This window comes from Oryx dammah, unplaced genomic scaffold, assembly GCF_014754425.2.
Source record: "Oryx dammah isolate SB20612 unplaced genomic scaffold, SCBI_Odam_1.1 HiC_scaffold_5, whole genome shotgun sequence".
Lineage (NCBI taxonomy): Eukaryota > Metazoa > Chordata > Mammalia > Artiodactyla > Bovidae > Oryx > Oryx dammah.
Genome location: NW_024070189.1, coordinates 14,687,173 through 14,759,261, shown reverse-complemented (window position 1 = coordinate 14,759,261; position 72,089 = coordinate 14,687,173). Strand labels below are relative to the sequence as shown.

The window sequence follows — 72,089 nt, the reverse complement described above, 5'->3', positions numbered from 1 at the left end:
ACACATGTACACCCGTGGCGGATTCATGTCAATGTATGCCAAAACCAATACAATATTGTAAAGTAATTAGCCTCCAATTAAAATAAATAAATTTATATTAAAAAAAGATGATGAGAAAAATAAAAAACCTAGGCAGATAGATTTCATCTGCCTTCAAATTTGAAGGTTCTTTTCTTAATTAGATATGAGATTTTCTCCTTTAACTTTTCTCATAGCTGTACAAAGAAAGGCACTACAGAAAAAGATCTTGAGTATTTTCAAGGGCTTGTAAAATAGTATGAAGGAAATAAAAATTCTCTAAATTCATCATTTGGGATAATTTATCATTAGTCCTTTTTTTTTATGCTACAGGTTTATTGAGATATAGCTGACTGACAACACTGTATAAGTTTAAAGTGAATAGCTGATGATCTGATACATGTTATCTTAACATATCCATCACTTCATAGGTATCTTTTGTGTGTGTGTGTGTGTGTATGTGTGTATGTACAGTGAGAACTTTTAAGATCTACTACGTTAGCAAGTTTCATGTATAAAAATACAGTATTGCTAATTGTAGTTGCCATGTTGTATATTAGATCCTCAGAACTTATTCATCTTGTAATTGGAAATTTGTACTATTTGATCACTTTTATCCATTCCCTGCTACCCGCCCCTGCCTCTACCTTATTTCAGTTAACATAGTACTCTCAAAGTTCATTCATATAGTCACAGATGGCAGGCTTTCCTTTTTTATGGGTGAATAATATTCTATTTTTCATCTATATTATCTGTCTATCTCACCTTTTTGCTATTCATCTGTCAGTGGACACTCAGCTAACTTCTTCTTGGTTATTAAAATAATCCTGCAGTGAATGTGAGGATACAGATATCTTTTTGAGACAGTGTCTTCATTTCCTTCAGACATATACCCAGAAGTAGAAATACTAGATTATATTATAGTTCTGTTCTTAATTTTTTCAGGAACCTCCATACTGTTTCCATTGTGCCTACACCAATTTACATTTGCAGTAACAATGCACAAGTATTTCCTTTTCTCCACATCCTCAACAGCACTTGTTATTGTTTGTCTTTCTGATAATAACCACTGCCATTTTAATAGGAATGAGGTGATACTTAACAATGGCATTGATTTGCAATTCCCTGAGACTAGTGATGCTGAGCACCTTATCATGGACCTGTTGGCCATTTGTATATCTTTGGGAAAATGTCTGTTCAGTTTCTTTGTCTATTTCTTAACTGGATTATTTGGTTTTTGTTTATTTTTGCTATTGAGTTGTGTGAGTTTCTTATGTATATTGGATATGAACCTCTTATCAGGTATAGGATTTGTAAATATTTTCTCCCATTCCATAGTTTGCCTTTTCCTTTGGTTGATCATTTCTTTTCCTATGCAGAAGCTTTTTAGTTTGACATAGTCTCACTGGACATTTTTTTTTAACTTTTGTTGCTTATGTTTTTGGTGTCATATCCAAAAATTTATTGCCAAGACCAATAGCAAGAAGATTTTTCTCCTGTGTTTTCTTGGGAATTTTTTAGTTTCAAATCTTACATTTTAAGTCTTTAATCCATTTTGTTTTAATGTTTGTGAGTGGTATACGATAGGAGTCCAGTTTCTTTCTGTTGCATGTGAACATTCCTTTTCCAACATCATTTTTGAAGAGGCAGTCTTTTCTGCATGGAGTATTCTTGGTCCTCTTGTCAAATATTAGCTGACTGTATATGTGTGGGTTTATTTCTGAGCTCTCAATTCTGTTCTGTTGGCCTATGTAAATGTTTTGATGCCAGTATCATACTGTTTTGTTTATTATAGCTTTGCATATAGTTTGAAATCAGAAAGTATGATACTGCCAGTTTTGTAGTACAGTATGAACTCAGGAAGTGTGATACTGCTAGAATTTCAGTAAAATACTAGCAAGCCAAATTCAACAGTGCATTAAAATGATAATACACTATGATCAAGTGGAATTCATTCCTGAGGATGCAAGGCTAGTTAAACCTATGCAAGTCAATAAATATATGAAGCATCACATTAATAGACGGAAAATCAAAGCTCAAAATTAGATGATCATCTCAGATGCAGAAAAAGCATTTGATAAAATCAACATCCTTTCATGATAAAAGCTCTCAACAAATTTGGTGTAGAGGGCAATGTACTTCAACATCATAAAGACTGTATATGACAAGTCTACATCTAACATGATACTTAGTGGTGAAAGGTTGAAAGCTTTTCCTCTAAGGTCGAGTTTGCACTTATTTGTCATAGTGCGGGAAGGCCTAGAGGTCTTTTTAAAGTATAGTCCACCGACCTTTGGAGGCTCCCAAACCCTGGAAACCCTATAAGGGTGTCTGCAAAGACAAAACTATTTTCGTAATAGTCCTGATATCATTTGTCTTTTTTCCTTTAACATTTGCACTAATGGTGCAAAAGCAATGAATAATAATTGCTCATTATTGCTAAATAATTCAGCTTATTTAGGCTGCATTCATCTGGACAGCCCTGCTTCAAACTGTGAGTTGACTGGATTTGGTTCCAGAATGTGAATCTGCTCCATATACATTTGTTTTGGAAACAAGCTGAAGGGGCTGTAGCTCCCAGGAGCATACTCTTCTCATAGCACTGACACACTGAAAAGCAAGAGCCAAGCCAAACTGTGGGAACAGATTTAAGACCTTGATTGTATCATGTCCACTGATAGACCAAAGCAGATCAAGCTTAACATCCATAGGCCACGAAAGTACACTGTCCACTGGGGGAGAGAGAGTAGCATGAATACTAATAAGCAGTAGTGACACCAACTACATCACTAGTCATTATATTCTTCACCATCATGAACTCACGGGTAAGAAAACCCCCTAAATCCCATGACACTCAAGACTGCCTTTGGTGAAGCACTTTGCTGTGTACCTCATAATCATGGTTGTCTTGAGGAAGAGCATTTGTGAAGTTTGAGTTGCACGTTGAATGAGCTGTTTGGTTTTATCTTTTTCATGACATATCATCTTTACTTAAAAAAGAGTGACTGGAAGATGAGCTAGTTATTCTGAATTGGATATTTGGCAGAAATTTGTGAGCCTGCTACTTCATGGCAAACACCACTGGCAGTATTTGTGGCAAATGATACAATTTTAGCTTTCTGGCGAAATTAAAATTTTGGAAAATTTGTATCTACCATCATGAGCTTGACAACTTCTTATACTTAAAGACTTTTATGAGATTGTAATCATAATAGCAAATGTGCTTTTAAGAACTATTATATGATAAAAATGTGTCAACAGTTGAAATGTGTATATGACTCACTGAATCAATATTTTCCAAATAACAGTGCATGGTCTTAGAAAATTATGTGTGGGTGAAAATTCTATTTAAAGTTTAAGATAGACCAATGGATTTTAGTCTTAGAGTGCAAAAAGTTGGATACAGTTTCAGAGTCTACTTGCTTCTACTCTTTAAGAAGCTGCTGGTTGGGTTTTGAAGCAGCATCAAAGAAGAATATCCATAAGTATACTTCTTCCTGTCTTCCATTTTCATGTATATTTCTGTGAGACTACATGTTCTTTATATTCTTCAACCAAAACATAGTTTTGTAGCAGGCAAAATGCTGAAGTAGGTAACAGAATCCAACCTTCTATTAAGACAGTAAAGAGATTTGCAGAAGTATAAAACAATGGCATTCTCACTAACTTTTTGTTTTGGAAATAGTTATTATTTTTTAAAAATATGTCATTTATGTTAGTATACAATAACTTTATTATTGTAATTCTGGAATTAACAGCTTAAACATTTTTTTAATTTAAAAAAGTTTCAGTGGATATCACCCACATTAACAAAAGCTCTTTGAGGTCCTTAGTAATATTGAGTGTAAAATAGATTTGGTTCCAAAAAAATTTTTAATTGCTACCTTAATAAATCATTCTTGGGGAATTTTGCATTTCAGTTTTATGAGGCTATACCAAGCAAGTTATATAGTCAGCAGTAGATTAGGATGACCTCCCAATTTGGATATGAAACAGAGAATAACAATCAGTATCAGTCACATAAATAATTAAGTCCAAAAGAAAAACAAACCTTTAAAAAGCCTGACACTTTGTTCACACGCACTAAAGACCAATGACCTTTGTTACTGACACAAGATGGTAAATGCAGCTCTTGGTCTCCTAGGGAAGCTCTTTGCTTTGCCACGTCACATACCTGCTTTTTTGATCTCAGATACTGGTCTTCTGTCTGCTTTCTTTGTGTTTAATACTTCCAACATATGGCTTGTTTCTCTGACTACCTTTAATAATGTCATTTCACTGAGGGCTTTGAGACTAGTATGAGGAATAATCAGAAGACTACAGTTTTAAGTGTGTTTCCTTATCAAAAATACATAGCATTATATGGCATTCTTAGGATTCAGTGCTTCTGCTGATGGCATATAATACAGAGTTGAATAAAGCTATTCAGTTCAACATAGTCAAGTGTATTATTACCTGATTTAGAGCATAAAAACAGAAGAGGGAAAGCAGCTGGGTGAAAATAGCCAGAGAAAGAAAAGAAAGATGTTTTCCTGCTGCTTTTCTGATGTCAGCACTTCTTTTTCTGAGCTTTGAATGTATCTCTTCATTTCCTGTCTCCCTGGGACTCTGGCTTCTCAGCTAGAGTTTGATAGAACTTGAAGCGTGCCGTCAGTACAGTGAAGTCACCTGTGCGCAAATGTGTCCCTGCCACTTATTAGCTATGTGACCTTGATCAAGCGACTTCGCCTGTCTGTGCTCTAGTTCCCTTTCTCTATGATGGAGATAATAATTGAGTCTACATCACTGAATGAAGATTAAGTGAAACAATCCATGTGCCACGCTCAGCATCTTACCTGCTGCCAGTGAGTCCTCCATGGATATCAGTCATGACTCTTGTTTCCTTATTGGTGCTTTTATCTCAACTGTACTTTAAATGAGTAGGAAAAACAAAAGAACTATATTAGATACTTCAACAAATGCATGTTAAATTAATATATACCAGGCATTGTGCTGGAGTTAGGAGATACAAGGTGAATGAAAACAGTGTCCAGAAGGGCAGATGCCTTGTCCAGGTAGCATGTTATTTTATTCCTAGCCTCTATCCAGCTGTCTGACATAGAGTAGATATTTTAAAAATGGGTGCCAAAATCAAATAATCAGCCTATGAAGTAACTATAATTACTCTTACCATTTTGCAGGTAAACTAAAAGGTAGGAAGATTCATTTATTCTGTGTCACCTAGCTAGTAAGTCACAATCAGAACTGAAACCGTCTCAGCTTGACTCAGCTTGGAGTTGGTATGCTGCGTCTCTAGGAAGGCAATGCTAACACTGGCTATCATGATGCTTGAGAGGTATGCATTGGGATCCTTAATTTCTAGTTTCTAAAGAGTGTCATCACCCTGCAGGTAATCCAGCTGTTCCACAAAACATATCCTAAGTATTTACTTAGTATTCACCTTTGTGAATAGGACACTGTACTAATGTTTGTGGACCTACCAGTTGACATGAAAGATGTTAGTGAAACTTACACCCCATCCAGGGGGACAGCTGCTAATTAATTAATTATGTGATTTGCCTTTGTGATGAACGCTGTATGCAACTGTTTATCAAAAGTTCTAACTTAATCTGCTCGAGTGGTCAGAAAGTCTATCCCAGTGAAGGGATTTTTAAATTGAGCTCTGAAGGGCAAATAGAAAATAATTAACTAGACAATAAATTGAGAACCTTTCTGGCAGAATAGTAGGAACCCAACACAGACTTGGGACATTGCAGTAAAAGGAAGAAGGCCAGTGTGCTACACCCAGGGGGTGAGAAAGGCAGTAAGATGCATGAAGCTGTAGAGACAGGATACGGCCAGGTTATCCAGAACTTCAGAACCAGGTTAAGCATTTTGATCTTCCCCTAACTTAAGCAGGATCTATAGAAAAGTGTGTTGTGACAAGATACACAGTTTAGAAAAATCACAGTGTGAAAGGACTCACAGGCGAACTCTGTTGAAAGATGGCAGTGTAGACCAGGATAATAGACTGGAGGTGGAGAAAAGTGGGTAGATTTGAAAGATATACCTGTGGGATAGACTTTATTGACTCAGTAACATAGATCAGGTAGATGAGAAGGAGGCCAATCCTATTTTGTGGGACCTGAATCTTATGGAACTGGGAAGCTCCTCCAGAAATTGATTTTCTGTAAAAAGGGAGGCCCAGAGACCTTGCATGCAGAACTCAATGAGGTCGAGATGATTAAGGGAAGGGGCTTCCTTTCCTGCAGCTCGTTTTAGTGAGGGACAGTCCTTTTCCCAGAATCTTTTGCAGCATTTCTGTCAAGCGTAGGAGGTTGGATAGAAAAATAGATGATCCATTTCAATTTCAAGACTCTCTGACTGTGGCGGGTAGAAAACAATTTAGGCAGGCGCATTATCTGTGAGACAAGAAGGCAATCCACACCCATGCTCTGGTAGCAAAATACAATTATTTAACAAGATACCTTTGAAAGAATAATTTATGCTTGGACAACAGAGATAAACTGAGCGGTATTCAACAAACTGGGACAACGACCACTCTGTCTATTATGGACAGGAGTAGCTGGGTGGGTACCCTCTTTTCTCTTCCTTCTCAGTTGTCGCCCCTCATGGAGATGAGTTCCAGCTCTTCCTGGGATCACTGTGGGTGGACTCTGACTCATCCCCTCGTTGGTAACGGTTGGCACCTGTTTTCTGTCAGCTAATGTGTGCTGCAGCATTTTGTTCTGAGGCAAGGAGGAGGCACGAGCTGTACACACTCAGAAATAATCAGGCATGTGCTGGTTGTAAGCCTTACTTGTGATGGAACCCAGAATCATGCTGGGAAAGTATTAACTGGAGATGGTTTGCTGGAGGATCACGTCTCCCCACATGAGCTGAGAGAACACTAATCCTGGAAGATGGTCCAGGAAACAGGGATTATGTCTGGAGAAATGAATATCCCTCTTGAGGAGTGAGGATGCAAAGCATTGTTTTGAGAGGACTTCTGAGAACTCCTATACAGTAAAGGAATACAAAAACTCACTTGCTCATTCACTTTTTCACTGCTGTACGTGACCAGGGAGTCCCTTTTTAAGACACCTACCCACACACACACACACACCACAGATTAAGAATACACTTTGGGGGATAAAAAGATACATTAGCATCAAGGCAGGATGGAGGAGCCTCGTGGGCTGCAGTCCATGAGGTTGCTAAGAGTCGGACATGACTGAGCGACTTCACTTTCACTTTTCACTTTCATGCATTGGAGAAGGAAATGGCAACCCACTCCAGTGTTCTTGCCTGCAGAATCCCAGGGACGGGGGAGCCTGGTGGGCTGCTATCTATGGGGTCACACAGAGTCAGACATGACTGAAGTGACTTAGTAGCAGCAGAAAGGGTAAGGAATGCGGAGAAAAATAAAATGGCCCACCATAGTAGAAAATGCCTAGAGTTTAAGCCCAGACTAGCGACATCCTGGTTTTCAATATGTCTTGGTAGCCCTTGGGCTGGACTACACATAAATTCATGTGGAGCTGATTCTTGATCCAAAGGATGCTAATGGGTTTGTCTCTTGGTCCTTTAAGAAAAGGGCTTAGGTTCATTTCAAAATAGGTAAAAGTGATTATTGAGAAGGACAACTGCCTCTCTCATTTTTCAATATATTGAGATTTGAAAATTTGAGTAAAGTAGCAGCATAAAACTATCTAGCTGTTCCTGAAAGTGTAAGATTGTCTATTAAGGTACCAGTTTGAAAAATTTGGAGCTACAACTGAAAAGTCAAAGAGGATGACATGGTGAAGAGTTAGGGTCAGAGAGACCAGTTTTAAAATTCTGCTTGGCTCTGTGATCTTGGACCAGTGACCTCACCTCTCTGAATCTCGTCTTCAGTATCTGTAAAAACATTTCCCTTGTAGCATAATGCAAGCATTAGAAATAATACATCCATCCTCATGAATTATCTCATTATTGACAAAATATAGAACCCATATGCTTAATATGCAATAAATGTTCACTTAATAAAAAGCTATTTCTATTCCTTCTAATAGCAGAAAAGAACTGATAGTATAAGACACATAGTATTCATTTGATTCCCATGCTATAAATGTTTTCTAAAATGTACATCCTCTTTTTGTCTTGCTAATGTAAGACAATAGCCTGAAATTTCTGCCAGGTTAAAAATCTCATTTCTACTGCTTGTTATCTATGTGACCTTGAACAAATCACAGCAGCTCTCTCTGCCTCAATTCTCTAATCTAAAAATAGGGACATATATTATTTATCTCCTATTTCTTTTGCAATTCCTGGGTACCTTGAGCTGAGCAATGCACTGTGCTGCTGATACAATTAAGGACTCCTTGTTTTTAACATCAACATTTCTCAATATTTTATAAAATGCTTGCATTTGAAAATTCCCAACTCATTGCACACACAAAAAATGATTGGCCATGAGACAAACTTAGCTCACTATTTCCTTTTCTCTTCATCTCCCTTCTCTTCAGTTGTCACCTCTAGCTTTCCTTGGCTTTGAGTAGCTCTTCTTTGATACTCCCTTCTCACTGTGGTCCAGTCTTCACTGACTACAATTAAATGGTCTCCAGTGTGACCCTAGGAGAAATTTCCCATTGGAATGACAGTTCTCAAGGCACCGTCACTTTGACCAGCAATAATTTATGGTATTTCCATCTTCTTTATCGATTCTAATTTTTTTTTCTTAAATTTGTAGATAAGAACTACAAATTCACATCTATTTGACTCTCTTTTCACAGCACCACGATAATAATATGAGCAGTAGTTTCACTAATAATAAAAACTAACATTTATTGAAAATTTATTAGGCATAGGAACCATACTAAATAATTTATCTGCATTATCTTATTTAATCTTATGAGCGGTAGGCTTCATTGTCATAAATGAAGCAGAACCCAGAAAGGTGAAGTAACCTTCTGAAGGGCACACAGCTAGAAAACGGTATAGTCAGAATTCACATTCACTTGCGGCTGATGGAAGAACCTACACCTTTAGCCACTTTGTGTTGCTGTTGCATTTTCAGACTTTTTTTTTTTTTTTTTGCCCTTTAATAATAATGATGCAAGAAGTAAGTGCCAAGGATATAAGGCAGAACCAGACATAGAGGCTACTCTCCTCACATCAAAACATCATCTAGAATTATGTCATCTGTTGCTGGGGCTGCAAGAGACAGAGGTAGAGCTAACGGTAGAAGGGAACAGTCACAACAGCCTTGGAGGAACAGATCTGAGATTGTTTCCCCCTGCCTTCTCCTATGAACAAGAACCCTTTTTGAGCCTGTGGGCCCTTCCCCAGGTAGGTAAATGTTCAATGAAGATACCTACAACATAGGCTTCTATGGAGGTGGAGGGTATGTGGCTGTGGATGAGAGTGAAAGTGCTTTGCGGAGTTTCAGGCAAACTGTTTGGAATACAGTGGAGGCCGGTTTTAGAAACCAGGAAGTGATTTTTGCCTCCTTTGCACATGCCTTGGGAATGGTGGACCCATAATGGCCGTAGTCACCTTTTTGTCATGCACTGATGATAAGAGTGTGTGTGTTAGTCACTCAGTGGTGTCTGACTCTTTGTGATCCCATGGACTGTATACCGCCAGGCTCCTCTGTCCATGGGATTTCCCAGGCAGGAATACTGGAGTGCATTGCCATTTCCTGCTCCAGGGGATCTTCCTGATCCAGAGATCAAGCCCAGGTCTCCTGCATTGCGGACAGGTTCTTTACCATTGGAGCCCCTAGGGAAGCCAAGAATAGTGCTCACTTAGGAGAAGGCAATGGCACCCCACTCCAGTACTCTTGCCTGGAAAATCCTGTGGATGGAGGAGCCTGGTGGGCTGCAGTCCATGGGGTCGCGAAGAGTCAGACACAACTGAGTGACTTTACTTTCACTTTTCACTTTCATGCATTGGAGAAGGAAATGGCAACCCACTCGTGTTCTTGCCTGGAGAATCCCAGGGACGGGGCAGCCTGGTGGGCTGCTGTCCATGGGGTCGCAGAGAGTCAGACACGACTGAACGACTTAGCAGCAGCAGCAGCAGCAATATACAAGCAATACAAATTATACAAATGTACAAATTGCAGGCTAAAACCGAAGTGAGCAAAAGCTTCTTCATTATTTTGTAACAGAACTTTATTTCTGTTAAAAGTTGCTTTTCTAATAAGTGATATGAACTTGATCTCAGCCAATCACGTTTTCTTCCCTTACTCTGGGGTTTCATCTAGCTTCTGAGAGAGGCTGGTGGACTGTGACAGTGTTGGATGAGGGAGAGGGGAGCACGGATGTCTGCTCTGAGCTACCTTCTACCGAAGCCATTGTCAGTTGAAGCATCCATTCTAGTCTTTGGGAAGTCTCGTGCTGATGGTAAGTGTGGCTTCCTTGTGTGACTCCTTGCAGGTATGTGAGAGTCATTTTTTCTCTCTGCTTTTGTTTACCTCCTAAATAAACTGCCTGTACCCAGTCATTCATTGGCTGAGGCTCTGCTTTTAGGAGGAGCTGAACTAAGACAGATCTTTAAAGATGAAAATTTCAGAGCTTGGGCAGGGTCTCTGTTTATCCTTGGGATCAGCATTAAGAGGTTTATGGCTTAATACTGGCTCTTTTTTTGTACTCTAGGCTCAGGAAGGCACAGTTTGAAAGGGATAGAATTGGTAGTGGAGTGAACACGTGGGACTTTTTCTTTCATTATTTTGTGATACAGTAAGGCTGTGTAATCAACTACTCGAAGACTGTTGTCAAGGTGACAAGTTCAGTTTATTTAGGCTGCACTCATCTGGACAGCTCTGCTTCAGACTGTGAGTTGCCTGGATTTAGTTCCAGAATGAGTTTGCCTCGTATACATTTGTTCTGGAAACAGGGCAGAAGGGGCTGTAGCTCCCAGAAACATGTTCTTCTCATAGCATTGACGCACTGAAAAGCAAGATCCAAGCCAAACTGTGGGAGCAGAGTTAAGATTCTTGATCGCCTCCTGTCTGCTAATATTTCACTGACCAAAGCAGTTCAAGCTTAGCATCCATAGGCCACGAAAGTACACTGTCCACCAGGGCAGAGAGAGTAGCGTGAATAATAATCACCATCATGTGTATTAGTGCTATGCTGCTGCTGCTGCTAAGTCGCTTCCATCGTGTCTGACTCTGTGTGACCCCATAGACGGCAGCCCACCAGGCTCCCGCATCCCTGGGATTCTCCAGGCAAGAACACTGGAGTGGGTTGCCATTTCCTTCTCCAATGCATGAAAGTGAAAAGTGAAAGTGTCGCTCAGTCGTGTCTGACCCTCCACCACCCCATGGACTGCAGCCTACCAGGCTCCTCCGTCCATGGGATTTTCCAGGCAAGAGTACTGGAGTGGGGGCTATAGCCTTGCAAAATTATCAGGCAGTTAGGAAATGTTCTTCCTTCTTCTGGGTTTAAATTTATATTTAGGAATTAATGTCTGTCCTTGGGACATGTGTGTGTATTTGTGTTTATACTTGCAGCCTGCACATAGTTAATCCAGGACTTACTAAGTAGACATTCCAAAGAAATCAAACTATCTTTAATCCCCCTGGTGGGAAGACTTTGAAGATGGCTAGATGTGGAGAACAAAAACCAATTGAACAGTCCTTCTGGAATTCTTGGGAAATCGTTTTGGTTTTACTGAGTATTTATGACTTAGGAAGGGGTAGTGGAGTCTGGGGTGAAACCAACCTCAGCATAGGAAGGCATCACATTCTGAAATGGTGGGTGGAAAATCCTGGAATAAAGGTTTGGAGCAGGAGAGAAAATGGGCTGAGAATAGGAGGTAAGAATTAGAAATTGGGGGGCTTCTGACGAGGGGCCCGTGGGAAGAACTTAATGCTGAGTTGCTGTAATCCAGCCGATAAACAAAGTCACAATTAGTAGACTGTTGCAAATGACTGCTCTCACATGCTGTCCGTGTAGGTATTTTTTTTTTTCCTCAGCACTTCAGTTAATGCTCAGTCACACAACTTTGTGTGTTGTCAAAAAAAAAAAAAAAAAAAGTGAAAGACTGGCCTATAAAGCAAGGTGAAATATACCTATTAAAGTAGATTCTTAAATTGCCTTTAAGAAAGCCCATTGAATTTAATGTAAACCTTCGCCTTTTAGTTTTTAAAGTTCATTTAGGAAATATAATAAGAGAAGGAGATCCTGTTTTTGTTGGAAACATAAGCTTCTATTTTCTTTTTGACTTAGTGAGGAACCATTTATTCTTCAGATTTATAAGCATATTGTACATATTCTGGTTAATACATCAAGCGTATAATGTGGGAGTTCCTTTAAAAATGCTAGGACCACACATGTTAAACTCAGCTACACATTATATTAGGTTATGAGACAAATGTCATTTTTAATACCACAACATAAACATATTACACTTTTTTTTTCTCACTGACAGAGGAACATGCTTTTCAAAAATATTTTATTGGATGAAATGTTCTTACTCTCAGGAAAATTTTGGTTTTTAATATAATTTATTATGCCTTTTAAAATTCTGTTTGATAAAAGCATTTGGTAAAGCATTACAAATACCTGTAAAGAAAATATAGTTTAAAATTCTGAGGGAAATATTATATAAGTTTCCTCTTTTTACATTTTCACAAAAATCCACACAGGCACTAAGAAAGACTGACGAAAATATTTCAAGTCTGAACAATATGTTCCAGGTTGGAAACATTCAAACATGACTTTATTTAACTATTAAAGCTTCTCTTGATTGAACCTTTGGCTATGGTCCAATGGTTGGTTGGGGTTTTAACCAGAAAAAGATACTGTTAGAAGGATGAAAAAGAAAGCTTCATACAAATTAGCACTAGTTTGGGAATGGGGTCAGGGGAGTTTTCATCTGTTATTTTTTATTGGCCTCTCTGGGCCTTAGCTTTATTTTTTTCATTGATTTATTTTTAACTCAATGAAAACTTAGTTATTTTTTTTCATAGTAACTCTCCGGTACTTTTCAGCTTCATGTAATACCTTTTGATGTGCTGCAATTTTCTAAAATTCTGTTTAACACTTTGAATCATACAACATGTGATACCTCCATGATAGATACTATTCCTTCAGGGGGACATCTCAATACATCATGTGTATTGCTCTAGAAATACCCTCATTCTGCACAATCGAGGGTGAAAGTCTGTGTTACCAAATTTACTTTAAAGCAAGTGACAGACATTAGGGCTCTCCTGATCTAGTTCAATGGAGTTCTCTTCCTGGTCCAGCAGCCTAAGGAAGTTCAGACCTCATGAAGGATCGCAAACAGCCGACTGAGTGGGAGAATGCAGGTACTGTCAGTGACTGGAGCCTTTGTGAGAGCGGGAAGCTAGGGGCTTGGCAATTTGTGAATTAGAATAAGTGAGCATCTGGGTGAGGTGAGATAAAACACGTATGTCAAACAAGATTTCAGAGGTATTTTCAAGGGTCTAAAATACCTTTTCTTTTTTGGCCAATAAATTAGATCGTGACAAATTCTTGTAATTATTATCATACAGTTTCTATCTGAAAGAAGTTGGGGATATTTTTTTCCTAATGCTTTTACACTGTGCATGTTCGTTTAGTGCAGGAATAGGCAAAATCAAATGCCTATTGAACGCGCACCGGTCAGGTGGCCGTGATAAGCAGCATGGGTGAAGAGGGCACCATGGGACGTGTGTCCAAGTCTGTAACTGCTAGGCAGCTGCTGCTCAGCTCCGGCCAGCTGTTGCTGTGAGGGAAAATGCACTGACAGTCAGGTTTTATGTGAAATCTCATAGTTTCAATAATCACTCCCATTTTTTAAAACATTTAGCTTGACAAACAAAATCTAGCTCAGGGTCAGATGCTGCCTGTGGGTGGCCAGCCTGTGTCCTCCGAGTTGAAGCTTGGAAACAATTTGAGAGTTTGGAGACTATTATCCGTAAGACTGGAGAAGCGCCTTCGGTGTCAAGGAACTCAAAGATCCAGAAAAAACTGCTCTAATGAATGCAGTTTAAAACACAACAAAACCTTCCACGGGCTCTCCCTATGATGAACACGTTCCTGTTATTACATTCCTTTTCCATGTTATGAGTGGTGGTTTCCTGTTACGACTATTAAAAAAAAAAATTATGACTAGGAATTGGCCAAGTCCCTAATCAAGTTTGTTCTAAGAAAGCGGTATCAATAGCTCTCTCAGTATTTAGTTTGTGGCTGAGAAAGGAGAAGGCAAGGGGGAAGAGAGGAAGGCCAGTGCTCACAGCCTGAGTCGCAGTCACCTTCAGATCCATGGAGGCCTCTCCATGGTACAACAAGCAAAGAATATTCTGAAACTGCTCACACCAGCCAGTACAGGGTTTGAGGCCTGTTTCCAGATCTGAATAACCCAGCCTTTCCCCCAAATGACCTAACGGCCTCTTCCTGAATGAGCAGCACTTTGGAGCAGAAAAGCCTGGGATGTGAATCTAATTAAGAGCTCCTTCATTAGAGACTTTCCAAGCCCTTCTTTGGCATCAAAATTTGAAGAACTGTATGGCAAAGACAGGGAACAAGCTATTAAAAACTGTCTTCCTTCCTCTCATTTTTTTGCAGGTTGCTTTCTCAAAGTAATCTATTGCCCTGTGTACCTTTTATTTTGAGACATGAAATGGGAGGCCTGAGTAGGCGTTCTCGTGTGGTATGAGAACCAGGTGTGAACTGTGGCCCCAGAAAGAACAAAACATTTGACTTGTGCAAGCAGGGAAGACGAGCTTTGTGCAATCAATTCAGGAAGTTGGATTTACTGCTTGAGCTCCTAGCTTTCAAATATCCAGTTTAGGGAGAAAAAGAAAAAGTACCACAAAGGATATTAGAAGCAGAAGAATCAAGGACAAAACACCCACTTCAGACACAGGCAAAATCTAAGGGGGGAGGAAGAAGCGTGACTATCTCCAGCTTTGGACCAGCACGCATTTTAATTTTCCTCCCTCAGAAGGTCCACCAGAGCTTGGAGCAGCCGGTCGTCCCTGTGCTTGTAAGGTTTCGTGTTGTAGAAACCGTCCACATAGTCGTTATACAGACTGTCCTCAGAGTCTTTAAGCTGGGAGGGTTTGTTCAGCCTTTCCAGGGCTTCATAGAAATTTTCATAAGGGATGTTGGGCTTCGCACTTGGGAGCTTTTTTGGTGATTGCTTTGAGGGTGAGTTTTTGCTGAAAGCGCTCTGCAGGAGTCTCAGCATGGCCTCAGAAGGGGCGCCCTCTGCCAACTCTTCCCTTCTGCCCCCGACTCCACTGCCGCTGGGGCTTTGGGATGCCTGAGCGTTCTCATTCGGGCCCTCTTGGGTAGGCTGCTCCTGAAACACAGAAAGCCACCAGCCAGGGGGAGAAAGCTTGTTATTTAGGAGCCAGCAAGGCAGCTACAACACACACCCACTGCCTGTGCCTCGCGAGGCCGTCTGGGGAATAGAGAGAGTGCAAAGCTTGGATTCGCACTACCTGGGGTTTCAGTCTGCATTTTCCCATTCACTAATGCATCTTTGAAGTGAAGTGAAGTGAAAGTCACTCTGTCGTGTCCAACTCTTTGTGACCCCATGGACTATCCAGTCTATGGAATTCTCCAGGCCAGCATACTGGAGTGGGTAGCCTTTCCCTTCTCCAGGGGCTTTGGCACCTTTTTAATCTCCCTGAACTTCCCCCATCATATGGCAGGAAGAAGTCCTCCGTTTCTTGTGGGTTTTGAAGCCTGAATGGGATGATGTAGGGGAGTGAGCATACCTGTTGGTTTCCTTTGCTTTTCAGCCTGCTATAGCAGAATGCATGTTAGGAAATTTGATAACATTGAATTCATTCACTTTAATGTCTTAAGTTCTGGATGGAAAAGTTAATTGTAAAAGATAGTATGGTTTTATCCTACGGAAAATCAAGAGTTTGCCACTCCCTTTCCTCCCGTCCATGTTTTGGGAAGGAGCTGCTGATAAGACAGGCAGGAACTTCCTGCAGAGGCAGCAGTAATGCTGTTGTGTGGCAGCTCTCTGGAGGCCTCTTGCTCTGTTAGGAGCTGCCCTTTCAGCCGCTGAATTGTCAGAAAGGGTCTGGGAAGAGACTCGGGCAGTGGTCCAGGAAAGGGGGACACTGGAGAGATCAGAGAAATGTTTCTTGGTCACCTGTTGTGGAAGTATTTCACTATTTTAACAATCAAAAGAAAAGTGAAAGTGAAGTCGCTCAGTCGTGTCCGACTTTTTGTGACCCCATGGACTGTAGCCCACCAGGCTCCTCCGTCCATGGGATTTTCCAGGCAAGAGTACTGGAGTGGGGTGCCATTTCCTTCTCCAGGGGATCTTCCTGACCCAGGGACTGAACCCAGGTCTCCTGCATTGTAGGCAGACATTTTACCATCTGAACCACCAGGGAAGTCCTAAACAGTCAAAGGGTTCTGTTAATACCCCTTAGGGAATCTTGGAGGAAAAAGTTCCTGCAGGGCGCCCCCTGCCTCCAGGACTGTGACGAGGAGGCCTCCGGGATAGGGCCCCAGCGAAAGGTATTTTGCAGAATGTAAACGGGGCCAGAATATGAGCTGAGGCCTTCACACAGCTAGTTTATACATTTCTTGAATAAAGAATGTCTTTGTATCTTCCAAAACACCCATCACAGAGCGAGGCCTGTTCAAGGAAGGTTGTCCTGGAAACTCTGATAACCTACCTGCTACAATCTGAGGCACAATGCCAGAGGCCTGGGGGACACACAGATAAAGAAAATGTGTTTTCTGCCCACCATCTGATAAGGGAGAAGCCAGTGGCTTCTGGCTGAGACCCGGGAATGTAACTGACTGCCTTCAGCTTTCCTCAGCAAGTTTCTGAGAAAAATCGAGATTCTGTAGTTCCCCTTGGAGTTGCCAAGAAGCATCAGTTAAGGAATTAGTAAAGAGAAGCATGCATGATTTGGTCACTTGAGCCTTGGTCTTCTTTCTGCAAAATGGACATACTGAGATCTTTTTAGGTTATAAGCATTATAAGTTAAATGAGACAGTGTGGAAAATCCTCTAAAACTAGGTGCAATACAAACATTAGGTATATGTGAGCATACAAAAAGATAGCTTTCTTTAAAATCTGATACTGTTGTAAATGGAGAAAATTCATGTTCGAGAATTGAATAATATTGAATTCATTCATTTTAATTTCTAAATTTTGGATAAAAGCGGAGGTGAGACAATTTTCTATCAAAAGGAATGTTCACTTCTACTCCCTTCCTCCCAACCCATTTTTTAACTTACGTCCTGCCTGAAAGTTAGGGGCAGGTTCTCCCACTACACTGTTGCTTGTGTGTGCATGCTAAGTCGCTTCAGTCATGTCCAAGTCTTTGTGACCCTATGGACTGTAGCCCACCAGGCTCCTCTGTCCATGGGATTCTCCAGGCAAGAATCCTAGAGTGGGTTGCCCTGCCCTCCTCCAGGGGATCTTCCTGACCCAGGGATTGAACCCATGTCTCTTATGTCTCCCGCACTGGCAGGCAGGTCCTTTTCCACTGGCGCCACCTGGGAAGCCCAGTTCAGAGAAGAGCATGCCAGGAAGAACAGAGCCACACAGACCTCCCCAGGATCCACCACCTTCTCCACCCCTCTTCGGTCATTCTGCACAGTGTTATAGGATGTGTACACCCGGGGCTCTTTCATGTGCTCTGGCTGGGAAGAGGTCCCGTGCAGGATCAGCTTCCAGTTCACGATTCTTCCTTCGTTTTGCATTCTTCCAGACTAACGAATAAGCATACATAATGTTAGTGTGTGTTCTGAGCAGTATAAAACACACGGCTTCCAGACAGCTAAGAGATTTTATAGTGAAAATCTAATTTTCAAATTCTGTGCATTCCATGTGTAGACCTCTGTGTACAGACGTAAATCACTAGACTCACTCTTGCTATGAAAATGAGTAGTTGACAGGTTCAGAGATTTACAAACTGGTTGTTTTTAATTTGAAAAGGAGAACTCTCTGCGTGAAGCTTCTTTTCTATATTGGGTGTGTTCTTGAAAAGTTGACAATCCCTTATATAATGGGAATTATATTTACCAGTTATCAACTTGTAGAAACATTCCATTGGAATGAAAGTCTGGAGTATTATAAATAGCCTTCAACACTGAGCAGTCCTTAGGAACTGTATATTTGTGGGAATAATAATTTTTACAGGCTCAACAATTATGTTAAAAATAATGTGCTAAAATCTAAAATATTAAAAAAAAAAACAACTACTCTAAAACAGTAGTCAGATTTTGCAAACTTGATATAAAACTGTCCCATCTTGGTTAACAGATTTTCTTAGTTTCCTTGTGGTGACGTTGAGTTAAAGAATGGAGGCCAACTTCAGGAACAGAACCATCAACTAAAAACGTTTTCTTCTTCCCCCTGAGAGCAGAAATTTTTACCACTTCCATGGCTAGATCACAATTTTAACAGTCTTTAAGTGAAAGCTATTCTCAGAGAAAAAAGTAACAATGACTGTAGAATTTGTATTAATTTAATTGACATCTTCAAGGATTTAAAATCATTTATTTTTGAAAAGTTATCTAGACATTAAATCTGGTGCTACTGATCCTTATAACACTGCTATCTCTGGAGAACTTGAACCCGAAACACCATTCATTTATATGCTCACCTATAGAAAATGCTGGAGAAATGATATAAAAATAAATGACTCAACTGAATTTGAATTTTGCTCCGAAACTATTTTTAGGGACTGTGTTACAATTATAGAAGAATATCAGTGTGTTAGCAAACAAAGAAAACTGAGAAATACTTTTGCTTGTTTCATAACTGAAATAAAACAAAAATCATATTAAAATATTTTGTCTAACAAGTAAACTACTTCTAAATAACCACTATGGTAAATATTGTTAAGAGTTTCTTTATATGACCCCAGCAGATATTAGTTGCTCAGTCATAACTCTTTGCAACCTCTTTGCAACCTCATGACCTGTAGCTTCCCAGGCTCCTCTGTCCATGGAATTTTCCAGGCAAGAATACTGGAGTGGGTTGCCACTTCCTACTCCAGGGGAAGCTCCTGACCCAGGAAATGAACCCCCATCTCTTGCATCTCCTGCACTGATAGGCAGATTCTTTACCACTAGCACCACCTGGGAAGCCTTGACCCCAGCAGAGTGTCATAGTAAAGCTGGTGTAGCATTCACAACCATGCTTGTGAATACAGCTCATTCTGGTGTCTGAGTAGCTCATGTGGCTGGCTGTGTTCTGACAGGGAAACATTTGTCCCACAGTCTGTCATGATGTGTATCAAAATGTTTTTTCTTCCTTCTTACATGGCTGGTGCCTAATTTTTAAAAAAAAAATTATTAATTTTATAGCCAAGTGGGCAGAGCTTAAAACATATATACTTTCTCCTTGGCCTCTCTAAGGAGTGATCAAAGTTCCTTTGGTCCTTACTGATGCACTAACTTTAAAAGTGAGCTTGTGGTTCAGTATCCTTTCATTCATACTTACCATGTCTGTAATTTGCAAAGTCCAAGTCCCTATGGGATTCTCTCCCCACGTGTGAACAGACATGAAGTCCCAGTTCTTAAAGCCATTGGGAGATGTGTCCCGCTCTCTTTCAGCCAACAGTACGGTGCTGGTTCCTGTTTTCATGCAAGAAACACAAGCTAATGAGTGTCCTGACAGAACTGAGAGCAGGACGCACTCCAGCGTTTGATAACTGAAAGTGAGAGGGGGGAGACATAAGCCTTCTTAATTTCCCCTTTGAATATAACACCAGGATGGCAACATGCCCAAGGGAAAAAAGTTTTATTCACAGTACTTAGTGCATTGCCTGGCATATAATAAGTTTTCAGTAAATACCCTAGAAAAATACATAATGGATGGATATATTGAATAAGGTTTATTTGAATAAGGAAAACTCAGAGAACTATGCTTATGAACTACATTAAAGAAGAGAGTCAGAGACCTGACATACATATTAATGGAACTATCATTTTGAAATTTAAGAGAAAATTTTTAAAATTTAATAGGTTCCTGAATCTATAATGTAGCATAGACATAATAAAACCATGTATAATTTACTAATATCTTTTGATATAAAAATTCCTAGTAAGAGTTACTGTAAATTTTCACATCCAAGTTCTCTACAGATCAGTAAATAATATTTTCAAGAGAAAATGTCAATGAAAAAGCGTTCTACCAGTATTTGGGGCCAGTTCCCACATATTAAGAAAGCACATTTCCAAAATTAACAGAGCCAGCTCCAAACCTCTAGTAAGTTCATATTCTAGAAGGATGTTATAGAGATAGCTCATCTTTTTCATACATCACTTACGGGAATTGAATTTAGTCAGTTGAATCCTATTAAAGTATAAAAAAGGATTGGGACAGCTTCTCCTAGTTGGATTATAGCTTATATTTCACAAACTCTTTACCACTCATGATCTTGTTTGATTTAGTAACCTTTCAGGAAAGGACAAATGTCAATATATCATATCATATACTCTTAATCATGTAATTGTGGAAAATTTCTTTAGTCTTCTCAACTCTCATAAATCAGAATTCTTGGTTTTTTAATTAATTCCTTGGATGTGTCTAATGTATCTGTCAGTTTAATTATTAGAGTAACTTTCACTAATGAGAGAAATGAATGATATAGATCAGTGACTTGGGAAAATGAACACAGTTTGAAAATGCATAACTCAGAGGGTTTATTAATTGGTATTATTTGAGTAAACTTCATTCTTTGCTTATCTAAGGATCAGTTGAAATAAACAGGGTAGATAGAGTTCTGATGCAAAAAAAAAAACAACGTATTTTTTAAGACCTGAAAGTATCTGTTGAAAGACTTAGGCCTATATAGAAGCAAATATCAATCATTGATTTGAAATCATTTAATTTATGCTTAAAAATTTAAACACATAGTTTAGAATAAATTGAATTATTTTTTTTTTAAACTTACCAGCGGCCGAAGTGAGGGTGACATGAAGGTCTCCTCTGCGGGAATATTCAATTGTTGCTTCAAATTGCACATGTTCCAGTGACTTGATAGCATTTTCTTGACCTTCACAAGCTCTTGTCGGAATTTCTATGATGACTTCTCCATTAGCTTTCAGGGCTCTAAATACATTAAAGAATCATCAGTGAACAAAGCTGTATCTCTTCCTTACATTTTATGGAAATGTGTGCACAGCACTCTTAAGTAGATACTCAGCTAGGCATGTTACCTCTGTTATGAGAAGAACCCCATGAAGACAGGCTGATAAATCCCTGGAGGAGGAAAAGGCAAGCCATTCCAGTAATCTTGCCTGGAAAAGTCCAAGGACAGAGGAGCCTGGCGAGCTATAGTCCATAGGGGCTCAAAGAGCAAGGACTGAGCATGCAAGCACGCATACATACAGATAAACAGAACAGAGAAGAAACCCAGAAATAAACCCACCCATTAGACCTGAAACTGTAAAACTTTTAGAAGAAAACACAGGGAAAAAGTTTCATGACATTGTTTTTGGCAGTGATTTAATGGATATGCCAATCAAAGCACAGGCAGCAAAAGATAAATAAAAATAAACAAGTAGGACCACATCAAACTAAAAAGCCTCTGCACAGATGAATGGATAAGAAAGCTGTGGTACATATACACAATGGAGTATTACTCAGCCATTAAAAAGAATACATTTGAATCAGTTCTAATGAGATGGATGAAACTGTAGCCGATTATACAGAGTGAAGTAAGCCAGAAAGAAAAACACCAATATAGTATACTAACACATATATATGGAATTTAGATAGATGGTAATGATAACCCTGTAGGTGAGACAGCAAAAGAGACACAGATGTATAGAATGGACTTTTGGACTCTGAGGGAGAGGGAGAGGGTGGGATGATTTGGGAGAATGGCTCTGAAACATGTATACTATCATGTAAGAAACGAAGTGCCAGTCTATGTTCGATACAGGATACAGGATGCTTGGGGCTGGTGCACGGGGATGATCCAGAGAGATGATATGGGGAGCGAGGTGGGAGGGGTGTTCAGGATTGGGAACTCATGTACACTCATGGCAGATTCATGTCAATGTATGGCAAAACCAATACAGTATTGTAAAGTAAAATAAAGTAAAAAAAAAAGAAAAGAAACTGAGCAGAGAAGAAATAAAAATTTTTAATCATTACAGAAACTTCTACCATTCCAACAAATGAAGACCAGCAGGGGAAATGAAGCAAAAGAGAGGCAATTTTGCATCTCAGTATTTACATGTACTTAGAGAAGTCACAGATCGGCAGTGGCCAATAACTTTTCAGGTAGGAAGGCATGGTTTTACATATTTGTAAAAAACCAAAAACCTCTCTCCCCTTTGTTTCACACCACTCAAATTTCTGGTTGCTTCCTTTGTGAGGTCATTAAATGTGGTTATGAAATAAAAAACATAATATAAAATAAAAAGCCTCTGCACAGTAAAGGAAACAAACTGAAAAGGCAGCCTAAGAACAGTAGACAATATGTGAGAAACGGTTAATCTCTAAAATACATAAGAACTCCGATAACTTAATAGCAAAAATCCTAACAATCTGATTCAAAACAATGAGCTGAGGACCTGAATAGACATTTTCTCCAAAGAAGACATACAAATGGCCAATTGATATTTGGGGGGCAGGGGACAAAGTTCACCATAATTAATCATCAGGGAAATTCAAATCAAGACCCAAATCAAGATACCCATCAAGATCAGGACGACTATTACTTAAAAAAAAATAAAGATAAAAAAGATAAGAAAAGACAAGTGTTGGTGAGGATATGGAGAAATTAGAGCTCTTGCACAATTGGAGGGAATGCAAAATGGCACAGCCAGTATATAAAACAATATAAAACTTCCTTAAAAAATAAAACTACCATATTATCCAGCAATGTCACTTCTGGATATTTATTCAAAAGAATTGAAATCAGGGTCTCAAAGAGTTACCAGCATCCCCATGTTCATTGCAGTATTATTCTTAATAGCCAAGATATGGGGACAACCTAGATATTCCTCAATAGATGAATGGATAAGGAAAATATGATATTTATATACAATGGAACATTAGCTTTAAAAAAGAAGGAAATTCTGCTATGTGTGACAGTATGGATACAATGCAGAGACATTATGATGGGCAAATGAACCAGTCACAGGTAGATAAATATTGCGTAATTCTATTCATACAAGATGTCTAAAATAGTCGAATTCATAGACTCAGACAGTGGAATGTTGGTTTTCTTGGGCTTGTTCGGGTGGGAGATGGAGAATTACTAATCAGTGAGCATCAAGTTTCAGTTAAGCAAGATGAGTAAGTTCTAAAGATCAGCTATACATTGTACCAGTAGTTAACAGTTATGTATTGTACACTTAACAGTTTAAGGGGATAGATCTCATGTTGAGTTCTGAACATAAGGGGAGAAAAGCAAATGGTAAGGAACACAAACACAGATATTTGAATGCAATAAACTATTTGTTCTGGCATCAAATTCAAACAGGTTTGTCTTATATTAATCCAAAAATGGTCCATTACTGAAACATACTTTTTTCAGAAATGATTTTATCTCCCTAACACATGCCCTCCAAGCCTCCCACGCTTGGGTATTTTGTGTGAGTGTGCCTTCAGTATAGTTGTGGTTGTCTTGATACCAGATTCTGCTTCTGCACCCAGATGTAGTGGGACAAGTATATTCTAAATGAAAGCCTTGGGGCATAAAGCGGGGTTCTTTTGGAAGTTGGTTTTGCGTAACACTGGTTGGCAAGTGCTGCATCTCATCAATTCTAAGATGCATTAAAAAAAAATCTTAACATCTTTGAATTTGGGATGAATTTGTAATACTTTAATTGGCAGTGATTTTTCTTAGTGGTCTATAGGACAGTGGAGCACATTCAGTTCAGTTGCTCAGTCACGTCCGACTCTTTGGGACCCCGGGAACTGCAGCATGCCAGGCTTCCCTATCCATCACCAACTCCCGGAGCTTGCTCAAACTCATATCCACCGAGTTGGTGCCATTAGCTTACGGCCATATTGTTGGAGATGGGCTAGGAAAGGAAAATACAAGTGTGTTGTTAACATGATTTGCAAATCTTTGGTCTCTGTGACCTCTCTTGGAGCCACAGGAACACTGGGAAAATGCCATCTCCATCTACTTCAGAAGGGTAGGGGAGAAAAATTAGGCAGAGCGACAAGCATCATTCTCAAATAGTGCCATGGCACACAATTGTTTAAAATTCCTGGAGACACTTACCTGGGCTCAAAGTCATTGTCCTTGACAACACATTCCTTCTTCTCAGGCACACTGCTCCAGGTGCTGGGATCAGCCAAATCCACCAGAGCTTTGGCATTTAGCAGCCCGAATCCAAATCGACTGTTCACCATCAAGCCTGCTCCGTTCTTTTTCCATCCAGGGTTATTGGCCAGTGGGTCATACTCAGAGGTCCATACAACCAGGTGCTGCATATCTCGCCATGTGAGGTTTGGACTGGACAGGAAGTGACCAAAAGAATGTTCAGGGACAAAAAGGAGTTTCTTTGCAAAAGCAAGTGTTAAAAACAAGCATCTCCATTCAGAGATGGTAAGGTGTCTTTTGCAACTGTGCCTCTGTAATTTTAGTGTGTATCACTACTGGTATATCTTTCATTCAGAATTAAAAATTCAGTCTTATAAATTACTAAATTTTGGTTTTCAGTACTGTAGAAATGTAGGACCAGGTTCTAATGACTTACACTTGACTGGAGCAAAAATTAAAAATGATGACCCTTCCTTTGTGTCTTCCATTCTTATGCAGTCCATTAACAACCTTAGAATTTTCAACATTATGAACCCATAGTCAAGGTCTTGACTTCCTTCTTAGGAAGACTCAGATTTAGACATGGACTGCTTCAGTTCAGTTCAGTCGCTCAGTCGTGTCCGACTCTTTGTGACCCCATGAATCGCAGCACGCCAGGCCTCCCTGTCCATCGCCAACTCCTGGAGTTCACTCAGAGTCGCGTCCATTGAGTCCGTGATGCCATCCAGCCATCTCATCCTCGGTCGTCCCCTTCTCCTCCTGCCCCCAATCCCTCCCTTAAATATTTTTTTATCTCTTTTTTTTATATGGCAAAAGTGTCAAGAAGCTCTTAGCGACTTGAACTCATTCTTACAAGGCACCATGCTGAACAGAGTGGGAATATGCAAGGAAGTAGTTCAGATCTTTAAGAAGCTTCAGTCTGTTCAGTTGCTCAGTCATGTCTGACTCTTTGAGACCCCATGGACTGCAGCATGCCAGGCTTCAAATCCAGTAAAAGAACTAGGTCTTTTTAATAACTGTACCTATTGAATCCTGTATTCATACCATAATGTATCATTGGACTTTGAAGGAGAAATAATTCTTTGGGGATGGAAGGGTTCTAGGAAGGCTCTTCTAGGAGGAAATATTTTGAGATGAACTTTAAAGGATGGGTAGAACGTTAAGAAGTGGAGAGAGAGAATGAGAGATGAGGCAATGGAACAAAACCTCTGAGCAGGGGAAGTATAGGATATGCCCAGAGTATGGTAACAGTCTGGTTTACTGGAAGTGGAGAGAGAGAATGAGAGCAGGGGAAGTATAGGATATGGTAACAGTCTGGTTTACTGGAAGTGGAGAGAGAGAATGAGAGCAGGGGAAGTATAGGATATGGTAACAGTCTGGTTTACTGGAGCAGGGAAGAGGCAAGGAGGAATACTGAGCCAGGTGGTGAGGACCTTGAATGCCAGGAAAAGGAACTTATACTTTATCCTTTGTGCAAGGGGGCGCCATAGAGGATTTTTGAGCAATGAAATGGTATAATCAGAAGTCTTGGTAAAATTAATTTAATAGCAACATAAGGATAAATCAGAGGTGCATGGGCGTGTTGGGTCTGTTAATAATGAAGACAAAGCCTTCCCTGATCACCTTATTTAAGATTTCAACTCTCCCCTAATACTCCTGTGCTCTCTTATCTTGCTGTACTTTTTTTTTTTCTTTTATATTGCTTATCATCTTCTAACATACTGAGCAACTCATTTGTTTTGTGTGTTATTAGCATCTGTCTCCCCTCCTAGAATCAGCAATGAAAAGGGCTGAGATTTTTATCCTTCTTGTTCTCTGATGTGCACCAACCACTCAGAAGAATGCCAGGCACAGGGTATATGCTGGGAAATTATTAGCTGGTTGGATGGTTGAACGTGTCTAAGCGTTAACTAGCCTTAAATACAATTTTAAAACTTACTTCCGTTAGTCATTAGAAGTTTTTCCTGCATTGTTCCTATCAGGCCAGTCAAGCCTTATTCAGATAAAGAAATGCCTAAGTTGCATCCTCCAGGTTTCTGTGTTGCCACTAGGTTGTGAAACAGCCAACAGGGGAGTCTGGCTCAGTTTGGTGTTGTCTCCCCAGAGCTGGTCATGGACTGGTTAAACAATCCCTTGGTGACAACAGGGGGCAGTGCATGCTCCTAAACATGGAGGAGTCTGCTCCTGGTTAAAATCCCAGTCCTCCTAAGAAGCTTTACAAAGTCTGTATCTGGTGGCCTCACGGGCACGCAGCCCTCTGCATGCCAGACTGGGTGCCAAGCCCACGCATCACCCTCTCTGAAGGAAGCTGTAGCAGTCAAGGACTCCAGTCCTCTCCCAGCAAGCTCTTTGCATATTTACATTCCTGGGCCTTCTTATCTGAGGTCTTGGGCACCTCGGCCAAGGCCTCCTGATGGGAGAAAGAGGGGGAAACCTTGAAAACACCTCTCCCTACTCTGACTCAGTGCCCAGGACTTCTCCACTCCCAGCCTCCCCCTCACCCCCACCCTATCCCAGAGTCCAGGAAACTATCAGAGGCTTGCGTTGGCTCCCTCAACAGTGAGACAACAGGTCCCCACGTCCATACTTTTAACCTGACCTTCAGCTGATGCACCTTTCCACGGGAGAGGGTGGGGGAAATGGAGCAGGGAAAGTTGGTGTTTTCTCTGGTTTTAGACTCTGGCTTATACCATCATGGTAAGTGATTGAAGGCTTAACTCTTTCATTTTTGGTGTGTTACTTTAAAGCTGCTCTGACACCTAGCAGCTTAATATGCCCTCTCTCTGCTCAGCTGAGCTCCTGATAAATGGCATGCTTCAACCAAGGGAGTGACTGATGGAGCCCTTGGAAAGACTCTAGTTCAGTGAATCTCCAAGGTTCAAGGTTGCTTGCATCATAATCACCTGGTACACTTGTAAATAATGAAAATTCTTGAGTCCCACCCTGAACCTACTGAGCCAAAATACCTGAGGGGAGGGAGGGATTTTATATTTGAAAAAGCTGTCTAGCCAGTTTTGTGTTATAGCTACAATAATAGGAGTTGAAAGAAAGAATACAAGTATCTATCTAATTAAGGTAATTAGAAGTCACTGGGGTCAGAATCATGGCGTCAGAATAGGGAGTAGTAAAAAGCACATTAAATTATATTATATTACCAAGGAACTGTGTGACCTTAAGCAAGCCACTTCATCTCCCTGAGCCTGAGTGGACTCACCTCTAAGATGAGAGGTCGAGTATGACAGTCTGACCTCCAATCTGCCCAGGATCATATATATATTATCCTTCATTGTAGATCTTGTATCCACATTGGCCATCCCACGTTGACAAATAATTAACTAACTGAGCAGAAATGGCTGTTTTCTCCATGTGGAAACTAATTCTGGCCTATATAGCATGTTATTGAAATTCTTGCTTCCTTCTAGTCTTTTAAAAGGAGTTTTAGGTAAAAGCCTCTTACCAAAGGTGGTCTCACTGAGGTAGTCTGTGGGCCACATGCCAGTTTACCCCTTGGACTCTCGGGTGTGTGTGTTGGGATGAGGGTAGGTACCAAGGAGGTAAAAGTCATGGTCTTGATAATCATTCTAATCAAACATGAAGCAGATTTCTATAGTTAGAGCATTGGTTTTTATTCACTTGCAGGTTTTGTTTTATTTTTGCTTATTTTCTTTTACCTATTCTTTGCAAAATATCCAAAGAGGCTTCATTGTCAGGCAGTTAGGAAAATTAAGGCTATTTCTGTAACAGAGTTATTTTTCCTTTGAGTGATTGCATTTCATAAAGTGAAAAGGACCTTCTTCTAACAGCAGTGCATCTCATTCCTGACAGCCTTCCTCTGTTAATTAGCATCTCGCTCGTCAATGGCATCCACAATAATTAAATTTTTTAAAATCTGTATTGGGTTGCTAATCAAGGATATGTTTACAGAAAATAAGTGCTTTGGAATTAAACATTGAAATTAAGCATTCCTTCTAATTAGGAAAATGTAGGTAAAGTATTCTGGAGACAAAATTCTAAAATGAAAAAGTCTTAGAGGCTACCTGGTTTAGCCTCTAATCACGACTAGGTAAGCCTGGACGTTAAAGATTTTAGTCATTTCTTGGTTACATTTCCCAACCTCTCTAAGCCTCAGTTTCATCCTTAATAAAATGCAATTAATAATTTATATGTCACAAGGATGTTGTAAGAATTAGAATGAGCGTTGTATATAAAGAGATTAGCACAGGTTATGCCTCATAGTAGTAGCCTGATAAATGCTGAATGCTGTTATTGATGATAAATTTAGCCCAGAGTTGTTCTTCATTCTCCATAGTTGTTACTTAAGGAAGAACACATGGTTAAATGATTCTCCCAATCATGTTTGTCTAGGACTCTTCTAGAAATTCTGGCATTCAGATTTTCTGAAGTAAAATTAGACATCTGGTGTAGACAACTGAACAGAGCAGAGCAAACTGTCCATCTGAGAACAGACATCTAAATAATTTGTATGTACTTTGGCAGGAAGTTTATAAATGTTAAGATAGATTATGTCCATCTTACTGATGACTGAATCAAAGCTAAAGGAATTAAATTCTTATTACATACACCAGGGAGATCATAGACTCTTGATGTCTCTTAAATCATGAGCAGTGTAAGAATCTGATGGAACCGCAAACGATTCTCCCCAAAATGCCAGACACACACTCTTAAACATTTCTGCATCTAGTTGCAAAGAAGTTCTTGGACCCCATATGTTTTGTAACAATCCGTGGAGCCCCTGCTTTATAAAGTAATCCATTAAGAATTAGCTGAGATGAATGAGGCTAGATCATCCTTAGATAATTTTCTCTTTATACTGAAAGAGGAGGTTTGAAATTTTAGAAATCAGATATGACAATTTTAAAATTTCAGTTCTTAGTCAAAATAACATTACATCTGTTCAGTTAGATGAATGTTTCTACTATTCTGGTCACTAGACAAGATGGTTAGGTCTGGCTGGTTATATATGTATGCATCTGATAGGTGTTGGATAGAGAAGACAAGACTTTTAAGGATAGTTTTCTTCTAAAAGCTCCCTGGAACTAAAACTTACATCCTAAAATCATAAATAACATGATCTTTTTTCACCACCTGTGTAACTACTTGCCTTCATAAGACCTTACTTCTTCCACTCTGGACCTCTTCCCACCAATCTCAGTAATTCATGTTAGATGATCTGTGTAAGCTGACACCTTCAATTTCAAATTGGAGGATCCTTTTAAAACGAAAAGGCTAGAAAAAAAAAAAAGATCTGATCTGGCCCCTCTATTTTATAAGTGATAAACTGAGCACTCAATTGAAGATTAATTTGCCTAAGGTCACATAGCCAGTGGCATGCCTGGGACTTGAGGCCAGGTATTCCCTGCCCTCTTCACTGCTTAGATGATCTTCCTTACATGTGGTTTGGGGCTGCCAATGCTAGTCTTTGCTTGTGCCTGTAGACTTTGCTCTCTGTCCATCCTCTACCTGTTAAAACTGAGCTCAGATTCTGAGCACAGCTTTTCTGCTGGACCCAAGAGCTTCAGATTTGCTTGTTTCTGAATGAGCATCTGGATTTGCTCTTCCCTAATCAGATAGCTTTCCAGCTCCTCCAAGTAGGTAGGCTTTGGTACGAGCCTCACTCAGCCTGTCTTGCTTAGCTGCCGTGGCATCATAACTGAGATACTGGAGACTAGACCGCAACTCCATAGGTGGTCCCAGGGCTCCTGGAGTGATGCTGGCTCTCTAGCAAGTGCACATCTTTTTCAGCTATGGCCCAGGCCAAGGCGTTCTGTTCTGCTACCGCGAACCTCGTCTACTGAACATGACATGAGGGGACTGCTTTGTCTTCTCTGTAGAGAATATGGATGGTATTCTAGGATAACCTGCTTACTAGGAAGGATAATAGTAATCTGTAAGTTTAAACACTTCCTCTATCACTCAACCATAGCACCCGACTTAACATTTAAAGATTTCTCACCACACAACATCAGAAAGCAGAAATAAGGATGAATAAATAGGTGTGGGCATACAGTGTGAGACAGACAATTTTTCCTCTGTATTAAGTATTAGACTATTGAATAACTATTTTGAAGGGGAAATGTTGCTAAATCCCTATTTGGTAGCATACACTAAGATAAATTCCAGGGGGATTTAGAAAATAAATATCTAATAAAAGACACATAAATGTATATTTATATACTTTGGGATTGCAAGGATTTTCCTGAGCATAAAAAAAGGAAAAAAAAAAAAGAACTTAGAGACTGATGAAGGTAACTGCATACATAGTAACTTCATTAAGTTAAAAATTACATGTAAATAAAATTAAAAGGTAAATGTCAACTAACTGAGCATTAGTAGCTTTTCTAACTAAGACCATAAAAAAAAAATCAAGGTCATAAACAGCAATCACAGATGATAAATGGCAAAAGAACATAAAATGTTGAGCTTCATTAGTAATAAAATAAAGCATATAAAGATGAGATGCTATTTTCACCTATCAAAGTAGCAAACATTTTAAAAGATAATAAATATAGGTTTGATAAGGCTTTAGGAAACTGACACTTTCACATGTATATTGCTGATGGGAATATAAAATGGTACAGTCTTTCTAGACTAACTTGACAATATTTATCAAGATCATTAAAGCATGCATTCCCTTTGACACCAAAATTTCAGTTGTAAATGTTTATCTTAAGGAAATTATCAGAAACAGTAACTGATATCAATGGACAAGGTTGTTTAAGCATGAATGGCTTTAGTAAGATTTGCATTTATATAATGGTATATATATGCAGGACAGGAAGCAGCAGTTAGAACTGAACATGGAATAACAGACTGGTTCTAAATAGGAAAAGGAGTATGTCAAGGCTGTATATTGTCACCCTGCTTCTTTAACTTCTATGCAGAGTACATCATGAGAAACACTGGGCTGGAAGAAACACAAGCTGGAATCAAGATTGCCAGGAGAAATATCAATAACCTCAGATATGCAGATGACACTGCCCTTATGGCAGAAAGTGAAGAGGAACTAAAAAGCCTCTTGATGAAAGTGAAAGTGGAGAGTGAAAAAGTTGGCCTAAAGCTCAACATTCAGAAAACGAAGATCATGGCATCCGGTCCCATCACTTCATGGGAAATAGATGGGGAAACAGTATCAGACTATCTTTTTGGGCTCCAAAATCACTGCAGATGGTGACTGCAGCCATGAAATAAAAAGACACTTACTCCTTGGAAGAAAAGTTATGACCAACCTAGATAGTATATTCAAAAGCAGAGACATTACTTTGCTGACTAAGGTCCATCTAGTCAAGGCTATGGTTTTTCCAGTAGTCATGTATGGATGTGAGAGTTGGACTGTGAAGAAGGCTGAGCACCAAAGAATTGATGCTTTTGAACTGTGGTGTTGGAGAAGACTCTTGAGAGTCCCTTGGACTGCAAGGAGATCCAACCAGTCCATTCTGAAGGAGATCAGCCCTGGGATTTCTTTGGAAGGAATGGTGCTAAAGCTGAAACTCCAGTACTTTGGCCACCTCATATGAAGAGTTGACTCATTGGAAAAGACTCTGATGCTGGGAGGGATTGGGGGCAGGTGGAGAAGGGGATGACAGAGGATGAGATGGCTGGATGGCATCACGGACTCGATGGACGTGAGTCTGAGTGAACTCCGGGAGTTGGTGATGGACAGGGAGGCCTGGCGTGCTGCAATTCATGGGGTCACAAAGAGTCGGACACCACTGAGCGACTGAACTGAACTGAACTGAACTGAATGGTATACTACAAAAAAGATAAAAGTCCTGTTTTTAATTCTTATGTCCCCTGATGTGTTTTGTCAGCTCTATGACTGGGCGTATATAACCTAAAAAGAAAAGGGATAGTTTTTAAAACATGTTATTCCTAATACTACCCGCAGGAGACTATCTGGACAAAGTCTGTCTCAGTGGGAATAACCAGAAGTGAGAAGGCCTTAGAGCTGAGTGGGAGGAGGGCATCCGTTTCTAAAGGTCAGGGGAGATTGATTTGGATGTGAGAAAGTGCTCGTAATATAGATGGACTAAAAAATTTACAGCATAGGGGGCGGTCCTAAGATGGCGGAGGAATAGGACGGGGAGACCACTTTCTCCCCCACAAATTCATCAAAAGAACATTTAAACGCTGAGTAAATCCCACAAAACAACTTCTGAATGCTGGCAGAGGACGTCAGGCACCCAGAAAAGCAGCTCGTTGTCTTTGAAAAGAGGTAAGAAAAAATATAAAAGACAAAGAAAAGAGACAAAAGAGGTAGGAAGGGAGCTCTGTCCCGGGAAGGAGTCTTAAAAAGAGAGAAGTTTCCAAACACCAGGAAACACTCTCACTGCCGAGTCTATGGCGAGCCTTGGAAGCAAGAGGGCAACATAACAGGGAGGAAAAATAAATAAATAATTAAAACCCACAGATTACGAGCCCAACAGTAACTCCCGCAGCAGAGAAGCAGCGCAGATGCCTGCATCCACCACGAGCAAGCGGGAGCTGGGCAAGGAGGCGCGGGCCCGAATGCCCCGAGGGTAACCAGAGCGAACTAACTTGGGCTAACAAACCAGACTGTGGGATAGCTACCACGAAAAGCTCTAACATAAGACACCACCAGGACCATGCACAGAACAAAGGATGGAACAGAATTAGCTGGCTGCAGACCATCCCCCTCCGGTGACAGGCAGCCAGAGCCAGAAGGGCCGGAAGGGGGCAATTACAGCCCCAGAGACACATTATCTACCAAACTGCAAGCAGGCTTCTTTCCTAAGACTTCTTGGGGTTTTGGACAGTCATCATCTGCCTGAGAAGGTGCGTCAGTTGTAGACCCAGAAAACTGAGCAGCAGGGACGGGAGAGGTGATAAGTCACAGCGACCACGCTCTCCAAACACCTGAGCTACTTGGACCTGGGAAGGGCACAAAACGCAGGCCCAACCGAGTCTGTGCCTCTGAGGACTACCTGAGTACCTGAGCCTGAGCAGCTTAGACCTGGGAGGTGCATGCAGCCCAGGGCCGGCCTCAGACAGTTCCTGGAGGAGCAACCTAGAGCCTGGGCTGTGTGCGCCATGAGCGGGGGCAGGCCCAGTGTGGCTGAGACACTGCGAGCACACGCTAGTGTTATTTGTTGGCAGCCTCCCTCCCTCCCCACAGCGTGACTGAATAAGTGAGCCTAAAAAAAAGTGTCTACCACCGCCCCCCTTGTGTCAGGGCGGAAAATCAGAAGAGACCAGCAAACAGAAGAAGCTAAAACAGACGGAACTGCCATGGAAGTGACAGGTGCAATAGATTAAAACCCTGTCATTAGTACTGACTACATAGGAAGGGGCCTATAGATCTTGAGAAATATTAAGCCGGACCAAGGAACTATCCGAAAATGAACTGACCCCACCCTGCCCACAACACCAGAGAAAGTCCTAGATATATCTTTACTATTTTTACAATCATTCTTTTTCTTTTTCTCTTTCTTTTTTTTTTAACTTAAAAAAATTTTTAAGTCCTCTATTACTCCTTTAATTTTCATTTTTATAACCTACTGTTACTTTTCAAAAAAAAGACCCTATTTTTAAAGCAAACTTCATATATATATATATATATATTTTTAAATAATTCTTGTGACTTTGTTTTTTTCTTCTTCTTCTTCTTCTTCCTCTTTTCTTTAATATTGTGTTTTTGAAAATCCAACCTCTACTCTAGATTTTTAATCTTTGCTTTTTGGTATTTGTTATCAGTTTTGTACCTTCAAAAACCCAATCTTCAGTACCCATTTTTACTGGAGAGTGAGATTACTGGCTTGACTGCTCTCTCCTCCTTTAGACTCTCTGTTTTCTCCACCAGGTCGCCTCTGTCTCTTCCCTCCCGCTTCTCTTCTCTACCCAACTCTGTGAATCTCTGTGTGTTCCAGACGGTGGAGAACACTTAGGGAACTGATTACTGGCTGGATCTATCTCTCTCCTTTTCATTCCCCCCTTTTACCCTCCTGGCCACCTCTGTCTCCTTCCTCCCTCTTTTCTTCTCTGTATAACTCCGTGAACATCTCTGAGTGGTCCAGACTGTGAAGCGCACATAAGGAAGTGATTACTGGCTAGCTTGCTCTCTCCTCTTTTGATTTCTCCTCATCTCATTCGGGTCACCTCTAACTCCCTCCTCCCTCTTCTCCATGTAACACTGTGAACCTCTCTGGGTGTCCCTCACTGTGGAGAAACTTTTCATCTTTAACCTAGATGTTTTATCAATGGTGCTGTATAGAAGAAGAAGTCTTGAGACTACTGTAAAAATAAGAATGAAAACCAGAAGCAGGAGGCTTAAGTCCAAATCCTGAGAACATCAGAGAACTCCTGACTCCAGGGAACATTAATTGATAGGAGCTCATCAAACGCCTCCATACCTACACTGAAACCAAGCACCACCCAAGGGCCAACAAGTTCCAGAGCAAGACATACCACGAAAATTCTCCAGCAACACAGGAACACAACCCTGAGCTTCAATATACAAGTTGCCCAAAGTTACTCCAAAACCATTAACATCTCATAACTCATTACTGGACACTTCTTTGCACTCCAGAGAGACGAAATCCAGCTCCACCCACCAGAACACCAACACAAGCTTCCCTAACCAAGAAACCTTGACAAGCCACTGATACAACCCCATCCACAGCAAGGAAACTCCACAATAAAGAGAACTCCACAAACTGCAAGAATACAGAAAGGCCACTCCAAATGCTGCAATATAAACAAGATGAAGAGACAGAGGAATACCCAGCAGGTAAAGGAACAGAATAAATGCCCACCAAACCAAAGAGGAAGAGATAGGGAATCTACTTGATAAAGAATTCCGAATAATGATAGTGAAAATGATCCAAGATCTTGAAATCAAAATGGAATCACAGATAAATAGCCTGGAGACAAGGATTGAGAAGATGCAAGAAAGGTTTAACAAGGACCTAGAAGAAATAAAAAAAGTGTCAATATATAATGAATAATGCAATAAATGAGATCAAAAACACTCTGGAGGCACCAAATAGTAGAATAACAGAGGCAGAAGATAGGATTAGTGAAGTAGAAGATAGAATGGTAGAAATAAATAAATCAGAGAGGAAAAAAGAAAAACGAATTAAAAGAAATGAGGACAATCTCAGAGACCTCCAGGACAATATGAAATGCTCCAACATTCGAATTATAGGAGTCCCAGAAGAAGAAGACAAAAAGAAAGACCATGAGAAAATACTTGAGGAGATAATAGTTGAAAACTTCCCTAAAATGGAGAAGGAAATAAGCACCCAAGTCCAAGAAACCCAGAGAGTCCCAAACAGGATAAACCCAAGGCAAAACACCCCAAGACACATATTAATCAAATTAACAAAGATCAAACACAAAGAACAAATATTAAAAGCAGCAAGGGAAAAAGAACAAATAACACACAAGGGGATTCCCATAAGGATAACTGCAGATCTTTCAATAGAAACTCTTCAGGCCAGGAGGGAATGGCAAGACATACTTAAAGTGATGAAAGAAAATAACCTACAGCCCAGATTACTGTACCCAGCAAGGATCTCATTCAAATATGAAGGAGAAATCAAAAGCTTTACAGACAAGCAAAAGCTGAGAGAATTCAGCACCACCAAACCAGCTCTCCAACAAATGCTAAAGGATATTCTCTAGACAGGAAACACAAAAAAGGGTGTATAAACCAGAACCCAAAACAATAAAGTAAATGGCAACAGGATCATACTTATCAATAATTACCTTAAACGTAAATGGGTTGAATGCCCCGACCAAAAGACAAAGACTGGGTTAATGGATACAAAAACAAGACCCCTATATATGTCCTCTACAAGAGACCCACCTCAAAACAAGGGACACATACAGACTGAAAGTGAAGGGCTGGAAAAAGATATTCCACGCAAATAGAGACCAAAAGAAAGCAGGAGTAGCAATACTCCTATCAGATAAAATAGACTTTAAAACAAAGGCTGTGAAAAGAGACAAAGAAGGACACTACATAATGGTCAAAGGATCAATCCAAGGAGAAATATAACAATTATAAATATATATGCACCCAACATAGGAGCACTGCAATATGTAAGACAAATGCTAACAAGTATGAAAGGGGAAATTAACAATAACACAATAATAGTGGGAGACTTTAATACCCCACTCACACCTATGGATAGATCAACTAAACAGAAAATTAACAAAGAAACACAAACTTTAAATGATACAATAGACCAGTTAGATCTAACTGATATCTATAGGACATTTCACCTCAAAACAATGAATTTCACCTTTTTCTCAAGTACTCATGGAACCTTCTCCAGGATAGATCACATCATGGGCCATAAATCTAGCCTTGGTAAATTCAAAAAAATTGAAATCATTCCAAGCATCTTTTCTGACCATAATGCAGTAAGACTAGATCTCAATTACAGGAGAAAAACTACTAAAAATTCCAGCATATGGAGGCTGAACAACACGCTTCTGAATAACCAACAAATCACAGAAGAAATCAAAAGAGAAATCAAAATATGCATAGAAATGAATGAAAACTGAAAACACAACAACCCAAAACCTGTGGAGCACTGTAAAAGCAGTGCTAAGGGGAAAGTTCATAGCAATACAGGCATACCTCAAGAAACAAGAAAAAAAGTCAAATAAATAACCTAACTCTACACATAAAACAACTAGAAAAGGAAGAAATGGAGAACCCCAGGGTTAGTAGAAGGAAACAAATCTTAAAAATTAGGGCAGAAATAAATGCAAAAGAAACAAAAGAGACCATAGCAAAAATCAACAAAGCCAAAAGCTGGTTCTTTGAAAGGATAAATAAAATTGACAAACCATTAGCCAGACTCATCAAGAAAGAAAGGGAGAAAAATCAAATCAATAAAATTAGAAATGAAAATGGAGAGATCACAACAGACAACACAGAAATACAAAGGATCATAAGAGACTGCTATCAGCAATTATATGCCAATAAAATGGACAACGTGGAAGAAATGGACAAATTCTTAGAAAAGTACAACTTTCCAAAACTGAACCAGGAAGAAATAGAAAATCTTAACAGACCCATCACAAGCACATAAATTGAAACTGTAATCAGAAATCTTCCAGCAAACAAAAGCCCAGGTCCAGACGGCTTCACAGCTGAATTCTACCAAAAATTTAAAGAGCTAACATCTATCTTCCTCAAACTCTTCCAGAAAACTGCAGAGGAAGGTAAACTTCCAAACTCATTCTATGAGGCAACCATCACCCTAATACCAAAACCTGACAAAGATGCCACAAAAAAAGAAAACTATAGGCCAATATCACTGATGAACAAAAATGCAAAACTCCTTAACAAAATTCTAGCAATCAGAATCCAACAACACATTTAAAAGATCATACACCATGACCAAGTGGGCTTTATCCCAGGGATGCAAGGATTCTTCAATATCCACAAATCAATCAATGTAATTCACCACACTAACAAATTGAAAATAAAAGCCATATGATTATTTCAACAGATGCAGAGAAAGCCTTTGACAAAATTCAACATCCATTTATGATAAAAACTCTCCAGAAAGCAGGAATAGAAGGAACATATCTCAACATAATAAAAGCTATATATGACAAACCCACAGAAAACATTATCCTCAATGGTGAAAAACTGAAAGCATTTCTCCTAAAGTCAGGAACAAGACAAGGGTGCACACTTTCACCATTACTATTCAACATAGTTCTGGAAGTTTTGGCCACAGCAATCAGAGCAGAAAAGGAAATAAAAGGAATCAAAATTGGAAAAGAAGAAGTAAAACTCTCACTGTTTGCAGATGACATGATCCTCTACATAGAAAACCCTAAAGACTCCATCAGAAAGTTACTAGAGCTAATCAATGAATACAGTAAAGTTGCAGGATACAAAATCAACACACAGAAATCCCTTGCATTCCTATACACTAACAATGAGAAAGTAGAAAAAGAAATTAAGGAAACAATTCCATTCACCATTGCAACAAAAAGAATAAAATACTTGGGAATATATCTACCTAAAGAAACTAAAGACCTATATATAGAAAACTATAAAACACTGGTGAAAGAAATCAAAGAGGACACTAATAGATGAAGAAATATACCATGTTCATGGATTGGAAGAATCAATATAGTGAAAATGAGTATACTACCCAAAGCAATCTACAGATTCAATGCAATCCCTATCAAGCTACCAGCGGTATTTTTCACAGAACTAGAACAAATAATTTCACAATTTGTATGGAAATACAAAGAACCTCAAATAGCCAAAGCAATCTTGAGAAAGAAGAATGGAACTGGAGGAATCAACCTGCCTGACTTCAGGCTCTACTACAAAGCCACAGTCATCAAGACAGTGTGGTACTGGCACAAAGACAGACATATAGATCAATGGAACAAAATAGAAAGCCCAGAGATAAACCCAAGCACCTATGGACACCTTATCTTTGACAAAGGAGGCAAGAATATACAATGGATGAAAGACAATCTCTTTAACAAGTGGTGCTGGAGAAACTGGTCAACCACTTGTAAAAGAATGAAACTAGAACACTTTCTAACACTGTACACAAAAATAAACTCAAAATGTATTAAAGATCTAAATGTAAGACCAGAAACTATAAAACTCCTAGAGGAGAACATAGACAAAACACTCTCTGACATAAATCACAGCAGGATCCTCTATGACCCACCTCCCAGAATACTGGAAATAAAAGCAAAAATAAACAAATGAGATCTAATTAAAATTAAAAGCTTCTGCACAACAAAGGAAACTATAAGCAAGGTGAAAAGACAGCCTTTGGAATGAGAGAAAATAATAGCAAATGAAGCAACTGACAAACAACTAATCTCAAAAATATACAAGCAACTTACGCAGCTCAATTCCAGAAAAATAAACGACCCAATCAAAAAATGGGCTAAAGAACTAAATAGACATTTCTTCTAAGAAGACATACAGATGGCTAACAAACACATGAAAAGATGCTCAACATCACTCATTATCAGAGAAATGCAAATCAAAACCACAATGAGGTACCATTTCACACCAGTCAGAATGGCTGCGATCCAAAAGTCTACAAGCAATAAATGCTGGGGAGGGTGTGGAGAAAAGGGAACCCTCTTACACTGTTGGTGGGAATGCAAACTAGTACAGCCACTATGGAGAACAGTGTGGAGATTCCTTAAAAAACTGCAAATAGAACTGCCTTATGACCCAGCAATCCCACTGCTGGGCACACATACCAAGGAAACCAGAATTGAAAGAGACACGTGTACCCCAATGTTCATCGCAGCACTGTTTATAATAGCCAAGACATGGAAGCAACCTAGATGTCCATCAGCAGATGAATGGATAAGAAAGCTGAGGTACATATACACAATGGAGTATTACTCAGCCATTAAAAAAATACATTTGAATCAGTTCAACTGAGGTGGATGAAACTGGAGCTGATTATACAGAGTGAAGTAAGCCAGAAAGAAAAACACCAATACAGTATACTAACACATATATATGGAATTTAGAAAGATGGTAACGATAACCCTGTAGGTGAGACAGCAAAAGAGATGCAGATGTATAGAACAGTCTTTTGGACTCTGTGGGAGAGGGAGAGGGTGGGATGATTTGGGAAAATGGCATTGAAACATGCATACTATCATATAAGAAACGAATTGCCAGTCTAGGTTCAATGCAGGATACAGGATGCTTGGGGCTTGTGCACTGGGATGACCCAGAGAGATGGTATGGGGAGGGAGGTTGGAGAGGGGTTCAGGATTGGGAACATGTGGCGGATTCATGTTGATGTATGGCAAAACCAACACAGTATTGTAAAGTAAAATAAATAAAATAAAGGCTTAAAAAATTTACAGAATAGTGTGTGAATTAAGATCCCAATTTTGTAAGACAAGTGTGCATGAAACCTACCTCGAGATGTTAACTGGAAGATAACTTTTTATTTTTGGTAGTTTTCTTCTATAACCATTATTCAGAAAAGAATATATGCTATTTAAAAAGAAGGAGAAGCAGCTTTTTACAGGTGATTAGAAGCTTTCTGGGCCTTACTTTGCTTCCAGGGCTAGAGCGAAGATGCCGGCGGCCAGGGGTGCAGAGGCTGAGGTGCCCGTGTGGGTCTCCGTGCAGTCGTTGTGCAGGTCAGCGCTCGTCTGGGGGGTATCAGGAGAGAAAGAAATATGGGACAACATGTGAGGCGTGTGATCCTGTCCCTGGGGGTTAACCCTACCAAGGGCTGCATCTGCTCTGATCAGGAAGGCCAGCTGATTCGATTCGCTACTTCCTCTTCTGAGCCACAGGCGGATGTTTGCCATCTGCTGATATTTTAGCTCCCTCTCCTCTATATGCGACTTGTCTATAATTCTGGCATCAGAATGCCTTTTCTGGGGATGAAGTCCTCCCACTGTGATTTTTTTTTTTTTCCTCTACTGAGATTCCCAAATGAAATGCTGTCTGTAAAAAAGGGACTGTTTCAGAATCGCTGTGAATCATGCTGGCCCATTAATCATCAGGTCCATTGTGTTTGGCCTGGCATATTTAGAAATTTTGCCTCATGCCCAATTCCCCATTACCTTCAGATTGACATTTGACTGCCTCTTCAGCAAAAGGAAGTTGTGCTGATTTTGGCCACTTGAACTACTTGCGCAAAACGTGTTGAGTGTGTTTCGCTTGCACTCACTGTTGATGTCTTCTGATGGCCGGGAGTTAGCATCATATTTTTACTTTGAAAATGGTGAGTTTTTCAAATGAAAGTGTGCTAGACACAGATCAGGGCTCAAATTCTAAACCTGCCACTCAGCAGATGCGTCCCATGGCAAGTCACTTGGTTGTCCCTGTCTGTCAAGTGAGGTTGACATTTCTTGACTCATATTCTGAAGCTGAAATGAGATCCTGTCTGTGAAAGCAAATTTTCACACAATGGCATTGCACGTAAGGAATTACCCGGGCTAATTTCAGCTTACTGAAGAGGTTGCTGAAACGAAGGGAAGAAACCAAAAAGACTTCCAATTAGTCTTTCTTAAGGACCACAGTATTGTTGGTTGAACCAGAAGTTGGGCCAAAGGATTGCTAGCAAGACACCCACCCAGGCTCTTGCACTGTGATTTTCAGCTAGAGATTTCAATGTGTGGGAGGGAAGTGTAAAAAAATAATTTGTTCCATTATCACCTCCTTTGGCTTCCCACTTGGAGTCACTGAATATCTCCAATGATAGTGGCTCTGTTCCTCCAAGGGCTACAGAAGCAAGTTTGCCCTTTTCACCTGTTGACGCAAGTAAGCCCCCAGAGATGACTGTGCTGAGGAAAAGGTTTGCGTAAGACAAAGGCTGTGTTACTGCAACTGTCTCAAATAGAAGCCACCAGCTGTCTCTTCTATGGCTGGTGTACCTAAAAAGAGGGATCTTTACAAAGATGCAAATTCTTCCTCCTTCTATAGAGCAGAGCAGCTCAGATGAGGTCTGTCTATGAAATGGTGACTCCGAAATGAACAACAGGCCATTTTTTTTAAAAAAGCTACTCTGGACACCCTTGGGTTTATTAAGAGCTGGAGGCTGTGCATGCAAGCCGGACACATTTCTCATAGGCTTCTTTCAAAGGCTCTAACTTATCTCTGCTGTCAAGAGCCCCTGGGTAGAATGTCACTGTCTCTTTGAGTAATTGAAACTACCAGAATGAGAGGGAGGCCAGGGCTTCCAAGTTGAGACCCCAGTTTTACTGTCTTAACTAGAGTAGGTTGCAGAGTGATCCTGCATGAAGATCTTAATTCTGACAATTGTGTTGAGATGTCATTAATATGAATTTTACACACATTCCAAAGGCTAATTATTAGGGGGTTGACCCACAATCTAATTAGATCTTGACCTATTATTTTATTAAGATCTACCTGCTTTAGCTAGTTGATTCTTCTCTGTGTCAGGAGTTAAGTTTGAGGCTTTCCATTTTTAAACTAAAAGTGCCTCTCTTTGTTCTCAAAGCCCCCAAATGGCCCTTCATCATCGTGCCCTTGAAGGGAAATCCAATAATTGCCCTTGGCAGTCTGACTCACGGAAGAGAAGGCACAGCCAAGCGTGGGCTGGAGATGCTCTCTGAGCATATAACCTTCCTAAGCTGCTTATTCGGATGCTGAGAAGTTCACCTCAGGGGAAACTTAGGCTGTTATTTTCCTGTAGGTCATCCGTTCTTAGGAGACATAGCTGGTGCATGCTCCATACTTTTATCATCCACTAAAGGGCAAGTCAGACATTCTCCCTGCTATTAGAGGATCAACAAGTACCAGGGTGATAGGCCCCCACAATCCTAAAATCTCCTTTAAGGCTGTTTGCAGGGAGGCATCACACAAGCTGAAGAGCCATTTGGAGTCTCGGTCGTTGAATGACAAGTTGGTGGCTTCTCAGGGCTGAGTTTAGACATGACCAAGGGGTAACAGCATCTTAGCAGATGTATCATTATCCCTGAGAGAGAAGACTTCCCAATACATACCCACCCTTCAGGTGAGTAACGTGTGAGTCTCCCCAACTGAGACAGGAAGCTTAAGCAAATCCATCTGACCCAAGGATCCTTTGGAAGGCGAACCGCACTCTCCTACCTAAGCAGAGAGAGGCAGATAAAAGCAGCTTACAATTCGCTGGTCAGTGTAGTCCCCGCTGCTGTACGAGGTGGCCAGTGTGGAGGAGCACTTCTCTGCGTACCAGGGGGATAGGCCTTGCTGTGAGGCACTGCTGATGGAGATGGTATAGATGCTGTCCGTGTACCCATCGCAGTCGCAGTTGTCTCCCTGACGCCCCCCATTCCCGGAGGCCCAGACGAAGATAGAGCCCTTTCCTTGTCTGCCCTAGAGGAAAAGCCAAAATTTACCATGTCTGTTGTCATCTGCTGAGATCACTGTCATCTCCCAATAAAATCCCCGAGAAGTATATAAATGCATGCATAAAGTTCTCAGAGACAGGAATTTGTGATCAGTTTCGTCTCCAGGTCCTCCAGCAGGAGGACTCTCCTGAGACTGTGCGTTACAAGCGCCTGGTGGGCCCTGGCATGCTGGTCCTCCACCATCCTCCTCTCTGGGACGGTGTGGAGTGAGGACTTTTCTTTTTTTTTTTTTCTTTATTATGTGGATTCATAATCTGGCCTTTAGCACTCACTCATTATTATTATTATTATTATTATTATTATTATTATTATTTTTGGCCGTTCCCTTGGCTTATGTCACTCCATTTGAGTCTTTGAACTTCCTTTTTTCATTTCTGATTGAATCTTCTGGCTGACTGATAGCGTGACAAAATCAGGCATTATTCAGATCTGCTTTGCAGCTGCGTTAAAAGGGACTCTTCAATTGAATGGAACTCGTCAAGGATACTCTTTCTATGGGTTTTCAATTTGTGCTCTCCAAAGTTTCTACTTTTGTTTCATCCTGTGCAGAACTGGGCCTTAGAATCTTGGCAAGGATGCCCTCAAACCCAGTTTTAGAGCAACACAACCAAGGCACAAGTGTCCGCCAGGCACGTGTGGAGAGGGAGGCGGCACATTCCTGAATTAAAGGGTACCTTTTCAGAGTATCTGAAAGAAGTCCGGGGAGTAGTTTACCTAGTGTAGACATTCAGAAGCAGCAGGAAAATGAGAAAGGACCTATCCAGAGTACTTTTAAGTAAATATTCTAAGAGGAATGAATATCTGTTGAATGTCAGGCCCAAAGGGGAAAACATGAACTTACATCCCTCTGAAGAATGATTTGGCTCTCTAAATGCAGCTCAATCATTAACAGCAGCAAGAAATTCACAACCATTTCTTTGCACATAAGCTAAGCGTTGTTCCCTTCTTTTCCTTTTCTAGTGATCAGGTTTCATTTCAGTTGGGTCTGTGTTAAGCATCTCACCTGTTTGACACCATATTCAAAAGCCTTCTGGGCCAGTCGGCCAGGCCCCTCCACAGTTTTCCCATCATCGTTAGGGCCCCAGCTCGCACTGTAAATATCCACGTGCCCAGGATTAAATCCAATTGAGCTGGCTTCAATAGCATCGGTCACAATGCCATCTAACATTCTTATGCCTGAACAGCAAAACAGACAAATACAAAATATGTTGATGTCAGTGTGTGCATGCAGGATGGCACAAGGCTCGTAATATTTTATTCTTCAAAGGACTCTCCAAAGAGTCAAAAACAGGGTAACCATTGTATGTCCCAAATGCCTGTGACCCAGCTGCTAACAGCACCATGGGAAGATACAAGTCACTGCCTCCAGAAGCTTTCTTTATCTGCCCTTTAGAGGTAACTATTTGTGCTACGCCATGGGCACGGTTGTTGTCAATTACAAAAATGTCATGGGCATGTAGACACTGCTGTATTTAAAATGGGTGACCGACAAGGACCTACTGTGTAGCACGGGGAACTCTGCTCAGTGTTATGTGGAAGTCTGGGTGGGAGGGGAGTTTGGGGGAGAGTGGATACATGTATATGTATGGCTGGGTCCCTTTGCTGTTCATCTGAAATGATCACAACATTGTTTGTTGATTGGCTATACCCTAATACAAGATGAAATGTTTTTTAAAAAGCTAAAGTATAATCAGTAAGAATAAAGGCTTATTTTTCCACTGGGGGGAAAAAATGTCTCCCTTCCCCCTGCTGACCTAATAACCTGAAAATGACGAGATAGTTTTCAGAAAGAGGCATCAAACAACCCTCTGTTAACATGCCTGCTCATGACTATACCATGAACGGCTGTGGCCCAGCCAGCGCTTTATGAGTATGGGACCCCGTGCAGCTTGAGAAGACCTACCTACAAAAGGAGACTAACAAATAGGGAAAGAACTCCTGTTTCTAAGCACTGATTAAAAATAACCCAGAGGCCATTCTTTTATGTGTTTGCTAAGACACATTTGCAAAGGAACATGCTTCCTTTTCTCCTAAATAATTTCAAGGATGAAATCATTGCCATGGATTTCACTCCTGAGGGGGAATCGTTTTTCATCAGGAGAAGGCAGATGCAGTGGCTCGTTGTGCTTTCCAGCAGGCTGTCACCCATCATCAGACTCATGGACACAAGAGCCAGGAAGGCAAAAGCCATTTAGACAGATATCAGCAGCTACCTGGTTATTGCTGGCTTCAGGCTAATGATGCGATAGAGAGCACGGCCTTAGGTTTTCACACTACTGTTTACGATGGAGCATGGGTAAAGGAACGTGGAGCTGACATGACTAGTAGAAATCATTTATTTTTTTAAGAAAATTGTTTAAAATGCATTTTGGGGGAAAAAAAGTCCCAGCTTTACTCTTTGCTAGCTCTGTGATCTTGGGCAAGCCATTTCTTTGTGCCTCAGTTTCTTCAACTGTAAAATGGGTTTGATCACAATGGCACTCCACTCCAGTACTCTTGCCTGGAAAATCCCATGGATGGAGGATCCTGGCAGGCTGCAGTCCATGGGGTCGCTGAGGGTCGGACACGACTGAGCGACTTCACTTTCACTTTTCACTTTCATGCATTGGAGAAGGAAATGGCAACCCACTCCAGTGTTCTTGCCTGGAGACTCCCAGGGATGCGGGAGCCCGGTGGGCTGCCATCTATGGGGTCACACAGAGTCGGACACGACTGAAGCGACTTAGCAGCAGCAGCAACATGTGCATTGAGGATATACTGTATGCAGCTACCGTTACACAGGCCTTAAATGTGTGAACTTATCTATCCATATGAGAACCATTTGAGGTGGATGCTGTAATTTTTCCCAGGGAGAGAGACTGAGGTCAGAGAGGGACGGGGACTTGCCCAAGGCCACATGGCTTGCAACTGGGGAGCTGGGACTTGAAGCCCAGAAATCTGGTACTCAGATCCATCCTGTTAACTTCCAGGATGTGGATCCTGTCTTGGGAGTTAAATGATGGACATACAGTAGGTGTGTTTTAGTTTCCTTGAGGATCTTGCTTCTGATTCCTCCTCTGTAAAATGAAAGGGTGAGATGATTCTCTCACAGACTATAGCTACTTTGTTCATCACTCCTTAGAAAGTGCTTTCTTTTTCTAGGTGATTATGTAATTTGTGCTCCTGCCTTCATTTTCTGTAGATTAACGTGTCACTTTGACAACACTGGCATCAAAGGACTCAGGAAAGACCCCTAAAACCTAGGAGTATGTGCTGTGTTAGTGAGAGATGCATTCTGTTTGCTAGGATGTATATTTATTTGATTTCTGAAAAGGATTACAAAACCACATTCAAGGTATGCTCATGTAGAGCTTGAAAGAGTCTCACCTTCGTGGCCATATTCTACAATGAATCTTTTTTGTTGTGGTTTTAGAAAACAAATTAAATGCAAAGCTAATAGTATATCCATGAGCTCCAGAGGAAGGGCTAGTGTGAAGAGAAGAGGCAAGTGCTTTATTCTCTCTGACCCCCTGCAGATCCAGAGGAACGTGGATGGCAGCAGTGGGCTCCCTTGTCTTCAAGTTGGTATCTGCCAACTGACACGGTGGCAGGAGGCTGAGGGGTGAGGGGAGAATGAAGTGCTCCTTTCAGGATCCTCCCTGCCTCAAAGCAGCTCTGCTGTTGTACTCCGGGCCCCAGCTCTTGTCCTGTGGCTGTCTCATGTGGCCACAGCTTTCTCTTCCCAGTTTCCATGACTACTTTTCTCCCTTGGCTCCACTAGGTCTGAAGGTGGTAACATCTGCTTACAACAGTCACTTGTTGGTTCCCTTGAACTCTTGTAAATAGTTCCTTTATCAAATTGTGCTGATGGAACTTACCATATGCTTACCCATAAAGACATTGAAACAACCAGAGATTCTAAATTCTTGCTACTACAGATAACCTTTGTCTTCTTTCTGTAATACATATGTGTTCTTTTTATTTATTTTTTGACTGTTCTTTGTTGTGAACTGAAGGACTATAGAACCAAGAGGCGGGGAAAGTCTTTGCCTAAATTTACCTTTTCCTTCTATTCTCTTAGCCAGAACTCAGTAACAAGCCCTTCTAAATCAGAACACAGAGAAAATCAGATTTGCTTTGAAAGCTATTCAACATTTCCATCCTCCCCCCTCCTCCCCCCAAAGAGATGTATGGGCTTTATTCAGGTATCATTTTCTGAGAACCCAGATCCATTGATTTGCACATTTCAAATCACACTCAAGTTCTGAAGCAAATTTTGCATGGGGTTCACTTCTTCCTCTGGTTGTTGAAAAGTCCCCTCAGCCCACCCCATTTACACCAGTTTACACAAGACTCAAAGCGCGAATCTACGGGAACAACCCTCTGCTTTACCTCCAACTTTGGAATTGTATGCAACTCCGACCCCACACTTGTGATTATTTGCTTGCATCGCAATTTCTCCTGCACATCTGGTCCCATGTCTGAGGATGAGAAAATAGAATTTATAAAATGTAAATGAGGGCAAACATTGGTTTTGCCTACAAATCAATGGTCCATGGATATACTACTTTTTTCAGCCTTGTTGCCAGTTTTTATCCCATCAGTGTTAGATGACATGTAGATAGGTGAAGGGAACAAGTACCTGAGCCCAAGTATATGAATTTAAATTCTAGCTTCTGCCACTAATTAGGGATATGACCTTGGGAAAGTGAGTGTTCCTCCAAAAGATGTTGTATCCCATGAAATACTAAGTATGCAGAACACTTGGAACAGTGGCTGGTGTACAGAAAGAACCAGGGAGTGTTAGCTGTTAATACTTACAGTGAGCAGCTCTGACACTTTCAGAAACCACATGAAGGAAATGGTTTCGGTCCCATGGTTTTGGTGTTGAAGTGACCCCTTCCCTCCCCCCTCACTGGTGACTTCCTTGGATCAGGTTAATCTGGACCAGTCTTAGGGGGATATGTAGAACAGAGCCCCCTCTCAAGCCCTCCTCTCCTCTTCTAACCGTACACCAGACTAAAACATCCGAAGGTTTCCTGGTCCCAAGGGGATTTCGAAATTTTTCACAAGGCACTCCAGGCTATTTGGGATGCCAGGGTGCTCCTGCAGCTCTAATTGGGACCAGCAGCCTGAACAAGACTAGTTTTGCAACCAGACGATGAGGGTAATTTACGACTTCAGAACATTTGGGGGAAAAGAAAATCCATCTCTTAAACAGACCAAAGTCTACTGTTAAAGTATCATTGCTGAAATTCTAGAGATAGTGATTCTCTTTTCCTGTCACCTTCCTGACCTCAGGAAGGTCAATAAGTTGAGGGAACTTTAATGTGAACTTGGTTGCTTCATGCCTTTATTCCATTGTGAAAGCTCCCAGGAGCAGCATGAAGGCTGTGGACGCCTTTGGAGGAGCCGCTGACCACATATGCTGACACAGAGGGAAAAAGAGCAAGGGTTAGGTCTGAGCAAATGTCAGCCAGCTCCTTCTGATTACTGCTCTACTGGACATCTATTAATTTAGGCCAGAATGAAATAGAAAAATTCTTAATTGACTGGTCTTTTAAAATAAACCTGTTTCACTTTTCTTTTTTTACCTAAAATACCAAAGATGATTTCCTGGTCTCCTTCCACTGAATGATGGCCTCCTTTATGTTAATACTGAATAGGAGTCCTAAGTCAGAACAATGCAATTCACAGTCTTCCCTGATGAAGCAGGCACCGACTTCTTTTTGGTTTTCCAGCATTTTCCCATTTGGGGAAGTAACCCTCAGCCACTCCTTGTGAGTCTCTATCATGAGACTTGTCCTCCCAGACAGCTTTCAAGAACTGATGCTTTAAGTTCTATGTGAGCCTTGTGGATCTTGCTATGAGGCGTTCTCTGTTGAGAATGAAGCTAAGTAGAGGTGAACAGCACTAGGAGATGGAGATAGAGTAATAGGTGTCATCAAGGCATATTATTTGAGTTTCTGGATCTTGCCATGCTTGCAGCTGATCATCTCTTGGGTAAAAAATATTTTAAAATCTCCATTTTCAAGTTAGGATTCTCTCACTTGCAACTGAAGCTGTCCTGACCAATATACATCCATTCTCTGCAAAATGAATGCATATTGAACATGAAGAAGGCATCTTATGCTTCTTTGGGGGCTTAGCCCTCTCTACCTTTGTAGAAGGGAAAATTCAATTGCCATCCTCTGAGAAATATGCTGAAGTCACCGCCACCTGAATTTCTGTTCATATAAAATGGAAGACAGGGTCCAAGATAGCAAGGTCTCCAGGTGGATAGATAGAGCTTACAGAATCAGCCTGTGAGCAGACATCTCCAGCACTCTACCTCTGTCCTGAAAATGAGGCAACATGACACTACCCATTATTTATCTCTCTTTACATACTAAGGACTATTTTCTTTAAAAAATGTAGGATCATGTACAAATAGGAATTGATATCTTTCCCTCCTCTTATCCTCACTTCTCACCTCCGTACCTTGAGAAAAAGAAGACTTTATCGAAGTGCTTCCATGCCATTCTTTTTAGACATATGGCTTTCTTCCCTTAAATCAGCCTCTGGGGTAAAAGCAACCTCTATTATCTTAGAACACAATGGTTGTAACTGGCATTTAAACACATTTATTTTTAAAAAATTATTTCAGATGGTAATTTAAAGACTACCATGGCACTTGTTAAAATATCCTTGCCATATATGTTACATAGCTAGAAAAATAATCTGAAATTTTTGTTGAAATATTGATTACAAATTCATGCTAGATTACTGGTAAGAGTTACCTGCATTTTTAAGATTTTGTTATTTAGTGATGCCTCTCTTGATTTGCAGAGAAGAATTCAAATGCAGCTTTTATTAACTTCATTTACATAGTAATAAAGAACAGCAGCAACACAGATAGTTTGGAGAGATAAAGCCCTGGGAACTGGGAGATAATAGGTCTCTAACTGCTATGAAGGCCAAAACAAAATGGGGCATTCATTTTCTAAACCTAAGGGATTTATTTCTGACACTATGCTGGAAGGGTAACTAACTATTTTTTATTGTGCCTTTTGATAAATGATGGGGATGTTAGCTTTTTGGTTGATAATCAAGAGGACCCTGAGATATAGTTGCTTTTTGTGTAATTTTCAAATAGCAGATTCTGAATTGACTCAGAAAATTGACTTGTCTCTGCTTCTGCTCTTATCAGATGATATTATTCTTGTCATGCTTTTTTCCTCACTGAAAGGAGTTCTACCTTAGTTGCTAAATGAGAAGCCTTAATCATCATTATCATAGTACATGTTTAACTTGTTCTATGTACCAGACACTATGCAAGTCAATTATATATATAAAACTATTTAATCCCCACAAATCCCCAATGAAATAGGTACCATCATTATCTCTTTGGTTGTTGTTCAGTCGCTCAGTGGTGTCTGACTCTTTGTGACCCCATGGACTGCAGCACACCAGGCTCCCCTGTCCTTTACCATCTGCAGGAGTTTGCTCAAACTCAAGTCCATTGAGTTGATGATGCCGTCCAACCATCCCATCCTGTGTCATCCCTTTCTCTTCCTGCCTTCAGTCTTTCCCAGCCCCAGGTCTTTTCTAATGTGTCAGCTCTTTGCATCAGGTGGCCCAAAGTTTTGGAGCTTCAGTATCAATCCTTCTAGTGAATATTAAGGATTGATTTCCCATAGGATTGAGTGGTTTGATCTCCTTGCAGTCCAAGGAACTCTCAAGAGTCTTCTCCAACATCACAGTTCAAAAGCATCACTTCTTCGGTGCTCAGCTTTCTTTATGATCCAACTCTCACATCCATACAGGATTACTGGAAAAACCATAGCTTTGACTATACAGACCTTTGTCAGCAAAGTAGTATCCCTGCCTTTTAATATGCTGTGTAGGTTGGTCATAACTTTTCTTCCAAGGAGCAAGTGTCTTTTAATATCATGGCATCTGCAGTGATTTTGGAGCCCAAGAAAATAAAAGTCTATCACAGTAGATGATAAAACTAGTCACAAAGAAGTTAAATAATTTGCTCACCGTCACTCAGCTATTAAGTGAAAGATCTAAGATTTGATCTAAATTTAACTGCAAAGTCTGTGCTCTTAAGTGTTTGGCTAGGCTACCCTAACCCTATACTATGTGCATGGCCCATGGTCTGCTATGCTCTGGAAGCTCATAGTTTTCAGGCACAAATTAAATAAAATTGTATAGGCTGCTACCTTGGGGCCTTTGAAACTCTGTGAATTGGCTATCATCAGTACCATGAGTTGCAAGTCTCTTTTGTTTGGCAGTGGGAAAGGACACCTGAGTTCCCCCTTTCACAAGTACAAAACTCCAAGAATATCATTTCACCAGGTATTCACCTAATCTTGCATCTGCCACACGAATCATCACCCACATTGGATCCTGGACCAGACCCAAGGCACACTGCCTAGGAAAGAGGCTGGCCTGACACCTCCAGCTAACAGTCTCCTCAGCTGAACCCATGTGGGTGGGAGCAGATTTCCTTCTTAGTCTTGACCAAGGGAAAGGATTGAGAGTTGTCACTTCTAGTTTATTCTAGGAAGAGCGCCCTTTTCTTCTCAGCACTTATTGCCCATTTCCTTAGGTAGTTTCTTTTAGGAGAGTAGGTAAACAGGGATCTTGTCACCTTGTTTTGAGACAAAATTTAAAAAAAAATAAATAGAGGCAGAGTGAGGTGAGTGACTTCCTCAAAGCCACCCTCCTTTCTGGTGATTGGCAAAGCTCTCACTACCAGCCAGGCTAACATTGCAAGGTCCTGCTGTAAAAGGATGGAAGTTCCTCCCGGTCCCACACTGCTCTCACTCAGAAATATGGCTGAACATTTGTCTGGGGGAGTCCTGCTCTAAGTTTCTGGGACATCCCACTTTCCTCCAAGGGCCCCCCCCCCATGGTTCCTATTGTGTTGTTACTGTAATATTCTAACCTCTAGGGCTGCTTGCGGTTGACCCCTTTAAAAGATAAATGCTAGAAGAAATAAATGGTACTGAAGGAAAGTAAATGGTACCTCCCCAAGCCTCCCCTTCCCCCTGAGGGAAGAAATATCCACCCAGAAGTTGAAGCCAAGTCCTTGAGCTCCAGACTCCCTTCCTGGGGTTTGTTAGCCTTCTGGAGGAGGAAAATCCAATGTCACAGCTTTCAGTCAAGAGTACCACACCAGCCACGTGGAAATTCTGAGACAATCAGGGAGAAACTGGGAGGGAAAGTGAAAGCGAGAAAGAGAGAGAGCTAATTGACCCAAGTTGGATACTAATCCAAGAGGGAGGAAGAAAGGACAGGGAAGTACATTATATGACAGCCACAAAGAGCTTTTCCCTGCTTGCTTTTTCCCCCCACTTGTAGCCGTGCTCATTTTGTCTTGACCGTCTTCTCTTTTGGTGTGAGTTTCTTTTGGGTGAAGCTAATGAAGAGGAAAGAGTGAAATGTCTCTTTCAAGTCTGTGAGAGATATCTGTATGTACAAAGATGAGTTTTCCCATAGGCATGGACATGGGGCTGTGTGACTAGAGGGTGAAGTTCCTTTGGAGCTAAGAAAAAAGGTTAAAATGTCTCCTGCCTTTGGGTCTTCATTTGCCTTGTTGCTTTGCCAAGTCTGGCTCTTAGCCTCACTCATTACCCAGTGGATACTAAGGAGAGTTAGTTTAGGAGTCAGAAGATGTGCTTTGCCTCTTCCTTTTAGCTTTAAAATACCCAGAAGAAACTCTGGAACAGACTAATTAGCCCAATGCCCTAAAGACTGTGTTGGATTTGAGTGCCAAGCCTTATGGTATATTTCTCTTGTCTGGTGCCTTGCCATGCTCTTCTGAGGGGACTAGTGAGCACGGTTGTGGCTACCATAGGAAGTCGTAGGATTTGTTATTTTGGCCATCTGTATTTCTCTTCATGGCTAGCAACAAGCACGTTGCTAATAGTGAAAGATTCATAGAGGAACTAGGTGCAATGGTAATGGAGTGGAGATTTTTATTCTTTAATGCTTTGGACTGCAAGCAAATCAAACCAATGAATCCTAAAGGAAATCAGCCCTGAATTTCCTAAAGGAAATTCACTGGAAGAACTGTTGCTGAAGCTGAGGCTCGAATAAATACTTTGCCACCTGTTGGACAGCTGACTCATTGGAAAAGACCCTGATGCTGATAAAGCCTGAAGGCAAAAGGAGAAAGGGGCAGCAGAGGATGAGATGGTTAGATAGCATCATCAACTCAATGGATGTGAGTCTGAGGAAGCTCTGGGAGATAGTGAAAGACAGGGGAGCCTGGTGTGTTGCAGTTCATGGGATCTCAGAGCTGAACAAGATTTAGCAACTGAACAACAAAAATATATGTCCCAAATATTTCTTCTAAAGCCATAGATATTCAGTAACATTTTGAGGGGAACATTTCATAGTATAAGAAGAAAGTTTAATTGAAATATAGTCCTGTAAGCCAAAAGGAATATAAAAATAGAAGCTTCTGTTTCCTGTTTTAAAAGCAACAAAATGTTTTAGTATGGATGGTGTACATGAGCATTTTCTGAGAGCAAAAATGTGGATCATATTTATAGTGTAATTTGCTCAAATAAGATGAAAGCATTTTAAAGCACTTACCCCACCCCTAAATCCACATTTACTTACTTGTTCTCATTTGTGGGATCATATCGGGGAAATGGATCATGGTCATTATCGTTAAAATCATAGCTGGCCTCTGGATCCTAAAGAGAAAGCAAAAATAACACTGTAGCATCAAAAAAAAAAAAAAAAAAAAAAAAAAGCAGTGCTTTCCAAGTCTTCTTCAGTTCAGTTCAGTTCAGTCACTCAGTTGTGTCTGACCCTTTGCGACCCCATGAACCACAGCACGCCAAGCCTCCCTGTCCATCATCAACTCCTGGAGTCCACCCAAACTCATGTCTATTAAGTATGTGATGCCATCTAACCATCTCATCCTCTGTCGTTCCCTTCTCCTCCTGCCCTCAATCTTTCCCAGCATCAGGGTCTTTTCAAATGAGTCAGCTCTTCGCATCAGGTGGCCAAAGTATTGGAGTTTCAGCTTCAACATCAGTCCTTCCAATCTATGCCCATCCTGGCTGATGGCTTGGGACTCTGCAGTTTAGAGTTTCTGGCCCCATTTTTGATCATTCATCATAGCCAGAAACCAGGCAGAGATGACGTGCACAGAGAAGTGAGCCAACAATTCCCAGTGAATGTTTCCAAACCTATAGAATCTCATAGGCTATTAGAACAGGAGGAGTCAGAGTTTATTTAGTTCAACCATGTCATTTTCCAAATGGGAAAATTGAGATCCAGAGAAGTGGAATGGTTCAACTGGCTGTAGAGCTGGTTAACTTTGACACTCATCTTTCCTAAGGATACAGGTGCAAAGAGCTGGCTGTGGGGTGGGGCTCAGGTCTACAGTAAGCTCCTTCAGCCACCCCAGTTACACTAAATAGACTTAAAACAGACTGCTATTCTCTGTATTTCTCTGCTGCTGCTGCTTAGTCACTCAGTCACGTCCAACTCTTTGTGACCCCATGGACTGTAGCCTGCCAGGTTCCTCTGTCCATGGGATTCTCCAGGCAAGAATACTGGAGTGGGTTGCCATTCCCTCCTCCAATAAAGAAGGCTGAGTGCTGAAGAACTGATGCTCTTGAACTGTGGTGCTGGAGAAGACTCTTAAGAGTCCCTTGGACTGCAAGGAGATCCAACCACCTTTTAATAATTGTGTCACCACTCGGGCTGTTCTTTATGTTTCTCTGTCTTAATAATTGCTAATCTTTTTCGTCTCTTCATTTCCACCCCATTTCCTTTGTTCTTTAGCTTTGGAACGTTGGTTGAGTAGAAAGGCTGGGAAAAAGACAGGGGGTAGTATTCAAGATAAAACACAGATCTTTACATGAAGACCAGAAATATTTTTAATTCATTAGTTTTCTGGGTCTCAGGTGTGGCTCATTGGGTCTTCGATCTCTGTTGTGGTGTGTAAGAGCTTTTAACTGCGGCCTGTGGAATATTCAGTTGTAGTGTGCAAGCTCTTAGTTGTGGCATGTGGAATCTATTAATAGTTCCTTGACCAGAGATCGAACCCAGGACCCCTGCTTTGGGCACATGGAGTCTTATCCACTGGACTTTCAGGGAAGTCCCCTAAAGACCTAAAATATTATGGAGAACTTCATAAACAAGTAAATAATTTACTTACTTCCCATTTTTGGTAAACTTTTCTCAGCTTGTCATTTTTGTACTCTGAAGAACATGCTCTGATTTGCATGGATGGAGTCACATTCATATAACTTCACAATGTGAGAGCTATTGACCCACAGGGAATGTGAGGAGGATGACTGTGAAAATGACCTCAGATGTGAGGCTTGATCTGATTGCTTTCATGTCCGCAAGTACTGGGTGGCATAGAATTTGAATGGCTTTTTAATAATCTAGCCGGTGTAAGTGCCTCCTCCAACCAGAACACACATAACTTTTGTACAGTCCTGGCTTCAATGAACCCTTTCAAAGTCTAGTGATACAAAAAAAAAAAAAAAAAGAAAGAAAGAAAGAAAGAAATTTATGTGCACTGGCAGAGGGGTGAAGGAAGTAACCAAAGCTTGGCTCATCAACCTCAGGGCTCACTCAGAGCACCTCCTGCTTGAGGGAAGTGAAGCCCTAACTGTATGTCTGTGTAGACAGCTCCCTAAGCTGCAGCAATATGAGGGCTTAGACTCACATAGTTGTCATAGATGTCTGTGTGGTTCCACTCCAAGCCATCATCCAGTACAGTGATAACAACGCCTTTGCCTGTGATGCCTTTTTGCCAAACAGGTATCACATGAAGATCCAGCTTGGGCAGGGTTGCAGTCATCCTTGTATCTTGCTGGTAAAAAAGAACAAAGAAGCATTGGTAAAATCATAATTTGTTTGCTGCACAATGAGAACTGAAGCTCCAGTCTTGAGACCCATCTTTCTTTTTCCTGGGGTCATTCTATTCTTTAGAAGCAGACAATTAGGTGAAATAAAAGACAAAGTTGAGGGGAGGACCAAGTGAATCATCATAGTTCTGCTCTTTTTCCAGTTGTTCCAATGGAAAATCACTTGAAAAGATGAATCACCCTGTGCCCCTTGTCTTTGAGCTGTGTGGCTTTGAAGAAGTTTATCCCTAAGTTGCTTTCATTTATAATTACGTGCTCAAGCTTTTCATCTACTGAAGCTTTATTTGCTGCCCCAAGTTTCTGTCTCCCCCAAATCCTAAACCTTCACTGCCCCATTGAACGTACTTTATTTTGTCTGGTTCACAGTTACTCGTGGATTTTTATATATATAAATTTCTAAAATAAAAAGCAGAACCTGGAATGCCCACGAAGCTGTGGTCTTACCAGGACTTGGAATTGAACTGCCTGTTTCCAAGTATGAGTGATTTAGGGAGTCAGTATCTATGAGAGGTGATTTAGGATTTTTTTTTTTTTCAGGTAACTTTTCTGAGAATTACAATATGTGGGGCTGTAGGGAAGAGAAATTGGACAGCAAAGAAATACAGATATGAGCACATCCCCAAGCATTCAAGAGAGATGCATTAGAAGAGAGCCAGGTTTTTAGTGAAGGGATCAACAGGAAACTTACAAATGACAGCAATCAAAAGTATCAGTGAATGCATTGCCCCCTGGCTGATGCCCATCAGAAAGAAGAGGAGAAAAACCAGAATTTTCTAGGCCAACATGAAGCCAAATCCCAGGAGGCTGGAACTGCACACAGGTTGTTGGCCAAAGCCAGAGAAGGACTCTCTGTCAGTGGGAGGAACAATCGGAGACTGTGGCTATTAAGAGTATGGTCTCTGGAGCTATGAACTATGGTCCCGCCACCAGAATCATGTGATTTTGAATGTCTCTGTTTCTTCCTCTGTTAAAAGGGAATACTTATTATATGAACAACAAAATGTTGCATGAGAACTAAATGAGTTAATTCATGTCAAACAGGATAGTATTAATATTTGGCACATGGTAGACGCACGGGTGTTAATGAGTGTCTTCTGCAGTAAGCAGGTGTCACTTAGGTTAGGAGAGTTTCAAGAGGAATTGATCTCCTTTCCTGTCTGTTCTGCAACAAGGATGTCTAGGCCTCAGCTTATGGCTCTCAAGAAATTTTATCTTTTACAATATTCTCAACAATAAGCACGTCTATTCCCATGTGTTACTACAGTAGAGGCTTAATGTGAAAACAGAAGGGAGAGCACTCTGCAGGCAGGCAGGCAGGAGCATGTACAGTTTCTCCACTCACTGCCCACATTCCTGTAAGGATTTGGTAAACTGTCTTAAAGGTAGATTAGGTGTGTGTTAGTTGCTCAGTTGTGTTCGACTCTCTGCGACCCCATGGACTGTAGCTTGCGAGGCTTCTCTGTCCATGGGATTCTCCAGGCAAGAACATTGGAGTGTGTTGCCATTTCCTTCTCCAGGGGATCTTCCTGACCCAGGGATCGAACACATCTGTATTGCAGGCAGATTCTTTACCGTCTGAGCCACCAGGGAAGCCCCTTGAGGTAGAACTGGTTTGTAAGTCTAGACATTCACAGATAGATGCCTTTTGTCTTTCCTCATGTTCCTTCCTTTAGCCTAGTTCAGAGATTCTCACCTGGGAGCATGTAAGAACTATCATTCAGGGCTATATATACTGAATCATGTTCACTGTCCTCTTTGGGTAATTTAAAGGGTTCTCAGGAGTAACCTTGAGCAGGTCTGATTTTTGCCATGAATGCTGTTTTGCAACCCTACCTTACAAGACCCGATTCTTCTGTACTTATTCCAGATAAATGTAAGGAGACTTCCTCTTGTAGAAGCTAAAGATCTGTGTTTTCAGACGTTCTCACACAGAGCCAAACAGAAGACCCAGATCATGGAAGGTTTCATTCACCCTGATCTCTGGGTAACACAGCCCTGTACTGAGTTATCTGTTACTTAAAAATATCTATTGTTCAGAGATAACAAGTAGCCCAGGGCCTATGCAGTCCTCATGCAAGTACTTACCAAGTACCACTGCTGATTCCACATCGGATCATTGAAGAGATCTAGTGCTGAGTCTCTTAGAACTGAACGTTTACTTCTTTCTTTTTCATACTGTTGTTCTGCCCATATCACCTACCAGGAGTTTTATAGCAAGAAAATCAACAGTTAAACAGCCACCTCTGGTGTAATCATCTTCCCTCTAACTAGCTCTAGTATTCTCTCCATCAGTGTTTTCACCTGACTACAGATCACACTGGCAGCTCAGTGAGAATAATGGCTTGCCCTCTGGGGAGATCACCATTTCCTCTATTACGGTAAAGTGTGCCTTTACGAGGAGGAGAAGTAGTCAGTGAAGTGATGGTTCCCTCAAATTATTGACACTGTGATTCCAGTGGAAGTAAAAGTTCAGCCTGCTTTCATCAGCAAATGGACCATAATACCCGTTTTTATATTGAGGTTCCAGGGTTCCATAGCTGAAAATTCGTCCATTTGCACAGAATGAGTCAACAAGCTAAGAGATCTCAGAGACTGCTGTTATGTTGCTCTTACAGCCTAATTTCTCTTTCTTTATTCACAAAAATAGAAATTGCAGATGTGACAAAAGACGGGTAAGGTACTGTGTCTTTGCCGATTCAAAATTCTGGCTCCCCTGTGCTTCAGCCTTCTGCTTAAGAATATTTAATATGAGAAACAGATCTGGGATGATGGATGAGCCCTGCTGACCATGCACACTTATCATTAATTTCATTTCATGTATTATGCAAGGAGATCTGACAATACAAAAATTACCTTTCCAACATTTATAGCTTAATCCTGTTATACTTGAGGCCCCAAGAGGTGAGGGGCTGCCTTGTGGTTATATTCATTATGAGATGCTACTGTGCTCTGATTCTGCTGAGCAACATGACTGTTTTCTACCCAAAACATATCCTCTCTTTCGTACATATGATGATAGTCCAGTGTGTGATAGGATATTGCTAATGTGAGAATACTAATGAGTCAGATCCAAAAATAAAAACTGAGAAATAATTTGCAGCTAAAGGATAAAACTGTCCAGTAAGACCATCCTGAATTTCCAATTCGAAAACATACTGCAAAACTATTATAAACATTGGGAGGGACTTGAGGGTTGGAAATTAGTCATTACAATTTATTTTTAAAGTGCCTGTATTTTCAAGCTTAATTTTTTTGGCTTAAAATACCTCAACACTTGGAATATACTGCCTGCCATCTGAGTTGGTCTTTGGAAGCTGGCTACTAGAGAATAAGTACTAATCTTTGAGGGAAAGAGTCACTTACAGTTAGAGGTTTCATTAACAGACTTATGGATAGTGTATTGGTGCACTTCAGAGTGCTAATTTGGAAGAATATTATCCCTATCAAAAAAAAAGGCAATAAAATGAAAATCAAGAGCATTTTTTAAAAAGTGGAATAAAAGAAGAGGCACTCTGCCATCTGATCAGGTAAACAACCAATTGGTGGAAACAGAGTTATGATTAATGTCATTAACCCCAAGTCTCATATTAGTCTCTGTAAGAGCAGACCAAATGGAAGAGAGCAAATTGTATATATAGTAAGTATCATGTACTTAATGGTAAATAATCCTCTTGGGACTTAATGCCCTTTGAAAAGGGCATTAAAAAGCATCTAGTCCAACCTTCCACTTCAAGCTTCAATGGATTCTAGAATTTTTCCTGAAATTAAATTATTCTGGGGATAACTTTCATAGGATTATATAGACTCCCTTCTAATAAAGTTATGCTAGAGAGTAAATTCTTAGCTCTTCTTCACTATGTTTTGCAATTTCTCCCCCAAGTCAATTACTAAGGAATTACAAGTCAATTATCTAAAGAATAGAACTGGGCCATCTGTTCATTTTAGTGAGATACTTTGAATAATAACAGTTATATCTGCTTCACTCTATCCAGTTTTCTCCTGTGAAGATGAGAAGGGAGCTCAGTTTGACTTCCTTGTACATTAATGTCAGGCATGGATTTAGGCAGACAAGGAAATAGTTCTCGTTTTTTTGTCCAAAGACTAAGCCTAGCTAGAGTACTGAAGTTGTCATACTTTCAGAGCCCATATACAATTAACCATCTGCCCTGGGACAGTGAAGGGAAGATTTTATTGGACAAGAAACTTTTAACATGATGTTAAGGGCCTCTGCTTAGGTCTGTCCCTTCTAAGCCATTTACTTGAGTAAAAGCCAGCAATGGTTTATGAGCTGCGGGTTGCTGCCCATGGTCCTGATACAACGTTCTTGGTCTGGGTTAGGTTGCTGCTTTCATGTTGGAACACTGGTAACCCAGGCCCAGTCATTTGCTAACCTCATAATTTGTCTTCCTTTTCCTCTTCTTTAAAAAATTCTATCAGATGCATAACAAAGTAGCAAATTATTTTACAGCGATTGTGAATTCCATGAACTTTCAACAATTTTAGCCCTGTTTTGTCACTTTTACTTTTCTTTATGGGAAGTTGAACATGTATGTTTTATCTCTTACAAAGCTTTCATAATTCTTGAGAATGTCCTAGACAACAGAAATCATGTATGCAGATATCAGGCTTCCCAGGATAAATTTTCATCAGTATGGCATATTATTGAGAAAAGGCAAATTTTTTTCAAATTTTACTTCAAATTTTTATTTCATATCAGCATTTCTATTGATGTTTATGACCTCGAAAACAGACTTCAAAAAGACCCTGAGGGATGGGATGGGGAGGGATGTGGGAGGAGGGGTTTAGGATGGGGACCACATGCACACCCATGGCTGATTCATGTCAATGTATGGCAAAAGCCACTACAATAGTGTAATTAGCCTCCAGTTAAAATAAACAAATTAATTTTAAAAAATCAAAAGGTATATTAGATATACATGAAATTAGCCCCACACTTAACCTGTGTTCATTCTAGACTTTTCCTGCTGGTACCAAATCATTGAATATGTATACAAACCAGAATAAAAGGAGATTAAATACTCTGGGTCAGATAATACAATACTTATGGAAACATTTACCTCCTGAAGACATCGATTTAAAACTCTCTCAAAAACACTAGTTCCCTATCTAACCAAATCAGATAGAAACAGCAGAATGTATTTTCAGATAACACTGAAATGTTATTAAGAAGGAATTTCTGTATTATATTTGTTTGGCATCATTACATTGGATATCAAAATGCTTGGTACATAGATAGCCGTATAATAAAAGGATGTTGATTGATTGTTTTGTCAAACAGTTCATTAGCGCTGCCACTTGATTCTCAGGATTCATTTTCCTGCTCTTAGACTGAATTTGTGAACTGGTATTATATAGTTCATATATATGTGTGTGTATGTGTGTCTGTATGTGTCTGTACATATATACACACATATAATGTACATATATACACACATATAATGTACAACCAATTAGATTCAGTTATTATTAGGTGCATTTATAACCCTATGGAAATGATAAGAAACACTACAGATAAATAATTGTGAAAACAAGAAAAAAGAATAATACTCGCTTTTGTTCTTGTTAGCAAGCACAAAGAAAGCAGATAAGTCAGGTTACTGGCTTGAAGACAAATGTACAACACTTACACGATCATCGTCAGACAATCTCTTAGTGATGTGAAGGGCACTCCTTCGAGACCTCTGAGGATGGTTTCTGTGTTTGAATAAGTAGTGATTTTCAAGTGATCCGATCTATAAAAGAAAAAATTAAAATAAACATCCTCTTTCCAAAATAAGTGTGTATAGGTCAGATTGAAACCCAGCTAAGTTGCAAACAGGCAATTTTTATTAAGTGCATTTCTTGTACTTGAAGGTAACCTTTTTCTTGATGAGGAAGACACTGTTAGAAGCCTTCCCTTTCTTCTTAGTCTGTTCAGTGAGATGAGCTTCCCAATATTATCACTTGGGGTCACAGCATTCTTAAGGGCTGATGATGCTTCTGTCTTTCATATTTCAGAGAAACCACATTTTCTTTTCTAGGTGATGTTATTGTGTAGATAGACATTTCTAAAAAATATATTCACTTTATAAAATGTATCCTGTCAGAGAACGATACTGTGTAGAAAGCAGGAAACCTCTTTGGTACTATACATGTGTAGTGCCACACTCAGCTAGAACAATTTGTTGTTATAAAATACAGCGATTGAATCCATAGTGATGATTGTTATAAGCTACTAGTAATGACTACTTGACTTTCCAGTAGTTCAGGTATTCCACCTTAGAGTGTGTAAATTTCTCTAGATGACTATCAACACATTTGGTATCAATACAAATGGTCCATTTAGAGCTAAGTTCATTATTCTTTTAAGATAATTTCCCTTTATTCCAAATAGTATTTACTTTGAGCCTACTAAATTCTGTAGATGCCCTGTATTTTTTTTAATTGAAACAAGCAATTGACAATGGGTTATTTCAGAATTACTTTCTTTAAATTAATGTTTCTCATCAGCTGGAGACTTTTTTCGTGAGATGTTTAGGTCCTGCGCCAAGCCTGAATCTCTGGGAGTGAATCTGCTATAAGCTTTACGTGGAGCTGGGGAGAGAGACTAGTAGCCTTAAGAAAGATCACCAGTGCTTAGCTCTGTTTCTGCTATCAGTTGGTTTTGCCTTTTGTCATCCCCTCCCCATCCTAGCTTTATCTTCAGGCCTTAAGAAGTTCAAGATGGTGATGCATCTAAGTGTAAACAAAGGAAGAAATAAACAGAACCAGGAAAGCACCATCGGTCTTTTATAAGGAATTAGTATTTTAAAAACATTTATTAGTAATGTCATTTAACTGGAAGTATGTGTATGCAAGTCATATGCAATTCTAGGTAGGTTTTCTCATTCTTTTCTAAAGTTTCTTGTTACTCTGCCACCCCTTCCTTGAAGATCCTACCAACAGTACTGATTTACTGTTATTTATTTGTTTATTGGGACTTGTGATTTTAAAAAGCAGTTCCCACGATGAATGGTCTGGGTTTGGATGAATGTCTGAGGCTAATAGGTAAGAAAAGGAAGAGGGAGTTATTTTTTGCTCTCTCCTCCAGTCTCCTTCCACACAGTTACCAATGTTATTTAGCTTTAGTCCAAAAGATTAAGTTCCCAGGGTTTGTTTGTTTTTTTCTCCTTCATAGGACACACAAGATGTCCATGGTGCCCACAGTACCTACCAGTACAGTTCTACCCACTACTCACTCTCTTTTTAGACTCCAAGAATTCCTTGCAGTTTCCTGACTTCTAAATAAGTCACTTTCTTTGTATCTCCCTGGTTTCCCATAAGCCATTTTCTATGCCTTGAGTGCCTTCCCCAATCTCATTGTGTTCCCACCTTTGACTCTTCTTCCTAAACCCTGTGCAAATGTTTCCTCCTTGGATTGTCTTCTTTCCCCTCTCCCCAATTCCCTTCCATCTTCAATCTTTCAATCAAGACTCCAGGAACAGTTTCTGTTGCTATACCAATTACTTGCAATTGCAATCATTTATTTTTAAATCAGTCTCTAGACTCTTGGTTCCTTGAAGGCTTCTTTTCCTCCTATTCCTTAGCCCCCAACACAGAGCCTAGCACAGAATAAGGACTTGGCAAAAGCAAAAGTATTGGTCTGCTACTGGTACACAGAGAAGAGAAGTCAATATGGGCATTGACTTTTGTGCTGGGCATTTCAGGCAGTTTGGCTCATAAAGTTGGAGCATGAAGCCTCTGGCAAGGGAAGCACATTCTCCAGAGGATTTGAATCTATGGAATCGCAACGCCCACACCGATTACTCATCCTTGACTTCAACTGCATCTCTACCACCACCTCTAGAAAAAACGCGCCAAAATGTTTTACAACTCCCTCCTCCCTCATTTCAACGAACAACTTAACAAGGTAAGAAACAAGGGCTTGATTCTGAGCCAAGGGAAAGGAAAGCTTTCATGAGAATTCACAGCCCCCTACATAATGGCTCAATGCCCGTACCCCCCAGCTATTTATTAACCCAGTCCTCACTTGAGCGGGCAACAGTTTCTTTCCCCCCATCCTCCCATATGGAAACCCCTGGGAAGCTAAAACACATTTGGCTGAGGAACAGAAAGAAATCCTTTCCCCACCGGCACCTCGGCAGCCTGACCCTTCAGGGGAACTGACCGAGCGAAGTTGTGAGGCTCAGACTTTGCAAGTTTCCAGTGAGAGTCCGGAGCTTGCAGTAGAGGGCTGGAGAGTTGGTCCCATCCCTCTCACCCACCTCATCTACTACTCCGAAACCCCCAGCCCCGGGTTGTGAGTTGAGGCCACTGGCACTCTCCAGAGAGAGCTGAGCCGTGGGCGTATCTGAGAAGGCTGCAGCGAACATCTCCAAGCCTACTTGGCCCCTTGCAGCAGGACTTGGATCTGACGCTGCCATATTGAAAAGAAGGAAACAGCCGGCTCCTGACGCAGACCTGCTGAGACCCAGGGGGACTGAGCGCACTGCCTCTCCCTGCCCGGGTGCTGGTTGGTACTAGCCTGCACGCATCTCAAGTTGCGTGAACGACAGTGGAGGGATTTTTCTTCCAAACCGCGCGGGAAACGGATTTCAGTTCCAGAACGGACAACAGCCAAGACTAAGCTGTACCCAGCTGCAGCGGCTGGGTTCTGCCTGGCTGCGCCCAGCCCAAACAATAAATAATGCAAGGCTTCTGCATGCGCGCCAGGGGCGAGAGCCGGAAAAGCTCCTGCTCTTTGCCACTGGGCTCAGGAGAGTGCAATCTGGGACTCTCACTTGGGAGATGGCGCTCCAGTCCCTCCAGTCCCTTCGGGCCCCAGAAAGTTTCTTGAAAGTGCAAACTCTTACCTGACCCAAAAGGTCATAGCCTAGCTCCTGGGCTATCGCCGAGGCTGCCTCAGGTCCCCCGGGGATCTCCGCCGCCCATTCATTCACAAACTGCCTCTTCGCTTTTACACTGTTCATTGCACACCAAGCGCAAAAGAGAGTGAAAGCAGTACACTGCAGAGTCCAGGCTCTTCGCCCCATGGCTCTCACACCGGCTCGCACCCAAGTGGGGAGGGAGGGGAGCGAGAAGAAAGCCAGAGAAACCAGAAATGACCACCCCTTCCACTGCGGGGCTCCGGACCACTTTCGCCCCGGCTTGCTCTGCGATGAGATAAGAGACGCGCAGGAGACGCTGGGCGGTGGCGAGCGCTCCGCGCAGCGTTTCGGTCTCCCTGCCGAGTGGAGCCCCAGCCCTTCCGAGGAGGAATGGAAATGAGTGTTTACACGTCAAATCTACGAAAGCCATCTCTTGACGTCAGATCTACCTGGACTGAGATCTGGATGGTATTCCCGGCGGGGTGGAGAAGCTGCTAAAATAAGCAGCGAGGGATTAAGAAAAGGAAGAAACATTTGCTGGTATTGGTTAAGTCGGCTCCCTTTCCGACTGTAAATTTTGCAGCCGTGAGAAACACCTTCACTTCTCTTTGAGAAGTACCCCCCCCCATTTGAATATAACTATCAAGAATCAAAGACCTGGAGCGCAGCACACTTTCCTTCCCTTTTGTCTCTTTTGTCCATTTTCTTGACCTTTGCTTGATTATCTCCTGTGTGGGGGAAGGGAGAGAGGAGGATTTTTACAACGACTCTGTGGATATCAGCACCTGCTATGAAGAACAGGGCCTTTCCATCTTTCAAATGGGACAGTGGCTGGGAAGGCAGAGACCAGAAGGGAAGCTTCTGACCTAATTTGCCCAAGAGAATGAGCACCTCTGGGAAGACAATGTTAAAGCAACATTTTAAAGAACGTATTTTTAACCATTCAAGACACCTTAGTTAACAAGTTTACATCCGTCTCTCCTCTGTTTCTTAACCTCAGTAAAACAATATCTAAAATTATGTCTCGGATATTGCAGCACCCACTACCACCCACTTTACAGTCTTTATCAGAAAAAAAAAAACGATTAATCACATTATTTTAAATTTTTATTTATTTTTATCATACAGTTTTTTAAAAGTTTCATTTATTAACAAGGAAGTGTACCCAAGTAGTATTGTGTTAATTCAGAGAGAGGAAGAGTAGGTTTCATTTACCCTGAAATTTCCATTCTTCCTTCAGGAGACCTTTCACTTTGGTGTTGAACTGAAACTGTGCCATTACTTTCCCATAAGAGGCACAATTTCTTTTGGTGGAAGAGTGTTTTCTTATGGAAAGAGAATAAGAAGATATCTAAATGGTCCTCTATCCCAGAAAAGGGAAGTGGGTACAGTGTATTGTGGCTGAACCTTTTCTGATCCTGAGAAGTTGAGCCTGGTGGTAAATGCTAGGGTCTCTCTGCATTCAGCACCAAGGAGTGGACAGCGCCACCAGCTCTTGCCTGCGGGAGCTCGGCTTCTGAGTTCCAAGAATCGCCGTCTCCCCAAGAATCAAACTATTTCCTTTTGACTGGTACCATCCCCCTCTTTAAAAAGGAAAAACAGGAACTTGACCACAAGGGAAAAGTATGGTTAGGTCATGATCGTGACTAAATTGCACTGGAATTCTCGGGAACACAATGCACTCAGCCCCAAAATAAAATTGCAGGGGATTCAAAGTCTTGCCCGATGAAGGTTTTTTCTTCCTTGTTTTTCTTTTTAAAGCTCCCAACCGCTGGGGGGCGCAGCCTATTCTAGAGAAAAGAGAAAAGTGTTAAGAGTGGGAGAAAGCATAAGCGCTTGTGGAGAAAGGAAGCAAGAGATAACTCTTGATAGAAAGCAAATGAAATGGAGGCTTGGTGGAGGATAAGGCTAATAATGATTTTTCATTTGCCTCCATGTTTTCAGAAATGTGGAGGAGATCAATAATTTCTTTAAACATAAAGCTTCTTAATGAGAACAAATGCCAATGTTAATAAACCATGTGATGCAGTTAAGTCTATTACAATAATGTAACTCTCACATGAAGTGCTGTAGAATGGACTCAGATTGATAGTTTTTCTGTTGGCACTGTAAATTCACATGTGTGAGTATTGATGGCTAGATGAGCTGTCTTTTCGTATCTCAGCTGAGTTGTGGACTCAAGCTGTCTAGGGTATTTCATTGTTACAGCAGACAGATGCTAACTGTGTGCTAGCAAAACAAGAGAAATTTGTTGCAAATGTTTAATAATGGTAGGAATAGTTAGAACAGGAACATGTTTGCCCTTATTATTCTTCAAGTAAATCAGTTGGAAGTTCAAGTAAATCATTAAGGAGGCCAGTGTCTCATTAATGAATCATTTATCTTAAATGGAGCACTCTACGCACCTGGAATAAACATTAGGTTGATATACTTAAAAGTGCATACTAAATTCTCACAGTAGAAAGATAATATCCCCATCCAAATATATATATATCAGTAATTTACTTTGAAATTCTCTGAATTTTATCTTGGGCTTCCCTGGTGGCTCAGAGGTTAAAGCATCTGCCTGCAATGCGGGAGACATGGATTCGATCCCTGGATCGGGAAGATCCCTTGGAGAAGGAAATGGCAACCCGCTCCAGTATTCTTGCCTGGAGAATCCCATGGACGGAGGAGCCTGGTTGACTACAGTCCACGGGGTCGCAAAGGGTCGGACACGACTGAGCGACTTCACTTCACTTCACTTCACTTTTAATTGCCACAGTTTCTGGGATGCAGAAGGGATGAATGTTTGCTGAGGCTAGGGGTGCAAATATAGATGTAGGAGTCATCTTAAATTTGTCATATCAAGGGCTAACCCTGTCCTGCTATGTAGATCATAGTAATAACCTCCAAGCCCATCACTGTCATATTTTATATCATGAATTAGAAGTCTCAATTATCACCCTTAAGTTGGTTTTAATAGCATTTAGTTCATCTGATTAAAACAGGATAATTCAGAAACTGCAAAGGACTGTTTCTATTATGAATTATCAAGTCTCATGCCTTTCATGACTGCTCCCAACTGCCCAGTGATACAGTTAATCATTTATTAGGTATTCTTGGAGGGCGGTGAGGTATTATAAACAGGAGGTAAAAGATGTTCAGAGATCTGTAGATCACCATATCTCTTTAGTATTAGAAAATAAAAACTTCAAACCTTTTGTTACAGTGAAATAAAGTAGGTATACTAGAGTATACAAAACCATGTACCCAATGATTTATCACAAAGTGAACACCATATAACCATTCAGGTCAAGAAAAAGAGTATTGCCAGCCCTTCAGAGTAATTTTTCAGTTTTTTTTTTTTTTTCAAGAAGCATAGTGGAAGGAGTGAGGAAATAACTTAGGTCTAACATTTTCCAACTGTTATTTGGACTTATATGGTTTCTTTGGGTAAATTTCCAGTTTTTAAAGGAATCACCACACTGTTCTCCATAGTGGCTATACTAGTTTGCATTCCCAACAGTTGTAAGAGGGTTCTCTTTTCTCCACACCCTCTCCAGCATTTATTGCTTGTAGACTTTTAGATAGCAGCCATTCTGACTGGTGTGAAATGGTACCTCATTGTGGTTTTGATTTGCATTTCTCTGACAATGAGTGATGTTGAGCATCTTTTCATGTATTTGTTAGCCACCTGTATGTCTTCTTTGGAGAAATGTCTGTTTAGTTCTTTGGCCCATTTTTTGATTGGGTCATTTATTTTTCTGGAATTGAGCTGCAGGAGTTGCTTGTATATTTTTGAGATTAATTCTTTGTTAGTTGCTTCATTTACTATTATTTTCTCCCATTCTGAAGGCTATCTTTTCACCTTGCTTACAGTTTCCTTTATTGTACAGAAGCTTTTAATTTTAATTGGGTCCCATTTGTTTATTTTTGTTTTTATTTCCAATACTCTGGGAGGTGGGTCACAGAGGATCCTGCTGTGATTTATGTCGGAGAGTGTTTTGCCTATGTTCTCCTCTAGGAGTTTTATAGTTTCTGGTCTTGTTTAGATCTTTAATCCATTTTGAGTTTATTTTTGTGTATGGTGTTAGAAAGTGTTCTAGTTTCATTCTTTTACAAGTGGTTGACCAGTTTTCCCAGCACCACTTGTTAAAGAGATTGTCTTTCATCCATTGTATATTCTTGCCTCCTTTGTCAAAGATAAGGTGTCCATAGGTGCTTGGGTTTATCTCTGGGCTTTCTATTTTGTTCCATTGATCTATATTTCTGTCTTTGTGCCAGTACCATACCGTCTTGATGACTGTGGCTTTGTAGTAGAGCCTGAAGTCAGGCAGGTTGATTCCTCCAGTTCCATTCTTCTTTCTCAAGATTGCTTTGGCTATTTGAGGTTCTTTGTATTTCCATACAAATTGTGAAATTATTTGTTCTAGCTCTGTGAAAAATACCATTGGTAGCTTGATAGGGATTGCATTGAATCTGTAGATTGCTTTGGGTAGTATACTCATTTTCACTATATTGATTCTTCCAATCTATGAACACGGTATATTTCTCCATCTATTTGTATCCTCTTTGATTTCTTTCACCAGTGTTTTATAGTTTTCTATATATAGGTCTTTTGTTTCTTTAGGTAGATATATTCCTAAGTATTTTATTTTTGTTACAATGGTGAATGGAATTGTTTCCTTAATTTCTTTTTCTACTTTCTCATTGTTAGTGTATAGGAATGCAAGGGATTTCTGTGTGTTGATTTTATATCCTGCAACTTTACTATATTCATTGATTAGCTCTAGTAATTTTCTGGTAGAGTCTTTAGGGTTTTCTATGTAGAGGATCATGTCATCTGCAAACAGTGAGAGTTTTACTTCTTCCTTTCCAATCTGGATTCCTTTTATTTCTTTTTCTGCTCTGATTGTTGTGGCCAAAACTTCCAGAACTAAGTTGAATGGTTCACTAGTGGTGAAAGTGGGCACCCTTGTCTTGTTCCTGACTTTAGGGGAAATGCTTTCAATTTTTCACCATTGAGGATAATGTTTGCTGTGGGTTTGTCATAGTGTATGTTCCTTCTATTGCTACTTTCTGGAGGGTTTTTTTATATCATAAATGGATGTTGAATTTTGTCAAAGGCTTTCTCTGCATCTATTGAGATAATCATATGTTTTTTTTTCAATATGTTAATGTGGTGTATTACATTGATTGATTTGCAAATATTGAAGAATCTTTGCATCCCTGGGATAAAGCCCACTTGGTCATGATGTATGATCTTTTTAATATGTTGTTGGATTCTGTTTGCTAGAATTTTGTTAAGGATTTTTGCACCTAAGTTCATCAGTGCTATTGGCCTGTAGTTTTCTTTTTTTGTGGCATCTTTGTCAGGTTTTGGTATTAGGGTGATGGTGGCCTCATAGAATGAGTTTGCAAGTTTACCTTCCTCTGCAGTTTTCTGGAAGAGTTTGAGGAGGATAGATGTTAGCTCTTCTCTAAATTTTTGGTAGAATTCAGCTATGAAGCCATTTGGACCTGGGCTTTTGTTTGCTGGAAGATTTCTGATTACAGTTTCAATTTCCATGCTTGTGATGGGTGTTGGAGAATACTCTTGAGAGTCCCTTGGACTGAACAGAGATCCAACCAGTCCATTCTAAAGGAGATCAGCCCTGGGTGTTCTTTGGAAGGAATGATGCTAACGCTGAAACTCCAGTACTTTTGCCACCTCATAAGAAGAGTTGACTAATTGGAAAAGACTCTGATGCTGGGAGGGATTGGGGGCAGGAGGAAAAGAGGATGACAGAGGATGAGATGGCTGGATGGCATCACCAAATCGATGGACGTGAGTTTGAGTGAATGCTGGGAGATGGTGATGGACAAGGAGGCCTGGCATGCTGCGATTCATGGGGTCACAAAGAGTCGGACACGACTGAGCGACTGAAATGAACCGAACCGAACCGAACTGATGGGTCTGTTAAGATTTTCTATTTCTTCCTGGTTCAGTTTTGGAAAGCTGTACTTTTCTAAGAATTTTTCCACTTCTTCCAAGTTGTCCATTTTATTGGCATATGGTTGCTGATAGTAGTCTCTTATGATCCTTTGCATTTCTGTGTTGTCTATTGTGATACCTCCATTTTCAATTCTAATTTTATTGATTTGATTTTTCTCCCTTTGTTTCTTGATGAGTCTGGCTAATGGTTTTTCAATTTTATTTATCTTCTCAAAGAACCAGCTTTTGGCTTTGTTGATTTTTGCTATGGTCTCTTTTGTTTCTTTTGCCTAATTTCTGCCCTAATTTTTAAGATTTCTTTCCTTCTACTAACCCTGGGGTTCTTCTGCCATATGACCCAGCAATCAGACTGCTGGGCATACACACCAAGGAAACCAGAATTGAAAGAGAAAAGTGTACCCCAATGTTCATCACAGCACTGTTTATAATAGCCAGGACATGTAAGCAACCTAGATGTCCATCAGGAGATGAATGGATAAGAAAGCTGTGATACATATACACAATGGAGTATTACTCAGCCATTAAAAAGAATACATTTGAATCAGTTCTAATGAGGTGATTAAAACTGGAGCCTATTATACAGAGTGAAGTAAGCCAGAAAGAAAAACACCAATACAGTATAATAATGCATATATATGGAATTTAGAAAGATGGCAAAAGAGACACAGATGTATAGAACAGTCTTTTGGACTCTGTGGGAGAGGGCAAGGGTGCGATGATTTGGGAGAATGGCATTGAAACATGTATATTATCATATGTGAAACAAATCGCCAGTCCAGGTTTGATGCATGATACAGGATGCTCGGGGCTGGTGCACTGGGATAACCCAGAGGGATGGGATTGGGAGGGAGGTGGGAGGGGGGTTCAGGATGGGGAACACATGTACACCCATAGTGGATTCATGTCAATGTATGGCAAAACCAATACAATATTGTAAGGTAATTAGCCTCCAATTAAAATAAATAAATTTATATTTTAAAAAGACAAAAAATAGTATCTATATACTAAGACAAGTATGTGATTATTTAGTCTGTAATTATACTAGAGATATTTGTTAACAGAACATATTATAGAGGTAAATCTACCTATAGCAGTATTTTTGTCCCAAATAGAAAATTATAATATTTTCATGACACATGGGGTAAGCTGGAAGACATTTGGGAATATCTGTACAGTACTTACTAAAGCTATTTTTTGCATTTTTAAAAATATGATACAGTTTTGACAAGAAAATACAATATAATATTTGGAGCAATATATTAAAATTGAAT

The 72,089-nt window shown here is 40.5% G+C and overlaps 1 protein-coding gene across 1 annotated transcript; it reads right to left on the bottom strand.

The window, feature by feature from the left end:
- Window positions 1-14,733: 14,733 nt before the first annotated feature.
- PCSK1 (proprotein convertase subtilisin/kexin type 1) lies at window positions 14,734-65,314 on the bottom strand. The gene is made up of 14 exons (XM_040241483.1): window positions 64,827-65,314; window positions 61,623-61,727; window positions 58,060-58,170; window positions 55,773-55,919; window positions 53,699-53,775; window positions 47,474-47,562; window positions 44,106-44,278; window positions 42,855-43,067; window positions 40,290-40,390; window positions 24,182-24,415; window positions 20,888-21,045; window positions 19,432-19,565; window positions 17,532-17,693; window positions 14,734-15,300 (listed from the first exon to the last, which is right to left on the bottom strand). Exons 1-14 carry the CDS (start codon window positions 65,004-65,006, stop codon window positions 14,923-14,925), a joined length of 2,262 nt encoding a protein of 753 aa, XP_040097417.1. The 5' UTR covers window positions 65,007-65,314; the 3' UTR covers window positions 14,734-14,922.
- Window positions 65,315-72,089: the final 6,775 nt, after the last annotated feature.

Excerpts from the sequence above, each read along its gene's own strand:
- PCSK1 (XM_040241483.1), bottom strand. The coding sequence starts at position 65,006 with ATGGGGCGAAGAGCCTGGACTCTGCAGTGTACTGCTTTCACTCTCTTT. Across the intron at positions 21,046-24,181 it reads GACAATGACTTTGAGCCCAG|AGCCCTGAAAGCTAATGGAG; the intron begins GTAAGTGTCTCC and ends TAATGTATTTAG. Across the intron at positions 19,566-20,887 it reads CACCCTCACTTCGGCCGCTG|GAACCAGCACCGTACTGTTG; the intron begins GTAAGTTTAAAA and ends GCATGAAAACAG.